The 67,281-nt window shown below is 40.4% G+C and overlaps 1 protein-coding gene across 4 annotated transcripts; it reads left to right on the top strand.

The window, feature by feature from the left end:
- Window positions 1-23,889: 23,889 nt before the first annotated feature.
- LOC133652708 (tetratricopeptide repeat protein 37-like) lies at window positions 23,890-66,138 on the top strand. 4 transcript variants are annotated; one of them, XM_062051737.1, is made up of 41 exons: window positions 23,890-23,937; window positions 24,473-24,569; window positions 26,875-27,018; window positions 30,857-30,948; window positions 31,023-31,098; window positions 31,169-31,315; window positions 31,475-31,573; window positions 33,878-33,986; window positions 34,074-34,214; window positions 35,489-35,587; window positions 35,659-35,783; window positions 35,897-35,983; window positions 46,196-46,299; window positions 46,362-46,488; window positions 46,558-46,737; window positions 47,232-47,356; window positions 47,642-47,892; window positions 47,983-48,085; window positions 49,699-49,881; window positions 49,955-50,093; window positions 50,165-50,243; window positions 50,478-50,539; window positions 50,620-50,676; window positions 50,778-50,846; window positions 53,500-53,574; window positions 53,690-53,831; window positions 53,914-54,007; window positions 56,654-56,731; window positions 56,804-56,928; window positions 57,012-57,135; window positions 57,327-57,551; window positions 57,653-57,725; window positions 59,311-59,364; window positions 59,591-59,702; window positions 59,881-60,009; window positions 60,917-61,038; window positions 61,155-61,319; window positions 63,697-63,849; window positions 63,966-64,099; window positions 65,719-65,848; window positions 65,943-66,138. In XM_062051737.1, the coding sequence occupies exons 2-41, from the start codon at window positions 24,480-24,482 to the stop codon at window positions 66,018-66,020; spliced, it is 4,701 nt and encodes a 1,566-aa protein (XP_061907721.1). In that variant the 5' UTR covers window positions 23,890-23,937; window positions 24,473-24,479; the 3' UTR covers window positions 66,021-66,138. The 4 variants fall into 4 exon arrangements, with proteins under 4 accessions (XP_061907721.1, XP_061907719.1, XP_061907722.1 ...); XM_062051735.1 differs by lacking the exon at window positions 23,890-23,937 and adding an exon at window positions 24,073-24,132; XM_062051738.1 differs by lacking the exon at window positions 23,890-23,937 and adding an exon at window positions 24,139-24,362.
- The last annotated feature ends 1,143 nt before the right edge of the window (window positions 66,139-67,281 follow it).

The raw sequence follows: 67,281 nt of genomic DNA, 5'->3' as shown, positions 1-67,281 counted from the left end.
TGCTAATGTGGTAAATGACTATTCTAGCTGCAAATGTCTGGTTTTTGGTGCAATATCTACATAGATGTATAGAGGCCCATTTCCAGCAACTATCACTCCAGTGTTCTAATGGTACAATGTGTTTGCTCATTGGCTCAGAAGGCTAATTGATGATTAGAAAACCCTTGTGCAATCATGTTCACACATCTGAAAACAGTTTAGCTCGTTACAGAAGCTACAAAACTGACCTTCCTTTGAGGAGATTGAGTTTCTGGAGCATCACATTTGTGGGGTCAATTAAACGCTCAAAATGGCCAGAAAAAGAGAACTTTCATCTGAAACTCGACAGTCTATTCTTGTTCTTAGAAATGAAGGCTATTCCACAAAATTGTTTGGGTGACCCCAAACTTTTGAACGGTAGTGTATATATAAGGGACAAGCGGTAGAAAATGGATGGATGGATATATATATATATATATATATATATATATATATATATATATATATATATATATATATATATATATAACAAATATATATATATATATAATATTTGTTACATTATTAGGAAACATGTTCATTATTACTACTTTCTAATCAAAATTCATCCAAATGTAACTAACATTATATCACTAACATGGACAACATTATCATTATATATTCATACATTATTTAAGAAAATATTTGAGTATTTTTTTATTTATTCTAAGAATTTTTTTTTAATGATAATATAATATTTGTTACAATATTAGATAATATTGAATACAAATATATGCAATTTCATGCAGTACATGTATTTTTCCTAACAAAACGGAAAGATCAAATACATGTAATAAGAAAAGATAAATTACTTCATTGGGGCATATTATTTCCAGGTCTTCGCGGGCAACATTAAGTTATGTTGGGCCACCGGGCCTTGAGTTTGACACCTGTGTGCTAGATATTATCCACACTGGTCACAAAGTGTGGAGATTTTTTAATGGGAAGAAATGCAAAGAAAGGAGCAAAAAGGCAAAAAGTAACTGAAATGCCTATACTAATAACTCATAATAACTAACTTTTTTTAAAAATGTATTTATTGCACGCATGTTCACTGCAATTTATGCAAATTAGACCAGAGGTTTTTAACCATTTTTTACTTTGGGGCCCAACTTTACCACTACAGAGAGACCAGGGGCCCACTCAAATATTAAAACTGAATTAGTAATATTACTTTTGATTTTACTTGTATTTAATAATTATATTTAACATACGTGTCAAAAGATATGAAAACATGTGTTCATCAAAAAGAATATTATCAAGGCTTAGGAGGTCAGACTGATTACAAAAGTAAATACTAATCAAATATACTGCAAACGAAGGGACTCACAAAAATAGTTGAAACATGTACATACAATTAAGCAGTGCTAAAATAAACAAACTCTAACTAAATTAATAAATATTATTATATGTTTCTTAAATAAACAAAACATTTTTTAATGCAGTTTCACCACTTTAGTCCTAATTTGTGCGCTTAAGAGACTTCTTCTGTTTGTTTGATATTGTCATTACTGCCACGAGTGTTGGAAAAGTGTATTACAACTGAGTACCGCCGCGGCCCATACGGACCACAGCTTTTTAGCGGCCTTCCAGGGGATGCTTGCGGCCCATTTATTGGTTAAGAAACACTGACCCCTAAAGGCCCTATGTTTACGATATATATCACTGTTATTTATTAAAGCACATCAACAAGAACTGTTTCCATTGTGTGACATTTCAGAACAGCTTTTCACCTGTGATGTGTCAGAATGAATTCTCACAATTCTTGTTCTATTGACATAAAAGTAGATCAACTAAATCAGGTTTTTGTGTCTCCTACAAAAAAGTCACTTGATGTCCTGCAGTACAGACAGATTTAGGAAGGAAAATGAAATCTGAATACAAGCCCTTCTCCTTTTCTGCAGGTATGAACAATAGCCATCATTCATTCTCTGGGCTCTGGTATTTTGGACCTGATCCAAGTGGGGGTTTTTTTCACTCTTTTCCTACTGATGATTTCCAAAAACTTACATTTATTCTCTCACCCAAACGTTTTTAACTCCATGGATTAGTCACATAACATCTTATTTATTGTTTTTTCTTGTATTTTCACTGCACCTAACAGAGTAGCCACCTGGAAATGTGTGATGCTCATGTTTGATGACAATAAAGGGTTCTTTACTAATCTTTCGGCAGCCCTTTAGTTTTTATATACTTTTGCTGAATATTGTGAAAAAATGACAATTAACCAAGTAGACGATAAAAAGCCGTGAAAAAAAGGAGAAAAGGAAAACAATTACATTTTTTTGTTAATACAGTAGGCCTTTTTCCACAAAAAGTTCAGTTCCATGAACTCAAAGTTACTGTGTGGTTTGTGTTTTCATCCCATTTCGCAGTTCAGGTAGGTTACACACATCAGGCGTAGTAAGAGTAGTACAGTATATTTGTCCTGTCCAGCCACTCAGACAAAACATATTGTTGATGTACAAACGTAGATGATCATATCTGCTGTATAGATTTTCTTTAGAAAATAGAAGTGTGGGATACTTCTCTTGTTGCCTTATTTATTTTTTGAATTACATTTATTTATTAAATGGATTTTTATTATTATTTGGCGGAGCCGGACCGGAGCAGGAGGGGATAGAAAGAGAGAAAAAGGAAGACAGAGGGGTAAATTGCGGGGACAAGAGAGGGATAAGACAGAGAGACAACAACAACAACAACAACAGAACAGCATCAGCAAATAAGATATGTACAAATATGATAGTAAAAGTGATATCAAAGAAGCAGTTAGTGAAGTAAATATTAATAACAGAAATGACAATGATCATTATTACACTACAAATGGAGTAATACAAATACCAATAGAAATAGTACTATTGATAATGAATAATAACAATAATTATTTCTATTATCAACAATACGATTGTTTCAAATGCAAAAATACATATATGTAATGACAACTTGAAATACAGAAGAAAGCAGATAAATGGAGGGGAAGGAAGAGAAGCGAACTGTATTAACCTTGTAGATTGTTATAGTAGCAATGTTCAGAGAAGGGAAGGAGGTGACAACCAGGGCAGAACTGCGGTTTACAAGGTTTGTTTTAAACCTTTGATGAATATGTGGCGTGTGTATGCTACTCACAGTGAGTGAGTGTTGACTATGTATAAAATTAATAATGTAAATGTTACCAAGGGTTGTTGTCTGTGAGTGTTGGTTGTATCTTTCGTCGAATTCCAAGGGGGCAAGGCGAAGAGGCAGTTCGTGGACAGGCAAGAGGTCGTGGGCAGGAGCAAGGCAGCGTGGTCTGGGTCCGAGCAGGGAGGTCGTGGATCGAGGAGGGCAGTCAGGAATCCGGATGGGTGTCGAGTAACAAGGCACGATCACGGAGGACAGGGGAGTCACTGTGAAAACACAAAAGGACATGAACCAGGGAGACACGGAGAGATAGAGCAAAGCAAAGGCGAGGAAATCACGGGGGAAGGGAATGCCAGACGTGATGCTTACGGGAAGGTTAGCGACGTTCTGGCAAAGGTTCCTCGGGTCCGCTGGTCTTTATGCCGCCCCCCTTCATCAAGTCCAGGTGTGTTGATTATTGAATGTCTGCAGGCTTGTTGCTGCGTGGGCGTGCTGCGCTCAGCACAAGCAGGGGCGTGTCTGAGCGCGCTGTCAGCAGAGGCGCCAACAGCTCCAGTTGCCGAGGAAACGCGGGTTCGACTCCGCGTCGTGACAGTACCCCCCCTCTCCCTTATGCGAGGCCCCCGACGAGCGCCAGGGAGCATCAGGATTGGCACGGTAGAAATCCTCTAGAAGTGAGGGATCGGCAAGGTAGGAGGCTGGCACCCAAGATCTGTCTTCAGGTCCATATCCCTCCCAGTCGACCAGATAAACGAATAAACGAGCCCCCTACCTTGTCGACGGACCCTGAGGATTTCCTTGACCCTCCAAACCTGATCTCCATTAGGCAAGAACCTAGAGCGTGGGGGGGCAGGGACAGGAGGGGACAGAGCGCTCTCCGCTACCGTTTTAATTTTGGGAAACATGGACAACTGGATGCCGCTTGACCGAGGGTGGGAGAGCCAATTTAACAGATACAGGGTTTATGATAGAAATCATGGAGAACGGACCAACATAACGTGGAGCCAATTTCCTTGATGGTACCTGGAGACTGAGGTCCTTAGTGAGAAGCATCACTTGTTGTCCTGGTTTATAGGACGGGGCTGGAATGCGATGACAGTTAGATTGCGACACATTTTCTCGGATGCTCTTTCCAAAGCTGCACGAGCGGCTCTCCACACCCTCTGACACGTCTAATATGAGCTCTAGTTGAGGGTACAGCGATCTCCAGTTCTTGTTGGGGAAACAAAGGGGGTTGATAACCCAAAGAGCACTCAAATGGAGCTCTTCAAGGAGTTATAGGAAAACTCCACCCATGGCAGAAACTTGCTCCAGGACGTGGGTTGGTGACTGGCGACACATCGGAGCATGGTCTCCAAGCTTTGATTCGCCCTCTCAGCCTGCCCGTTGCTCTGGGAATGGTATCCCGATGTGAGGCTGACCGAGGCTCCGATTCCCTTGTAGAAGGCTCTACATATTTGCGACATAAACTGAGGGCCTCGGTCAGAAACGATATTCACCGGAATACCATGTTGCTTGACAACGTGAAGTGAGAGGAGGTCAGAAGTCTCTGAGGCAGAAGGTAACTTTCGCAGCGGAATAAAATGGGCTGCCTTGGAGAAACGGTCAACAATTGGAAGGATAGTGGTGTTACCTTTGGAGGCTGGAAATCCCGTGACAAAATCCAGGGCGATGTGCGACCAAGGACGGGCAGGAATGGAGAGAGGGTGAAGAAGACCAGCAGGAGGCCTGTGTGACATCTTGCTACGGGTACAAGTTGAACAAGCAGCGATGAACTCACGAGTGTCCTTGGCCATGGATGGCCACCAAAAACGTCTTCGTAGCAGTGATAGTGATCGTTGAAAACCAGGATGGCATGAGAACAGTCTGGAGTGTCCCCAATCCAGGACCCTGGGTCGTAGCTCCCGATGGACGAACAGTTTGTTGGGAGGTCCACCTCCCGGTCCTGGATTGGAACGCAGTGCAGACTTAACCAAGTCCTCCACTTTCCAAGTTACCATCCCTACGATGCGAGTGGAAGGAAGGATGGGTTCCGCCACTGCCGGACCGGTGGGTTCTTTCAGGAATAACCGGGACAGTGCGTCAGCCTCAGTGTTCTTGGACCCTGGTCTGAAAGAGAGCACGTAATTAAAGCGAGAGAAAAACTGCTGCCACCTTGTCTGGCGGTTGTTGATTCTCTTGGCAGCTCGGATGTGCAGAAGGTTGCTGTGGTCCGTCAGAATCTGAAACTGGTGTCTAGCTCCTTCCAACCAGTGTCTCCATTCCCCCAGGGCCTCATGGACCGCCAATAATTCTCTGTTCCCAGCATCGTAGTTCTGTTCGACCGGGGTCAGGCGCCTGGAGAGGAAGGCAACAGGGTGAACCAAATTGTCATTCTTGGACCTTTGAGAGAGAATAGCCCCAATCCCTGAGTCTGAGGCGTCAACCTCCACCAAAAAAGCAGTGTCTAAGTCGGGATGGACTAGTATGGGTGCAGAAACAAAACGCTCCTTTAACTCCTCAAAGGCCTTCCTCGCCAAAAGAGTCCAGACAAAAGGTACGTTAGTTGATGTAAGCGAATGGAGTGGTGCTGCAACTCTACTGAAGTCTTGAATGAATCGACGGTAGAAGCCGGCGAAGCCGAGGAACCTCCGAAGTTACGTCCTAGTAGTAGGTTGCGGCCACTTTACCACGGCCTCCACCTTCTTCGTGTCTGGCCCTATGTGACCCCTTTCGACCACGAATCCCAGGAACTCCACCGAAGAAGAGTGGAAGCAGCACTTTTCTGCTTTCACAAATTGACAGTTTTCCAATAGACGTTGCAGGACAAGTCGGACATGTTTCTGGTGATCAGAGATGTTACGGGAGAAAATTAGAATATCATCCAGGTATACTACCACAAATTGATCCAGCATGTCCCGGAGGATGTCGTTGACAAGAGTTTGGAAAACAGCAGGTGCGTTGGTGAGTCCAAAAGGCATCACCCGGTACTCGTAATGCCCCATATGAGTGTTGAAGGCCGTCTTCCACTCGTCTCCCTCTCTGATCCGTACCAGGTGATAGGCGTTACAGAGATCCAGTTTGGTGAATATGGTTGCAGGTGCCAAAGGCTCAAAAGACGAGTTGAGTAGTGGAAGAGGGTACTTATTCTTAATGGTGATGTTGTTAAGGTGACGGTAGTCAATGCAGGGACGAAGGGATCCGTCCTTCTTGGCCACGAAAAAGAATCCCGCCGCCAGTGGAGACTTGGATGGTGTAATGATGTGATGTAGTTCCTCATAGCTTCTTTCTCTGGAAGAGACAAATTGTATAGGCGACAAGAAGGCAAAGTAGCGTTAGGGAGTAACTCAATGGCACAGTCATAGGGTCTATGAGGGGGTAGTCCCAGGGCACGTACTTTGCTGAAGACCTCGGCTAAGTCATGGTAGCAAGCTGGAACCAGGGATAGATCGGCCTGGGGAGTCGTGGTAGTGGAGTGGTGGACCGGAGGAGAGGCTGAACCAAGACAGTTGGCCATGCAGGGTGTGCTCCAAGCCAGAATTCTGCCGGAAGACCAAGAGATATGGGGGTTGTGGTGACGAAGCCAAGATCTTCCAAGTACAAGTGGGGCTACCGGAGCTTCCAGCACCCATAAACTAATGGTCTCTCTGTGATTACCAGAAATGGTCATGGAAAGGGGCTCCGTGCGGTACTTGATGGGGCCCAATGGTCGTCCATCTAGGGCCTGTGCAGGCAGTGTCTTGTCCAGGGATATCAGGGGAATGCCCATCTGCCGGGCGAACACGTAGTCCAACAGACTCTCGTCAGCTCCAGACTCCACAAATGCCTTCACTTGAATGCTCCTCTTGTCCCAGGCCAAAATAGCGGGTAGCAGTATGTCAGGGTTTTATTCTTTACGGGGAAATAAAGTATGGCTCACCAGGATCTCCTCTGCTGGTGAGCCTGATCTTTTGGTCTCGCCGGACAATTATATCGGACGTGTCCGGCAAGACCGCAGTAGAGGCAGAGGCGTTGCCTGTACCTCCTCTCCCTTTCCTCAATGGGCAACTGTGTCCTTCCCAACTGCATGGGCTCCGCGGTTGCCATTGTAGTAGTTGTGGAACGGCAGTCTGGTTCCTAGAGGCAACTCTCTGGCCTCGCTCTGCTGCTCGTTCACAAAGTCGTATGTCAAATTGGAGGGCCAGTTCGATGAGGTCTTTGCAGGAAGTGGGTCTGTCTCTCAGTAAACCGTCCTTAATTTCCTCAGAAAGGCCACGACAGAATGCGCTTTGGAGCGCCCGGTCATCCCAACCGCTGTCTGCCGGCAAGGTACGGAACTCTAGGGTTTAGGCTGCCACGGAGCGTGAACCCTGCGAGATGGAGTGCAGACGTCCGGCTGCGTTCCCCCCCATCCTTGGGCTGATCAAAAACAGCCCGAAATTCTGCACGGAACGCAGAATAGTCGGAGTTGAGCCCCATGGTCCTGTCGACTGCAACAGTAGCCCACTTGAGAGCCGGGCCGGAAAGCAAGGAAAAAATAAATGCAATCTTGGCGCCTTCGGAGGAATAGCGGGAGGGCTGGTGACGAAAAATGAGGTCACATTGTACCAAAAACCCTCTACATAGTTCAAAGTCCCCCTCAAAGGGTCTAGGGCTGGCAATCCTGGGCTCTCGTTCCAAAATGCTGTGTTTGGGTCCCCGGACTGGAGAAGCAAGCGGAGGTACCACAGGTCCTGAACTGGCCCCAGGGCACATGTTGTCCAGCCTGGAATATAGTCTGGTAAAGGCTCTCTCTAGATCGTCCTCAAGGGCAGTAAACCGAACCTGATGTTCGCTAACGACGGAGCTAAGGATAGCCAGGTCGGAAGATCTGGATGTCCGGGGCTGGAGCTTGCCGTTGTCTCCTGGTTCTGGCATGTTGTTGGCCAAAACGTACTGTTATGTTCAGAGAAGGGAAGGAGGCGACAACCAGGGCAGAACTGCGGTTTACAAGGTTTATTTTAAACCTTTGATGAATACGTGGCGTGTGTATGCTACTCAAAGTGAGTGAGTGTCGATTATGTGTAAAATTAATAATGTAAATGTTACCAAGGGCTGTTGTCTGTGAGTGTTGGTTGTATATTTCGTCGAATTCCAAGGGGGAAAGGCGAAGAGGCAGTTCGTGGACAGGCAAGAGGTCGTGGGCAGGAGCAAGGCAGCGAGGTCTGGGTCCGAGCAGGGAGGTCGTGGATCGAGGAGGGCAGTCAGGAATCCGGATGGGTGTCGAGTAACAAGGCACGATCACGGAGGACAGGGGAGTCACTGTGAAAACACAAAAGGACATGAACCAGGGAGACACGGAGATGGAGCAAAGCAAAGGCGAGGAAATCACGGGGGAAGGGAATGCCAGACGTGATGCTTACGGGAAGGTTAGCGACGTTCTGGCAAAGGTTCCTCGGGTCCGCTGGTCTTTATGCCGCCCCCCTTCATCAAGTCCAGGTGTGTTGATTATTGTTGCTGCGTGGGCGTGCTGCGCTCAGCACGAGCAGGGCCGTGTCTGAGCGCGCTGTCAGCGGAGGCGCCGGCAGCTCCAGTTGCCGAGGAAACGCGGGTTCGACTCTGCGTCGTGACAAACAATAGGTTAAGTTTTATGGGTGTGCCATGTGTTACCCAGTTTCCCATAGGGCAACAACGTTAATATATGTTTGATGAAACGTGATTATATGCATGAGTATATGTATGTATGTGTACAGTATGTGTATATGTATGTTTGTACAGTGAATGTATATTTACAGTATGTGTATAGGTATGTTTGTACAGTGAACGTGTGTGTGGATGTACAGTATGTGTATATGTATGTTTGTACATGGTGGATGTATGTACCGTGCGTGTGTATGTAGGTACTGTATTTGTGTATGTACGTATGTGGGAGCGTATGTACCTATGTATGTGGGTAAGTACCAATGTGTGCGTGTATGTATGTATGAATGAATGTACGTATGTATGTATATATGTATGAATAATTGTGTGTACGTGCGTATGTATGTGTGTTTGTATGTACAAAATATTTGTCTCCCAGTGTGTGCGGGAGCCAAAGTACGAGAGCCCAACCCAAAACAGCAGCTGTGGTGCCCAGGGAACAAGGGACCACCGGCCTAACACAGTCAGGCCAGCCAGCGACAGGACCCCCAGAACCTTGCCCACCGTGCCGGCCAGCAGGGCCAGCAGCAGGCCTTAGACAGACGTGGTCAGCAGAGGACAAGTCACGGAAGAAGCAGAGGACAGCCAGCCCCCAAGCCAGCGAGAGACCACGCCCCAAGCGGGCAGAAAGACGGGAGACCCGGAAAGGCCCGGAGACTTCCTGCAACCAGACGGAAGGACCCCCCGGCCCCACAAGCAACCGGGCCCCCATGAACCCAACCCCACCCTGAGGCACTACCCGCCTCATTGGCAGGGACCCTGCCCTGGCAGATCCCCAAACCTGAGAAAAACAAAAGGAGAAGAGATCACAGACACGCTGACACACAAGGTCATGGTACAGTATATTTCTACACAGATACCATGTAAATAAACAGATAATATTAGTTATTTTACTATAGTGTAAGGAAATGAAATACAAAGCAATAATATACAACACAATATGATTTAAATACAAAGTGTACCTCATTAAACATAAATCTTTAGGCTTTTGTCTAGCGTTTCCAACAGTTGGAAAGTCGTCCTCTCAGTAAATAAATGATAATTGGGTTATACTTGTATAGCGCTTTTCTACCTTCAAGGTACTCAAAGCGCTTTGACAGTATTTCCACATTCACCCATTCACACACACATTCACACACTCATGGCGGGAGCTGCCATGCAAGGCGCTAACCAGCAGCCATCAGGGGCAAGGGTGAAGTGTCTTGCCCAAGGACACAACGGACGTGACTAGAATGGTAGAAGGTGGGGATTGAACCCCAGTAACCAGCAACCCTCCGATTGCTGGCACGGCCACTCTATCAACTTCGCCACGCCGTCCATGATGAATTCACGAGGGTCAGGCGATTCCTTATGGTCCATTTAATCTGTAAATAACAATATATGAATCATAACTGTCCGTGTTTATCAGTAAATAACAATATATAAATCATAAATGTCAGTGATTATCTCACGCTGACAACATAAACGCATCAGATTCAGAGTTGCATTAGCATTAATAACTACACAAACGACATGTCACTGACTACTTTTACAGCATGTAACAAACTAAATAGTGAATATTTGATGTCATTTAATGTCTTTCCACCTAGAGATGGGTACCGTTTACATTTGAACCGATACGGTACTGATTCCCGGTTCCTGCAAATCATTACCGGTACTCAATGGTACTAATTTTCGGTACTTTTGTGTGTGGTAATTATATTAAATGTTTTTGATAATAAAATTTAAAAAAATAGTTGCAACATAAAAAAGTTAGCTGATTATCTTGTTTTATTATAACATTTCTGAGTCTCAATCAGAGGTGAGTAGAGAAACCAAAAATGTTACTTAAAGGGACGGCGTGGCGCAGTTGGGAGAGTGGCCGTGCTAGCAACCTGAGGGTTCCTGGTTTGATCCCCACCTTCTACGAACCTAGTCATGTCCGTTGTGTCCTTGAGCAACACACTTCACCCTTGCTCCTGATAGGTTGTGGTTAGGGCCTTGCATGGCAGCTCCCACCATCAGTGTGTGAATGTGTGTGTGTGAATGGGTGAATGTGGAAATAGTGTCAAAGCGCTTTGAGTACCTTGAAGGTAGAAAAGCGCTATACAAGTATAACCCATTTACCATTTACCATGAAGGTGCTGTTTGCAACTTCCTCACAGTTACATTTTTCAAAGCAAAAAATTTGAGATGTCCGATAATGGCTTTTTTACCGATATCCGATATTCCGATATTGTCCAACTCTTAATTACCAATACCGATATCAACCGATACCGATATATACAGTTGTGGAATGAACACATTATTAGGGCTGTGAATCTTTGGGTGTCCCACGATTCGATTCAAAATCGATTTTTGAGGTCACGATTCGATTCAAAATCGATTTTTTTTTTCAATTCAACACGATTCTCGATTCAAAAACAATTTTTTCCCGACTCAAAACTATTCTCTTTTCATTCAATACATAGGATTTCAGCCGGATCTACCCCAGTCTGCTGACATGCAAGCAGAGTAGTAGATTTTTGTAAAAAAAACTTTTATAATTGTAAAGGACAATGTTTTATCAACTGATTGCAATAATGTAAATTTGTTTTAACTATTAAATGAACCAAAAATATGACTTATTTTATCTTTGTGAAAATATTGGACACAGTGTTTTGTCAAGCTTATGAGATGCGATGCAAGTGTAAGCCACTGTGTCACTATTGTTCTTTTTTTTTTTTTTTTTTTAGAAATGTCTAAAGATAATGTCAATGAAGGATTTTTAATCACTGCTATGTTGAAATTATAACTAATATTGATACTGTTGTTGATAATATTCATTTTTGTTTCACTACTTTTGGTTTGTTCTGTGTTGTGTTTGTGTCTCCTCTCAATTGCTCTGTTTAATGCAGTTCTGAGTGTTGTTGGGTCGGGTTTGGTTTTGGAATTGGATTGCATTGTTATGGTATTGCTGTGTATTGTTTTGTTGGATTGATCAATTAAAAAAAAAAAAAATTATAATAAAAAAATAAAAAATACAAAAAATTGATTTTTTAAAAATGAGAATCGATTCTGAATCGCACACGTGAGAATCGCGATTCGAATTCGAATAGATTTTTTCCCACACCCCTACACGTTATTATGCCTAATTTTGTTGTGATGCCCCGCTGGATGCATTAAACAATGTAACAAGGTTTTCCAAAATAAATCAACTCAAGTTATGGAAAAAAATGCCAACATGGCACTGCCATATTTATTATTGAAGTCAAAAAGTGCATTATTTTTTTAACATGCCTCAAAACAATAACAGTACAATCATTTTTCATAACATGGTCACTACTTTCTAGTTTCTCTTGTTATATTCTTACTTTACTGTTATATTTTATTCTCATTGTTGCTTTTTATTTTTATTGTTATTGTAATATTTTTCTATTCTGTTTCCATTTATACCCCCATTATTTACTTTTTACTTTTTAAATTCGATCTCAATTCTTTACACTGCTGCTGGAATTGTAATTTTCCTGAGGGAACTCTCCTGAAGGAATCAATAAAGTACTATCTATCCATCTATCCAAACAGCAGCTTGGAATTTGGGACATGCTCTCCCTGAGAGAGACTATGAGGAGGTTGAGGTGGGCGGGGTTTATATTGTAGCGTCCCGGAAGAGTTAGTACTGCAGGGGATTCTGAGTATTTGTTCTGTTGTGTTACGGTGCGGATGTTCTCCCGGAATGTGTTTGTCATTCTTGTTTGGTGTGGGTTCACAGTGTGGCGCATATTTGTAACAGTGTTAAACTTGTTTATACGGCTACCCTCAGTGTGACCTGTATGGCTGTTGACCAAGTATTGTAGTAGAATTTCTGACCTTTGACCTATATTGCATGTCTAATAAGAATGTACGCTCATTTAATTTCTCTTCTATTCTGTGCCAGTGGGACAAAAGTGAATATTAAGTCGTGCCAACCTGTCTACAGAATGTGTTGACTGTCTAAAGGATTCGAGTTGTTATGGAACAGATAGGGATAACCAAAAGACATTGACGCATTAGATAACAAACAATGACGCACAAGAGACATATAAAAAATGGCAGAAGACCGGAACTCGACATTGATTTTGGCTTGTGTGTGTCTTGTTTGCTCCGGAGTAACATGTGGTCTGTCTGCACGGCCAACTTAATTCAACCTGCACTTCTGATAATGGGTAAATACATTTGTTGTACTAAACTACTTTTGTTGCCTGTTTAAGCTTCGGACAATCCACTACAGTATGCCTTGCATTAATTCGTGATGAGAACAGCCGGTAGATATTATCTGACTCAGACGGCACGCACGCAAAGGAAATGTCTTTAAGGTTTATTGGCACTCTGTACCTCTCCCTACGTACGTGTACACAGCGGCGTTATAAAACGTCATACATTTTACTTTTAGAAACCGATACCGATAATTTCCGATATTACATTTTAAAGCATTTATCGGCCGATAATATCGGCAGCCCGATATTATCGGACATTCCTACAAAAAATACAACAAGAATACCACCTGCTAGCTTATGTTACCATTAGTGGTTCAACAGAACACATTTGTTTGACGATTGTCTATATTTTTCACAATTACAAAGTGTGTGTATCAAAGATGTTTACTGGCCCAAATGATTGGTGTTTACGGCGGTACACGTACAAAAGCAGTCCAGTAGGTCTACTACACTACTGTATTTTAATGTTTTCATTATGGTGGGACTTAACTAATACTTAGAGGTCTACTACGCTACTGTATTTTAATGTTGTCATTATGGTGGGACTTAATGAATACTTAGGTCTACTACGCTACTGTATTTTAATGTTGTCATTATGGTGGTACTTAATGAATACTTAGGTCTACTACGCTACTGTATTTTAATGTTGTCATTAAGTATGCATTTATTTCCTGGTGTGCTGTACTGTAGTGTGCTATAATATTAAGTGTTTAAACGATTGACAAACAACTATTTGGTTTTGTTGTTGTTTTTTTATACTCCTAACTTCTACCATTTAGGAAAGAAAGCAATGCCAATAAGTACTAGAAATATGTCAGTAGTTCTATGTATTGTCATGAGTTCTTTACATAACAATAACTTTAATAAGGTCCATCATGATCACATACAAGTGTGAAGATTGTAAATGTAAGTCAAAGGAAACATTGAGGCCTCAGGAATATGAAGTGTTCACACACGCACACACACACACACACACACACACACACACACACACACACACACACACACACACACACACACACACACACACACACACACACACACACACACGCCTCTCACCTCAATGAAAATATCTGCTGGAGTACAAAAAGTGAGCAAATACTGTACGTAACTGTGACTTATCAGAAGCCAGGGTTACCATGCCGACAACCCATCTATGTGGCCCAAACCATTCTTCTTTCTAAAAAAGGGTTCACTGAAGGCAGTCCTTCTCAAATAGTGGGGCGGCTCTCCCTGGGGGCGGGCCACGTGTGCTCCTGAGGATCATGCTTTATCAGTATCATGCAGTATCACGCTTCAATGTGCTCATTGTAGCCTTTAATTGTGACTTCTTCATTTTGATTAAAAAAAAATCAGTACATATTGTTTTATTCATTTTTGTTTTGTGGGTTAAAGTGTTTTGTGTATTGTGTTCCTGAGAATGGTGTTAAAAAATGTAAAATGTATTATTATTTATTAGGCCCTATTGAAATTGCTTTGTCCATAATTATCCTATCACTTTAGGTCTTTAACATGCATGAAAGCTCAACAATTTTTGCAGGTGTAAAGCGCTTTGAGTCACTAAAGAAAAGCGCTATATAAATATGATTCACTTCACTTCAATTCCATCAGGTCCGGCGAAAAATTGTATGTATATATATATATATATATATATATATATGTATATATATATATATATATATATATATATATATATATATATATATATATATATATACACATACATATATATAGTCGAGGTTTCTGTGGTTTATCCGTTATACAGTGCTCAAAAGCGGGGTAGAGCGGAATATACGTTAGGTCAGGAAAAAACACAGAGGCTATTTCATCCCTACAAGCCTGTTTTGCAGGTTTCTCTGCTCTTCAGGGGATTTTAAAAACCCCTGAAGATCAGGTCTAGTATGAAACACCAGCTATAACGATACTACATATAATAAGCATTTACTGCACTGCCAAGCGTAGACCTGTCTAATATAAGTTACCACTTTATTTGATATACAATACCATACCACCAGTACATGTAACTTAGTACATTTACATGCTGCTGGTACATGAGTGTCTTACCATGAATGTGGCATCATCATACCATTAAACTAGTCAGCCTACCAAAATCAAAGGTTATCAATCAAAGTTTATCTATATAGCCCTTAAAAGGGAACTGCACTTTTTGGGGGGAATGTTGCCTATTGTTCACAATAATTATAAAAGACATGACAAAAGCATTCTAAATATTAAATTTGATCAAAAGTCTGCTTACAATGGAGCTTATGGGAGCTGTTCAATTCTGCCTATAGAGCCCCTAAAAAACGTCCAAACACCTCCATTAGGGTTTTATATACATGATGTAAGTAAGGCTGAAACGACGCGTCGACGTCATCGGTTACGTAAATACGTCGACGCCGTTTTTGTGCGTCGACGCGTCGCATATTTACGTCACACTACCGTCATGGCGAAGCGCAAAGCAGACGATCAAAGCAGACGATGCGAGCGGTGCGAGCGAGGGGGAAAAAATCACGCCAAAAGTCGTCAAAAGTGTGGGAGTATTTCGATAAACGGCCTAATAATGTTGTTGTATGCACACTGTGTCGAGCGGAAATGGCCTATCATAGCAGCACAACGGCTATGAACGAACATTTGAAAAGAAAACCATCAACCATCAACTAGTCAATCGTGTCAAACCGCGTGAGCATACGTTGTCATCATTACACAAAAACATGAATGTGTCATTTGTATCTGCTAGGGGTGTAACGGTACGTGTTTTGTATTGAACCGTTTCGGTACGGGGCTTTCGGTTCGGTACGGGGGTGTACCGAACGAGTTTCTAAGCTAAAGCTAAAGTCTTAACAAGCTGCTTTGCTCCTTCTGCCTCTGTCTCAGCACGCAGCATTGTCCCACCCACACAACCATCTGATTGGTACACACAAAGCATTATCAGCCAATCAGCAGTGCGTATTCAGAGCGCATGTAATCAGCGCTTCAGCGTGGCGCAGATAGGTGTTTAGCAGGTGAGCAACAGGCAGCGGACTCTCCCCAAATGATAACAAACACCTCCCAGTCAACTACTAGTAACATCACTATGAGCCCGTTGACCTTCTAGGAATATAAACTGGAGCTCAGCTCACTCGCAGTCCTGGCTTGAGGTGAAGGCTAATTACCTTTTAGTTCCAGCCACATCGACCCCTTCTGTTTGCTATTTTCAGCTGCTGGGAATATTGTAAACATGAAAAGAACCAGAGCATGTAGACATGCTAACCTTTCTTCATTACGACTGTTAGTCACTCACTGGAATGAGTAGAATTGGTTATTGTGTACTGTGTTGGACTGGATGTTTATTTTGCACATTTTAAAAGCAATACTTAATGTTTACAGTGCTCCAGAATATTTAGATTGGCACGTTTTTGTATTGGATGTTTATCTTTATTTTTGCACATTTTATCAAATAAGCAATACTTTCACTTTTGTTGAAATGTTTACACTGTTGTTACAGAATATTTCGTTTTGCACTTTTTTGTATTGGATGTTTATCTTTATTTTTGCACATTTTAAAGCAAAATAAGCAATACTTTTACTTTTGAAATGCTTATACTATTGCAGAATATTAAGATTTGCACTGGATGTTGACTTTTATATTTGCACATTAAAAAGCAAATAAGCTACTTTTAATTTTGTTAAATGTTAAAAATTTTAAATGTTTACATTGTTACAGAATATTTAGTCATGTTGTTGTCAATGTTGACTGAGTGGCCATACTTCTTTTTTTTTGTAAATAAAAACCATGCCTTTTGAAAAAACTGGCCTACATTTATTTTTTCATCTTCATTTTGAATTAAAAAAAAATCGGTAAAAGGAAAAATAATCTATAGATTAATCGAAAAAAAAAATCTATAGATTAACCGATTAATCGAAAAAATAATCTATAGATTAATCGATAGAAAAAGAATCGTTAGCTGCAGCCTTAGATGTAAGTATATACAGTCGTGGTCAAAAGTTTACATACACTTGTAAAGAACATAATGTCATGGCTGTCTTGAGTTTCCAATAATTTCTACAACTCTTATTTTTTTGTGATAGAGTGATTGGAGCACATACTTGTTGGTAACAAAAAACATTCATGAAGTTTGGTTCTTTTATGAATTTATTATGGGTCTACTGAAAATGTGACCAAATCTGCTGGGTCAAAATTATACATACAGCAATGTTAATGTTTGTTTACATGTCCCTTGGCAAGTTTCACTGCAATAAGGTGCTTTTGGTAGCCATCCACAAGCTTCTGGCAAGCTTCTAGTTGAATTTTTGACCACTCCTCTTGACCAAATTGGTGCAGTTCAGCTAAATGTGTTGGTTTTCTGACATGGACTTGTTTCTTCAGCATTGTCCACACGTGGCCAAACAGCTCAATTTTTGTTTCATCTTACCACAGAACTTTCCTCCAGAAGGTCTTATCTTTGTCCATGTGATGTCAGATGAAACAAAAATGTTGCTGTTTGGCCACAATACCCAGCAATATGTTTTAAAGAGAAAAGGTGAGGCCTTTAATCCCAAGAACACCATTCCTACTGTCAAGCGTGGAGGTGGTAGTATTATGCTCTGGGCCTGTTTTGCTGCCAATGAAACTAGTGCTTTACAGAGAGTAGATGGGACAATGAAAAAGGAGGATTACCTCCAAATTCTTCAGGACAACCTCAAATCATCAGCCCAGAGGTTGGGTCTTGGACGCAGTTGGGTGATCCAACAGGGCAATGACCCCAAACACACGTCAAAAGTGGTAAAAGAATGGCTAATTCAGGCTAGAATTAAGGTTTTGGAATGGCCTTCCCAAAGTCCTGACTTAAACGTGTGGACAATGCTGAAGAAACAAGTCCATGTCAGAAAACCAACAAATTTAGCTGAATTGCCCCAATTTTGTCAAGAGGAGTGGTCAAAAATTCAAGCAGAAGCTTGCCAGAAGCTTGTGGATGGCTACCAAAAGCACCTTATTGCAGTGAAACTTGCCAAGGGACATGTAACCAAATATTAACATTGCTGTATGTGTCATGATCCGTGGTCCGGATCATGTTTTGTTGCCATGGTTACTTATTATTTTCACCTGCCTCTGATTGGTGTTCGGGATGCTCACCTGTTTCTCGAGCACTAATCAGAGGCATTAAGAGGCCTTTGCCAGTCAGTCGGCCTGGCTTCTTTGTTTGCTTCATGCGCCTGTTACGTGAGTATTACTTGTCTTCAGTCTATGCTAAGTGGTAGCCTTAGCTTCCAGTGCGATCGGCACATTTTTCCGTCGGCTTGTTTTCTGTTTTTTGTAACTCCTTGATTTCTCAAGAATAAATCATGCTCCTGCCTGCAAGTCCTGTCCGAAGTGGTCCGTTTGCATCCCGGGGGAACGAACCTCCCAGCAAGCTGCAACCCAACCGTAACAAAGAAGCCAGCATTCAGTTCCCTTGCAGCGGACGTCAGAAAGGATTCGGCTCGCCGCAGAGACGCGCCAATCAGCAATCTCCTCCTCCGGAATGCAGCACGCCACAACCTGCTTTGACTTTTCCTTTGTTTGGTAATCCAATTCATCACTTTGCCAAACATTTCACTGCATGGTCGGTCGAACGAATGCACTCATGCTCCGATGACATCACTCCGCCGGCGTCATCTAGGGAAGACAAGGACCAGGATTTTATTTTTCTGCCTTCTGTCTCCCTCTGTCAGCCGCCCCCTATAGACCTTGATTCCAGAATAAAATATTATCAGGACATTTTTATTTTTAATTTACGTCTAGTCAGTCCCAGTCACCTTCTAATTTTTAAGCTCCGCCCCCCAAGACTCAAGCCCGTCCACCACCACCAGTCCATCGGCATGCCAAGCCGCAACCCCCAGCTCGGCCACCTCCGCCAAGGTCAAGTCTAACCTCAGCCCAGGTGGTCCTGAAGACGCCATCCTCTCCGCCATCTGAACCTGCCGCTCCAAGGCTAGCATCTGAACCTGCTGTTCCAAGGCTAGCATCTGAACCTGCTGCTCCAAGGCTAGCATCTGAACCTGCTCCAAGGCTAGCACCTGAAACTGCTGCTCCAAGGCTAGCACCTGAAACTGCTGCTCCAAGGCTAGCACCTGAAACTGCTGCTCCTCGGCAAGCATCATTCGCTGCTCCTCGGCAAGCACCAGTGGCTGCTCCTCGGCGAGCACCAGTCGCTGCTCCTCGGCGAGCACCAGTCGCTGCTTGTCGGCGAGCTCTTGTTGCCGCCGCTCCAAGGCGAGCTCCTGTCACCGCAGCTCCAAGGCAAACTCGAGTTCCAGTTTCAGTTCCTGTACCTGCGCCGAGGCGAACTCGAGCTCCTGTTCCATTTCCTGTACCAGCGCCGATGCAAGCTCCAGTTCCGGTTCCTGCTCCACGGCTGCTCCTTCGCCGGCCGCTCAAGCTCCTGAGGTGCCACCCTCCTCGTCGCCAGCGTCATGGCTTCCGCGACCTCCGGCTGGCCGGCTGCGCAAGCAGCCATCAGACGCCTGCATGTGGCCCTCTGGAGGGCCAATTCATGGACGCCCACGGATTGGTCGCAAAACTCATAGGCTGCTGAGATTCTGGCGTCACTCACGCCCACCTCCTCGTCGGCCACTTTCGTGGCCTTTCCGTGGTCGCCCGCCTCGCCAAGTGCAGCGGCGTTCAACACGTCGCCGCCACCTGACTCTCCCTCGCTGGTTGCGGGGACACTTGGTCTGGCGACCCACCGCCAAGTCCTCCCTCTGCCCTCCCGTGACTCTTACCCTGCTTGTTTTTTTGGACATCTGGAATCTGTCCTAAAGGGGGAGGCCCTGTCATGATCCGTGGTCTGGATCATGTTTTGTTATTTTCTGTTAGTTTTGGACTCCCTCAGTTCCTGTTTTGTGTACCATTGCGTTTGTTTTGGTTGCCGTGGTTACTTATTATTTTCACCTGCCTCTGATTGGTGTTCGGGACGCTCACCTGTTTCTCGAGCACTAATCAGAGGCATTCTTTAAAGGCCTACTGAAACCCACTACTACCGACCACGCAGTCTGATAGTTTATATATCAATGATGAAATCTTAACATTGCAACACATGCCAACTTAACTTATAAAGTGCAATTTTAAATTTCCCGGGAAACTTCCGGCTGAAAACGTCTAGGTATGATGACGTTTGCGCGTGACGTCAATGGTTGAAGCGGAAATATAGGTACACCATTGTATCCCAATACAAACAGTTCTGTTTTCATCACAAAATTCCACAGTATTCTGGACATCTGTGCTGGTGAATCTTTTTCAATTTGTTTAATGAACAATGGAGACTGCAGAGAAGAAAGCTGTAGGTGGGATCTGTGTATTAGCGGCTGGCTGCAGCAACACAACCAGGAGGACTTTGACTTGGATAGCAGACGCGCTATCCGACGCTAGCCGCCGACCGCATTGATTATCGGGTGAAGTCCTTCGTCGCGCCGTCGATCGCTGGAACGCAGGTGAGCTTGGGTGTTGATGAGCAGATGAGGGCTGGCGTAGGTGGAGAGCTAATGTTTTTAGCATAGCTTTGTCGAGGTCCCGTAGCTAAGTTAGCTTCAATGGCGTCGTTAGCAACAGCATTGCTAGGCTTCGCCAGGCGGTACAGCATTAACCGTGTGGTTACAGGTCCAGAGTTTGGCAGTATTGTTGATCTTCTGTCTATCCTTTCAGTCAGGGGCTTATTTCTTTTGTTTCTATCTGCATTTAAGCACGATGCTATCACGTTAGCTCCAAAGCTAAAGTGCTTCGCCGATGTATTGTCGTGGAGATAAAAGTCACTGTGAATGTCCATTTCGCATTCTCGACTCTCATTTTCAAGAGGATATAGTATCCGAGGTGGTTTGAAATACAAATCCATGATCCACAATAGAAAAAGGAGAAAGTGTGGAATCCAATGAGCCCTTGTACCTAAGTTACGGTCAGAGCGAAAAAAGATATGTCCTGCACTGCACTCTAGTCCTTCACTCTCACGTTCCTCATCCACAAATCTTTCATCCTCGCTCAAATTAATGGGGTAATCGTCGCTTTCTCGGTCCGAATCGCTCTCACTGCTGGTGTAAACAATGGGGAAATGTGAGGAGCCCTTCAACCTACGACGTCACACTACTTCCGGTACAGGCAAGGCTTTTTTTATCAGCGACCAAAAGTTGCGAACTTTATCGTCAATGACAAAACCTTGGAAGGGGCCGCATATGTAGGCATGGATGCCGAGTTGATACGGTTCAGTTACGGCAATCATCTTTGTACTCCCACTGCCATCTGGGTATTTCAACGGTACCATGAGTCAAAGTAGCAAAGCTTTAAAAAGCCAAATGTTTTATTCTAACCTGTGTAACCATGGTAAATTTAACTTGAAGTGCAATAGAAATAATGTACTTTACGATATTTAAGATTAGAATTAGCTTTTAGGTTTTTCCTTCAATGTTAGCATTGTTTGGTTTGTCTTAGAAGATGTTTGGCCTCTCATCCAAATAGACTTCATCAGTTCATGCTCATAGACTTAGATTGGTCACATCTAGTCATAGACTTAGATTGGTCACATCTAGTCATAGACTTAGATTGGTCACATCTAGTCATAGACTTAGATTGGTCACGTCTAGTCTTAGACTTAGGTTGGTCACGTCTAGTCTTAGACTTAGATTGGTCACATCTAGTCATAGACTTAGATTGGTCACATATAGTCTTAGACTTACATTGGTCACATCTAGTCATAGACTTAGGTTGGTCACGTCTAGTCTTAGACTTAGATTGGTCACATCTAGTCTTAGACTTAGATTGGTCACGTCTAGTCTTAGATTTCGATTGGTCACATCTACTCTTAGACTTAGATTGGTCACGTCTAGTCTTAGACTTAGAATGGTCACATTTAGTATTAGACTTGCATTGGTCAGATCTAGTGTTAGACTTAGATTGGTTAGATCTAGTCTTAGATTGGTCACATTTAGTCTTAGACTTAGATTGGACAAATCCGGTCATAGATTTATAGTGGTCACATCTAGTCTTAGACTCAGATTGGTCACATCCAGTCTTAGACTTAAATTGGTCACATCCAGTCTTAGACTTAGATTGGTCACAGCTAGTCTTAGACTTAGATTGGTCACAGCTAGTCTTAGACTTAGATTGGTCACAGCTAGTCTTAGATTAGATATGGTCACATCTAATCTTAGACTTAGATTTGGTCACATCTAGTCTTAGACTTAGATTGGTCACATCTAGTCTTAGACTTAGATTGATCAGATCGAGACAGTCAGTTGCCTTTTTTGGACGGTAACTTCCACATTGGAGTAAACGGGCTGAAAACCCACACACACCGATCAATACCTACTTTTTGACTCACACCACCCACTTGAACACCAACTGGGCATTATCAGTTACATTCATTAATTATTAATTAGTAAAATGTGCAATATTGCTATAAAATGTATATTCTCCTAATTTAATTAAGACCAACTACTTAATTTATCAGAAATTAAAGTATTTTTAAAAAAGTTAAATTAATGTGACATCATCATAAAACTGTATTTCAGCCACAAAGCATGGTCCATAGTACAGTAAAAATTATCAAAGAAATCAACAAACAGCAGCATAAAAATAAAAATAAAATAAAAAAACACAAAAATCAAATAACAAACTAAAACCCATACGTTTTAGGCGATACAGTATGTTGCTTGACATATTGCGGAAAATATAAATACATTTGAATTAAATATGTTTTGAACGGTAATGTATTCTATTCTCTGCACATTTTCATTGGTATTTTACAATGTTTTAATTATTCATTAATTATTAAAATGTGCAATATTGCTATAAAATTTGCATTCCTTTATTAAATTACGCACAACTACTTAATGTATCAGTAATTAAAAAATGTTTAAAGAAATCCTATTAATGTGACATCATCAATAAACTTTATATAAGCCACAAAACAAAGACCTTTTTTACAGTAAAAATTATATTATAACTCAACAAATCGCACAATGAAAATAAAAAATAGATATGAAAAAATATACTAATTAAAATACAAGCAAGACACAGAAATGTGTGAGGGTACTTTCAATACCCGATCGGCACCAGAAGACTTGATCGGTTCACGCATGCGCGAAGCACTTAAATCTATTTATTTTACCGTAGTTATGATCGTGCCTGCCATCGCTGTTACCGTGGTTTTCTTTTTTCTAATCCTTATTTCCGTGTCAATGTCGTATTAAAGATTACACTCAAAACAAAACAAATGTTATATAATAATACAGTGTTTATTTAGAAAACTCGTCTCTGTGGGCTTTTATCACGCTTTGGCAGAACAAAATACAACCTTTGTTTTCCCTGTTTCCAGTTGTGGTTAGCACAACCAAAAACAACAGTTTTTCGGCATTTTGGAGGCAGAATGACGGGTTTAACCAGCGTAGGTCGACAGGTTAAAGAGTAATGGCAACGGTTTGTTTTCAACGCCAGTCTGGTTGCTATGGCTCGAAGAACCCGTATGTAGCTCAGTTGCCCGGATGTCGGCCCTCACCTAATGACCAGAAAGATGGCAAAGATATATATGTATATTTTTTTAAATTATTATTATGGACATCTAATACATAAATTCACAATACTGAAAATGTTCAATCTACTTTTGTTTGACTGCATATAAATTAAGCCTCGTTTAAAAAATGTTTACATTTAAGTGAGTGGCGCTCCCGTGCGTCTTTCATTGCAATGACAGAAGACTGAAAGTGGTTGAAATTGTGGCGATAATACTCACTGATTTTTTAAATATACCCCTTGTTCATTTTGATATTATTGTTCTCTTTTATTACTATGTAAGATATTAATTTTATACAAAACATTAATAAAACATAAAATATCACAGCACGTGACGTCGCAGAAGCTCCGTCGTAAAATATTGCAAGTCCAAGAGGAGATCGTATATTTCGCGCATGCGTAGACGGATCGCGTCGGTTTCACGCGAAGGTGAATTATTTACTATTTGTTTATGATTCTTATGTATTTATTGTAACAATGACTCTCTATATATCCAAAATCCTGAATGGACTGGTGAAGGCTGTACAATATGTCGCTAACTTTATTTTGAAACGGTTTCGACTGACAAGCCTTACACTTCCGGGTCAGGCAACATCGCAGCAGTGCAAGTTGTCGACGTAAACAGTGGGTGTTTAAACTTGTTATCTATACTTTGTGTCAGCTGCACAAGACATTATAATACACATTTAGATAACTTTATTAACTGACTCTTTTCTGTGTGTTTGACGCCATCTGTCAATTTTTAGCAGTGACACAAACGAGCTAATAGTTACTTCCGCTATACATTGTAGCTTCTTATCCCCGCGTCCCAAGCTGACTCTGTAGTATTGGATCAACCTTACAGTGAACTAAAGGTGTCAATAACGTTAGTACCCGTAGTAGGCGTAGTTACTCCAAATATACATATTTTACCTACTCACTGTTCTGATTATGAATTATTAAGTGTGCCCTACTGTTTTTCAAGTAACACGATGTCGAGTAAAGAAGTCAAAGCCGCCCTGAAAAGTGCCAGAGACGCCATCAAAAACAAAGAGTTCAAAGAGGCACTAAAACATTGCAAGGTGAGGAAAAGAAGTATAACTACAATTTGCAATTCCGGTCGAATTTTGAATTTCCCCCATTATCAATGGGGGAAATTCCAGGTAATCAGGGAATTTTTTTTCAGAACCGGGAAACATGCTGGCTTGAATGTCCAGGGCGAGTAGAGTGTGTGGATGTTGGAACGGTTCAAATCAGATGTAAAATGTGGGATATTCAGTCCATTGTATATTTTCCATTTATTGTCAAAATTACCGGAAAACCGTGAATTTGGGCAAAGGGAAATCATGTTTTCCCGCGATATATCAGAATAGTGTATGTGGATGTTTGAAAAATCGTAATCGGGAAAAAAAAAATGGTGCACAATTTTGAGAATTTTGGGCATTGTGGAACTATGAATATGTCGATTAATTTGAATGCGAATTTCCTGGAAATTTCGGGAAAACCGGGAATTTTTGGAAATACGTGATTTGAATGGATTGATGTTGGAATTTTTCGAAACGGTTTTGAAAATGTTGATGTAGTAACCGTTTGAATTTGAAATGGTATTTCAGAATTTCAGTAAAACCAGGAATTTGTACAACAAAAAAAGATAACTTTTATTGTCCCAACTAAGAGGAATATTTTGAAGGTGAATTGGTAAAAAAACGGTTGAAAAATGTGGACTGTGATAACTTTCTAGGATGAAAATTGTAGTTTGATTGTCCAAGGTGAGTGGAGTGTGTGGATGTTGGAACGGTTCGAATCGGTTAAGAAATGTGGGATATGGAGAGGTTTATATATTGCCCATTCATTATTAATGGGGGAAAATTCCTGGTAATTCCGGGTAATCAGGGACTTTTCAGAACAGGGAAACATGCTGGCTTGAAAGTCCAGGGTGAGTGGAGTGTGTGGAAGTTGGAACGGTGAAATGAGGGATACTCAGTCCATTGTATATTTCCCATTAATTGTCAAAATTACCGGAAAACCGTGAATTTTGGGAAAGGGAAATCATGTTTTCCCGCAACATAGCAGAAGAGTAGTGTTTGTGGATGTTTGAAAGGTCAGAATCGGGCACAAAAAAAAAGGCGCACAATTTTGAGAATTTTGGGCCATGTACAACTTGTATATATCGATTAATTTGGGAATTTCGGGAAAACCTGGAATTTTTGGAAATAGGTGATATGAATGGGTTGGTGTTGGAATTTTTGCCTCACAATACGAAGGTCCTGGGTTCGATCCTGGGCTCGGGATCTTTCTGTGTGGAGTTTGCATGTTCTGCCCGTGAATGCGTGGGTTCCCTCCGGGTACTCCGGCTTCCTCCCACCTCCAAAGACATGCACCTGGGGGTAGGTTGATTGGCAACACTGAAATTGGCCCTAGTGTGTGAATGTGAGTGTGAATGTTGTCTGTGTTGGCCCTGTAATCAGCTGGTGACTTGTCTAGGGTGTACCCCGCCTTCTGCCTGAATGTAGCTGAGATAGGCTCCAGCACCCCTCGTGACCCCGAACATGACAAGCGGTAGAAAATGGATGGATGGATGGATGGTTTAAAAATGTTGATGTAGTAACCGTTTGAATTTGAAATGGTATCTCAGAATTTCGGTACAACTGGGAATTTGTACGACAAAAAAAGATAACTTTTGTTGTCTCAACTAAGAGGAATGTTTTGAAGGTGGATTGGTCAAAAACGGTTGAAAAATGCAGACTGTGAAAACATTCTAGGAAGAGGTGAAAATAGGGCTTTGGAAAACCGAGAATTCTGGAAATTCCTGAGATTTTTTTTAACTTAGAAAATTGTAGTTTTATTGTCCAAGGTGAGTGGCTTGTGTGGATGGTGGTACGGTTCGAATCGGTTGAGAAATGTGAGCTATTGAGAGGTTTATACATTGCCCATTCATTATCAATAGGGGAACATCCCAGGTAATTCTGGGTAATCAGGGAATTTTCAGAACTGGGAAACATGCTGGCTTGAATGTCCGGGGTGAGTGGAGTGTGTGGATGGTGGAACGTTTCGGGAATTGTGCAAGTTTGAAAAATGGTCCATTAGTTTTCAAAGGGCAATATGACCCAGAAAACCGTGAATTTCTGGGTAATCTGGGATATTTTTTTTAATTTTTTGGGGGGAGCTGAAGATTCCCGGTCGAGCTGAACGTTTTGATACTGGAAAAGTTCCGATCGTATGAAAACTGGGCTATGGAGCGCGCCAAGGTTTTTAGGCGGAATAATAATAGATGCTTTTTTGGTGTAGAATACTATATATAGCTTTCACACAATAATGTTTTATGATGGTGATGAATTTCAATGCATGTTTGGGATGTTTGCATGTCTGCTTTTGCTGTGTTGGCAGGCTGTGTTGAAGCTGGAGAAGAGCAACTACAATGCTTGGGTGTTCATCGGTGTGGCTGCCGGCGAGCTGGAACAACCAGAACAGGCGCAGACAGCCTACAGAAAGGCTGTGGAACTAGAGCCTGAGCAGCTACTGGCATGGCAGGTAACATGTGAGGAATATTGTCCATCTACAAACTCTTGTTCTCTAGGAATGAGTTTGGGTAGGACTCATATACTGTATTGGAAACCGGACACATCTGTTAATAATTTGAGCAGAAACTTGTCATAAATTAACAACAGCACAACATGCTATGTCATATGAACACCTTTCTGACATGAAGAAACACAGGAGTACCTCAACTTACAAACTTTATTGGTTCTCCGATGGAGCTTTCAACTCAAATCAACGTCTCCCATTGAAATTAATTGAAATCAATCAAAAACAGCACAATTTTAACATGTAATATTTAAAAAAGAAAAACATACTTTTAGATAAGAACTTTCATATGAAAATAATACTAAAAACAACACTAGTTTATGAAGTAATTTATTAGTATTGTGCAACATTTAGTAGAACTGCACGATTAATCGACATCCATCCACCCATCCATCCGTCCATCCATCCATCCATCCATCCATCCATCTTATTCCGCTTATCCGAGGTCGGGTCGCGGGGGCAGCAGCCTAAGCAGGGAAGCCCAGACTTTCCTCTCCCCAGCCACTTCGTCCAGCTCCTCCCGGGGGATCCCGAGGCGTTCCCAGGCCAGCCGGGAGACATAGTCTTCCCAATGTGTCCTGGGTCTTCCCCGTGGCCTCCTACCGGTTGGACGTGCCCTAAACACCTCCCTAGGGAGGCGTTCGGGTGGCATCCTGACCAGATGCCCAAACCACCTCATATGGCTCCTCTCTATGTGGAGGAGCAGCGGCTTTACTTTGAGCTCCCCCCGGATGGCAGAGCTTCTCACCCTATCTCTAAGGGAGAGCCCCGCCACCCGGCGGAGGAAACTCCTTTCGGCCGCTTGTACCCGTGATCTTGTCCTTTCGGTCATAACCCAAAGCTCATGACCATAGGTGAGGATGGGAACGTAGATCGACCGGTAAATTGAGAGCTTTGCCTTCCGGCTCAGCTCCTTCTTCACCACAACGGATCGATACAGCGTCCGCATTACTGAAGACGCCGCACCGATCCGCCTGTCGATCTCACGATCCACTCTTCCCTCACTTGTGAACAAGACTCCTAGGTACTTGAACTCCTCCACTTGGGGCAGGGTCTCCTCCCCAACCCGGAGATGGCATTCCACCCTTTTCCGGGCGAGAACCATGGACTCGCACTTGGAGGTGCTGATTTTCATCCCAGTCGCTTCACACTCGGCTGCGAACCGATCCAGTGAGAGCTGAAGATCCTGGCCAGATGAAGCCATCAGGACCACATCATCTGCAAAAAGCAGAGATCTAATCCTGCAGCCACCAAACCGGATCCCCTCAACGCCTTGACTGCGCCTAGAAATTCTGTCCATAAAAGTTATAAACAGAATCGGTGACAAAGGGCAGCCTTAGCGGAGTCCAACCCTCACTGGAAACGTGTCCGACTTACTGCCGGCAATGCGGACCAAGCTCTGACACTGATCGTACAGGGAGCGGACCGCCACAACCAGACAGTTCGATACCCCATACTCTCTGAGCACTCTCCACAGGACTTCCCGAGGGACACGGTCGAATGCCTTTTCCAAGTCCACAGAGCATTAATCGACATTGAGGTTTTATTAGTGCGATAAATGACCGCAAGGTTTTTTTCTCCACCGTCACCGGCACTGAGTTTAAGGAAACCGCAAGTGTGTGTGCGCTGCAGTGGAGGCAGCCAGTACGCTAATAACACACATCACTTTTAATGGTGAGTAGGGCTGGGCGATATGGCCTTTTATTAATATCTCGATATTTTTGGGCCATGTCACGATACACAATATATATCGCAATATTTTGCCATAACCCTTGAATGAACACTTGATGCATATAATCACACCAGTATGATGATTCTATGTGTCTACATTAAAACATTCTTGTCGTATGTAAGAAGGTGCGCTTGTTTTTCATGTCTCTGTGAGAAAGAGAGAGCAGAAAGAGTGGGAAACGCATGCAGTGTAATGCCTGCAGCTAAAAGCAACTGTGTGAGAACGTATACCCGAATATCACGATATAGTCATTTTCTATATCGCACAGAGACAAACCCGCGATATATTGAGTATATCAATATATCGCCCAGCCCTAATGGTGAGTAGGTCTGGGCCGATAGTAAGTCAATTAACTGAACAATAAGTGAAAATTAAGTCTACATACTTTAGCAGGCATCGATACATTGGTGTGTCCGTTTGTTTTCTCATTCTTCCGCTTCAAACAGGTAGAAAGAAGTCTCACTCTCTGTCGCTTTCTGCACCTGAGTGCGTTTATGTACTGTAATAGTAGAATTAACTGAACACAGTGAGCCCTCTATTCAGTAATTCACAATCTTTGTCTCGGTGGATGGAGCGCAAGACCGCTGGCTTACACACACACACACACACACAGGAAGCACCGACAGAGAGCCTTGCTCCTCACGATCCGATATTGAGAAGTTCCGCATCCATCCATCCATCCATTTTCTCCTGATTGTCCCTTTCGGGGTCGCGGAAATATGAGCCCATCAACATGGATGAACAAGTGAGAATGCCGTGATAGCAACAAAAAAAAGTTCAAACCGACATAGTTTTTACAACTGGGATTAAAATGTACTTTAGGATGTTCAATATTTATTTAAGCTACATTTTTGCTTACAAAAATTAGAGTGTATTTCATTTTTTTGTTTATTTATTTACAATAACAGTTAATTGCCTTCTAAATACAAATACAATGGCAAACAATTCTCCAGTAACAAGAAATACAAGTTTACATATTCCTTTAAATGTTTTCTTGCATTATTATTATGTATTATGATTACATTACATTATAAACACTGTATTGTTTTTATCGGTTATTTCTTCAGTTTAAGAGCATAATGTAGACAAAAGGTCTTGAGTCTGTCTGCATAAAGCCCAATATTATTTAAAGTACATTTTTGCATATTGTTCTAAAGTGTGGCACCTTGAGACAAGAATATGTTGATTGACAGTCTAAACGTAACACGTCTTCCTTCACTTGCTATTTTCGCAGTTTTATGCATTTATATGTATAAAATAAATAAATCACAATCGCAATTTTAGAAAAAAAAACTAATTAGGTTGTCTCTCAAAATCGTGCAACCTAATTCTACAGTGTCTTCCTTCAACTGCTTTTCCGTCAAACACACCATCAGCTGCTTCTCCATATTTTTATGGATAAATGTCCACCATTCAGATATTGTTTCAACATTCTTGGCTGGTGTTATTAACACATTGCTCCACCCAAATTGCTTTGCCAAGCTTGTTTTTGATGATTCCATTCTTCAAGCCAAAGAATATTCTCTGTTTCTTCTTCCCAGCACTGTCCTTAACACTTACTTTTTTCCTTCCCTTTGTTGTAAAACAAAGTTATGTCCATCTTTAGGAATAAGCTAACGCTCGCCAGTAAGGCCAGATGTTTTGTGCGAATTTTATGAGGTTCACTGTGACATTTGTTATGCCATCTAATAGCGGGGATGCCTTTAACTCAAATTTTTACTAGAAAATTTTAAGCGTAACAATCAGATGGTAAACAGCTCTTGCTTCAAAACACTCTTTAAGTTGAGGTATCACTGTAATGCGGAAAAACAAAATGGTTTACTTTTTATTGTTAATTTAAAACAGAAAGCAGTATGGCCGGTGAAGATGAAGTCTAATAAACAAGCGTTGCCTTTCTCCAACAACACTGTGATTCAGTGCAACAGTGAATTGAGTTAAAGATTTCCAAATTAAATATTTTTCTCTTTGGCCATATAATGTTTGTGTGGGACAAATGGGTCTGTCTCCCTCGGTTCCTACGCCTATGCTGTCTTTAACACTTTTGTCTTGTAGGGCTTGGCAAATTTGTACGAAAAGACAGATCAGTGGGACTTCAAAATCGAGCTACCTAACGTCTATGAGAAGCTTGTTGAGCTCTATGCAAGGTAAACCGCACCACGTGGCCTCGCCATGTATTTGAACATAGCATCACTGTGTGTTGAAAATCCCCTGTTCCCAGCTCGGACAAAAACAAGTGCTATGAGATGATTGGAAAGTTGAAAGAAATACACCAGTCCGACAAAGAGTATTGCAAGGTATGCCCTCTTTTATTAACAGTACACATATTGTCGACAGGATTGATCGTGCTTGTTTTTATGTGGGTAGTTGGCAAACGTATGGCTGCGACTCATCCAACTCAAAGAGGAAGATGGCGCAGACGAGAAAGAGTTATTGCAGCTATGGCAACAGCTGACCTGCCTACTGTCAGACTGCCTGATTGACAACGAGCACGACACCGAAATTCAAAAGCATGTAAGACTTACAACAGTATTCAATTACCTCTGTGTACTCATCAAAGCATGTTTTCCTCGCATCAAATGCTTGAATTTCCAAGTATTCAATGCACTATAATGGGTTAGAAATGACATTGTCTTAATGTTTATTTATTTGGTTTGCGTTGTTGTGTACCAGTTAATCACAGCTTTTGAGAAGGCCATGCTCCTCGTCCATCCCAGACCGGGAGAAGAACACAGGAAACTCTCCTCCGACTATATCAAATGTCTGTCTAAGGTCAGTGCATTTGTCTCTTGTTATCAGTAGGGCTGCAGCTATCGATTCACTTGCTTAATTAATCGAACAAAACACACTTTTACAGCCTCAATGGGTCTTTTAGCGAAACTAGTTAAAATACACACAGATTTGTATTACTCTTTCTAATAGATTATAAATAAAGAACCAAACTAAAAAGTATTTCTGATAATGTTTGATAAATTGAGTGAAAATGCACAGGTGAAACTCAAAACATTTGAATATTGTGCAAAAGTTCATTCATTTCAGAAATTTAACTTCAAATGTGAAATTGATGCGTGATATTACACGCAGTTACATGCAAAGTGAAATATGTCAAGCCTTTGTTTGTTCAAATTTTTTAAAACCCCACATTTTCTGCGATTTTCAATTCGAGGTTGCTGTTTATATTAGTTTCACCATGTAAATCTATTTGCTGTGTGTTAAAATCTTGATCCGTCTGTTTGCCATACCTGCCAACAACTCCGGTTTTCCCGTAATGAGTACGTTTTTTGATAATCCAGTGGTAAAACTACGGTTTTCCATAGAAAATTATGAACTTAAAAATCAAAACTATGTAGCGAAGCATCTCTACGGGCAGGGTACAAACGATAGGGCAAACATCAATGATGATTGGTTGGTTTACGTATAAGAAAATTCATGATTGGTTGGTTTACTATGATGAGTCATGATTGGTTAAGATTAGGGAAAAACATTTCGGACAGGCCAATCGAACCAGGAAGGGAAATCACAACAGACATCTCAAATGACAATGAGAGAGTCTGAGAAGAGAAGAGGGAATATTCAAGCGGGAGATTTATAGATTAAAAAAAACTAGTGGAAGATGGCAGAGGGATTCTCTTCCTTTAGATTTTTCTTTTAGCGATGTAAACGACGTCCAGGAAACCCACAATGCGTCTACTTGGCCACATTTGGACAAATGTATGCGTCTGGATAAAACATAAATTTTATTTGTTTACCATGTAAGCCCAACTCAAAACTGCTCTGATGACATGGAAGACGTGAAATACACATTTAAGAACACACATGATTGTGGCAGACATGTAATGACTCTTGCTACAGTATAGCCTGTCTAAATGCTACATTTAATTTTTCATTGGTGTTTTACAACAAGACAGTAGCTGACATTTTGTTAATTATTTTTACTCTTTATATTTTGATATTGAATAGTTGAAACATTTTGAAACATAAACAACATATTTGTTACTTCATGCTATAAATCACAAATGGCTATTCAGATAAAGGAAGTTAGCTAATAGAATAAACATTGTTTGTACTCTTTATGATTTTTGCATTTGGAGCAGTTAGAAGTGGAGAGGGAGTCAAAGAGACAGAAATTGGCTATAAAATCCAAGGCAGAATCCACTAAAGCAGAAACAAAAAAGAAAATGCAAGGTGCTCAGAAATTTGCCAGGAAGGCCCATGTCAGAGCCATCGAAGCAAAAATGCCTAAGAAATTTGTAAATAATGTAAATAACTAGATGAACCATCTGTGGTTGTGAGGTGAACTCTAGTAAGGTTGTAAATACTGACTTGAGTAGGCTAACCCATGTGGTTACTGTGGATGTGAACACACGTTGTAAATACTGTAGTGACTAAATAACATAGTGACTGAAACAGACAAAGTAATGTGTAAATAATGTATATAATTAGATGACCCATCTGTGGCTGTGAGGTGAACACTAATAAGGTTGTACATACTGTGTAGAGTAGGCTAACCCATGTGGTTCCTGTGGATGTGAACACAAGTTGTAATTACTGTAGTGACTTAATGACGTAGTGACTGAAACAGACAGTGATTCATTTGGATGAATGGGCTATGTATTTATGTCAACTCTGTTGATCATTTTTCAATTCTTTAAACACTAAAACATCTTTAAATGGTGATGGTGGTGGGAGAGGGGTTTCCCCCCTTTCCCCCCCACCAGGGCACCGCCCTGGACCTGGCTAGGGGCCTGCGGCCCCCACACCCATGGCTTATTTTCAGTCTTTTTCATTAAGTTCAAATCACATGCCTGTCTTTTTCGCCCCCCTCTTTGAGCCATCTCTCTCGTCACTTTGCTGTTGCGTGACCTGCAACACCCACTATAAGGCGCACCATTTTTATGTGCACTATTAGTGCAGTCTTTGGGAAACAATGTCTGCATATTTTACTCTTTAAACAAATCAACAAAATACAAATTGAAGCTTTTTTGTAATCGATAAATTGCTGCAGCCCTAGTAATTAGACACCTTGTCAATGATGAATTTGAGATATTTAAACCACTTCGTGTGCTTTTGCTGCAGCTACCTGGAGAAGAAGAGAAACTGAAAGAGGCGTGCAAAGCCATGTTGCCGCTCTACCCTGCCCAAAGTTATCCTCTTGAAGTTCTTTGTTCCTACTACCTCAAACAAGGTCTCGAAGGCACCACCTCATTAACATATACTTTCAAATACAATTATATATTTATACCATGACTGACACAAATGTTCTGTTTTGCAGGTGTGCAGGATGAGGATGCTGCTAGCTGTTTTTCAAGGCTTTGTGATTTGGCCCCAGACAACGGTTTGTGTGACTTCGGATTTGGCACAAAAGCACTCCAGGAGGGCAGGTTTAAAGATGCCATTCGGGACCTTGCGCGAGGTTGGTATAAAAGTGAATACACACTCTCAGGCCACTATTTCATTAGGTGCACCTGCAGGATTGAAGGAGCCAATTTAAGCATGCTATCACTGAATGCGTGGTGTAAACTAGCAATGTTTCTGAACCATAGGTTCATTGTTGGGCCGCAAACAAATATCTGTTTCTCAGTTGTGATCCGTATGGGCCACAGCGGTACTAAGTTGTAATACACTTTTCCACCACTTATTGCATTAATGACAATTTTAAACAGAAGAAGTCTCGAGCTAAAGTCATTGTAGTATAATTTCTGACCTTTGACCTATATTGCATGTCTGTCAAGAATGTACGCTCATTTAATTTCTCTTCTATTCTGTGCCAGTGGGACAAAAGTGAATATTAAGTCGTGCCAACCTGTCTACAGAATGTGTTGACTGTCTAAAGGATTCGAGTTGTTATGGAACAGATAGGGAAAACAAATAGACATTGACGCACTAGATAAAAAACAATGACGCACAAGAGACATATAAAAAATGGCAGAAGACCGGAACTCGACAGTGATTTTGGCTTGTGTGTGTCTTGTTTACTCCGGAGTAACATGTGGTCTGTCTGCACGGCCAACTTAATTCAACCTGCTCTTCTGATAATGGGTAAATAAATTCGTTGTACTAAACTACTTTTGTTGCCTGTTTAAGCTTCGGACAATCCACTACATCATAGAGAAGTTTAAACGCAAAAAATAAGATTAAAGTGGGGAAGCTGTATTATCATTTGCACTTAATTTTATTGAGTTTATTTAAGAAATATATATATATATATATATATATATATATATATATATATATATATATATATATATATATATATATATATATATATATATATATATATATATAATTCAAATTTATTAATTTTAACGCTGTATAATTTTATGTACATGTTTAATGAGTCCTTTTTTTTTGCACTATATTTATTTAGTATTTGACCTAAGCTTTGATAAAAATGTTTGATTAACACATGCTTTCATATCATTTTACAACGTTTGTTCTGTTAAACTGCAAGTAAGTTAGATACAATTATTGAATATGATAAATTATTGAATAAAAAATGTAATGACAAATTTGTCAAGAAGGTCAAGAACCCTTAGTGCATAGCTCACAGTACACAGCTCTTGTATTGAATCATATTAGATTGTACAAGTGTACCTAATGAAGTGTCTAGTGAGTTTATGTCTGAGGTAGTGCATACTGGTTTAATTGTTGTTATATTGACTGGTGACTCCTTTTGTATTTTATTAGGATTGAAGAAAATGAACTTAAGTCCAGCTTGGTACAGTCTGGCAGAGGCTCAGCTTAAAGTGCACAAATACTCAGACTGCTCTAAATCGTGTGCTCAAGGTATTATACACAATATACAGATTTATTATGAAAATAAAGCAGTTTATATGTGTGGGCTTGTGGTACAACAGGTTTAACAGCGTGTGCGACCAGAGACAAGACACTAAGGATTAGGCTGCTGAAGCTGAGGCTAGAGGCTTTAGTCAGGTGTGGAGGGGAGAAGGCTGCAGACCAGGCTTTGGAGACATTTACCCTGGTAAAATATGCTGCAGGAAGTGAAGTGTTTACATGGATTGCAATACACTGAATGTTCCACTTACAGCATGCTAAATAGTTTCCTTGGTATGTTTGTATCTTCCTGTCTTTTAGATCCCTGATGCTGTCAAAGACCCGCTATTAGTAGCTCTTAAAGGCCGTGCATACCTGAACAAAGGACTCATAGATGAAGCATTAAAGGTCAGTTTATGTTTTAATGCCGCCCCTGAAATTATATTGCTAATAACTGTCGGAAGAATATTTTCAGAAAATAATGACTTAGAATTTGCCTTGGTTTGCTAGAAGAGATACGCACATGAGGAGCTCACCCTGTTTCGTTAACTATGCACTCTCACACACATATATTATTTTCTCCACTTTAATGGTGTCATGAAGTACCGGCCTGAGGACAAAGTAGAGGAGAATATGTTAGGTTAACTTTCTGTTTAGATACCCCTCAAGGCGGAGTAACCTAGGTGGACAAAAGCATGAGAGAGGGGCGACCATTTTAGAGATTTGACCTCTAGATAGCTCGGCACTTTTTTACAGCGCTGGTATTGCTATTGTTTGTACTTACTCTGTTAGTATACATTACTGTGATGGTAATCAGTATACAGATGAATGTATGCACTGGGGTTGTTCGGTATACCGCTACTAATAAACAGAGGTGTGGACTCGAGTCACATGACTTGGACTCGAGTCAGACTCGAGTCATGAATTTGATGACTTTAGACTCGACTTGACAAAATGTAAAGAGACTTGCAACTCGACTTGGACTTTAACATCAATAACTTGTGACTTCACTTGGACTTGAGCCTTTTGACTTGACATGACTTGCTACTTTCCCCAAAACCCAACGATTAAAAAGTTATTCGGGAGCGCTCCATATCTTCCAAAGTGTACGTGTGCGTGTCTGTCAGAGAGTGTGCGCTCTCTCAGCGTGTGTGTCTGTCAGTACGAAAGCCAATCAAATTAGATCCACATTGTTTTCATCCCACGGCATTCATCCAATCAAATTGCAGAACAACCAACGAAGAATAGCTCTCAAACGACGCGCCAGTGAGGAAAAAGGACGCCAAAGATAGTTTCGTTCGGGTATTAAAACTACGACATGGTCAACAAAAAACGAATTGCAAAAACTTCCAACTTCGTTCGACATTTGAAGTTGCACAAAGAACGGTAAGTTTTGAATGTAAGCTAACGTTTATTGGCTAAGTAACGTGACTTTTATTTGCTGTGTAGTTAAATCAGTGAGGCTGTAAACTCACTGCTAACGTTATAACCATAGACATCTTATAAGTAGACGCAGCATCGAGTGATAACTCAATTACGACAACCTTCTTCTTTTTATACGTATACTTTACTGAGGGAACACAATAACAAACCGGCCACTGCCGTTCACATAACAGACCAAAACACCGGAGCCCGCGCATAGAGCAATGCATGCTGGGAATTACCGTAAATACACTAAAAGAGTGTACCATAATAATGCACAATGCAAAAACAGAACATTTAAAATCTCCCACTTTTTCTTTTTAGTTTTTTTAACACAAAAAAATCAGAGTCTATTATTAATGTCTATAAGTATGAAAATGTAAGAACATGGTGATCAACAAAAAAAACGTATACAAAAAAAACTGTCCACAAAAGAATAGTCTCTATTCCAGTTTCGACTGTCCAACACTGAGTGCCTTTAGGAGCTGAAGTGCGGATGCACCTCGTTTTGTCAAACAGTCAGCTAGCTGCTCTCCATTAGGTGCCCAGAGAATCTGTTGAATTACTTTGATGCCACTTATTTCAAGACGGAGCCTTTTCTCTGTCACTGACTTAGTAGACTTGATGGCGTCTGCAAGGGAGTGGTTATCAGTGACACACACTATTGGTAAGACATGTTGTGATACATTCCCTGTGGTAAGTTCTGCATGAAGGTCAGATAAAGAAATGGCACTGTCAACAGCATCCGCAAGGGCAAGAGTTTCTCCAGCAAGAGTGCTCCGTACGACTCTTCTGATCTTTTTTGACTGCCAATACACAGGGGATAATCTTCCTTCCTCACCCATCAGCAGAATGAGATGTCCCCCTTGAGTGCCTCCATCTGTAAGGTTTCCCAGCGAGGCGTCGCAGAACACTACTAGCTTTAGAGAACTGTCTTTTCCCAGGTTCTGAAACTTCAGTGTCACATGTTCTGATTTCAATGTTCTCACCACCTTGTTTGTTTCATGTAAAGTCTGCACAGTAGCATGTTTTATGTTAGCTGCAAGGACACATGTATCAAACATAATATCCGGTCTACTTTGTCTGGCAACCCACAGAAGTTGACCTATTTTTGATCTCAGGTCATCAATTTCACTTTCAGTCAAAAGAGCATCCCGTCTCATGGCTCTGGAGATGTCTATGTGAATTGGCTGAAGATTCTGTATGTAATTGTCTTGATGCATACATGTTACTCCATTTGCAGTGACATACTCCATGCCTACATAGCGAAAGCTGTCATGTTCTTCTCTGCCCACTTGAAAGGCAGATTGCAGGTGAGGGATTACAGTTGTTGTGAAAATCTGTGAACCACCCCAGATGAATTCATCAACATGACAAGCAAGCACCCCAGACACATTACAATCTTTATCCAACCAATAAAATATAGCAGGGTCAATTTGTGACATATTTCCTCCAGTTTGCAACATTGTTTCTTTAACCCTATTGTACCAGTACAATGATGCATCATTTAGTCCATAAACACATTTGTTTAGCTTCCATAGAGTTCCCTCACTCTTGGCTTCAGGTGGTGAACGAACATAGATGTCTCGGGATAACTCATTTCCTTGAAGGAATGCTGACTTAATGTCCATAGAGTGGGGTGTCCATCGGTTTGACATATCACAGACATGAGTAGTCTAAGAGACTCTGAGGCACATGTTGGCGAGTCTTTTGGGAGATCTTTTGTGTTTAGCTCTTCAAATCCTCTCGCCACTAGCCTTGCTTTTGGAACTATGCCGTCTGGTGTGTCTTTGAGTGTACACACCCATCTTGTGGAAATGCATTTTTGTCCCATGTTTTTTACTTCATCAAACACACCGTGTTTCTCCCAGTTACTGATTTCAGTAAGTTTAGCTGATTCAAATGACACATCCTTTGTAACAAGTACATCCTCGTGATCAGATGGCTGTTCCACCCTGTCCAATGACTGAATCTGCAGTGTGTCAACCTGTGAAAGGTCAGCTGACCTTGTTGTGCCAGTGAGGTTAACTGGCTCAGTGTACTCCAGATTGTACCAGTTCTTGTGTTTTCCAGTTGCCTTTCCCGCTCGACCTAGCACTTTTGCTGTGTGTGAAATTCCAGTGTCTCTTTCCACATACTTAATGAATTGTCCTGCCTTTAGATTCATACTACGATCTATTCTTATGATAGAAGGTTGTCTGTCAGATGGATCATTATCGTGCTCATTGCTGTCTCTGTCATTATTAGAGCTCCCTGCCGCATTCTCTGTGTTAGGCACACTGTCTCCATCACTAGATACAGTATTGGGTAGATCTTCAACATGTTCAATGCCACATTCTGTTGCATTAAGTTCTGTCTGGCTTTCTTGGCTGTCACGAGACGTGTCAGTGTAGTGATCTGTGGCCTTGCGCAGTCTACAGCGATGCACCCGGACATAGGAGCCTCCATGTCTAACAAATATTACCACCCCGTCTCGTCCAATTACCACCCCAGGGCCTTTCCATTCATTGCAGTCCATTCTTTTGTAGTACACTTTATCTCCAGTTTCGTAGTATTCATCTGTGCTGCGAAGCTGTGTGCGCAGAGCTCTCCTGATTCTCTCAGAGCACTCTGCCTCAGTAAACGCTGTCCTTGCTTCATGTAATGCTGAAATGTGCTGTCCTACCCATTTACTCATGGTAGTGCCCTCCAGGGCAGGTGGTTTATCAACCAGCACAGAAGGTAGGTTCGGGTTTTGTCCAAACACCAGCTGGTATGGACTAAATCCATGCACATTGTGCATTGTATTCTTTGCCATCAAGGCCCAATCTAGGGCTGTTTTCCAGTCACAAACACTGCTTTTCTTCACTTTTAACAGGATCTCTGTAAGGGTCTGGTTATGTCTTTCCATTAATCCATTACTCCATGGACTGTAGGCAGCAGTGGTTTTCACTTCAATATTAAAGTTCTCAGCCATGTCCCTCATTTCCTCGTTATTGAATTCACCTCCATTGTCACAAAAAATCTTAGATGGGGCTCCATGAACACTCACCCAGGAATGAATAAACTGCCTCACAATTTCACTGGATTTTTTTGTTGTAACAATGCTACAAGCACTGAACCTGGTGAAGTGATCAATCATGTGGAGGTACCACACATTTGGTTCTAGCTCGTGTAGATCTAATGCCACAGTTTCATTGTATGTTGAAGCCATTGGTAGACCAACTGATGGCTTTGGTTTGGGCTTGTTGTACTTGAGACATGTTTCACAGCTACTTACGATGTCATTCAGAATAGTAACACTCTCATCATCATTACTTCCAGCACTAATTAGTAATTTTTTGAGTTTATCAACTGAGGCATGTCCAAACTGCTTGTGAAGTTTCACCAATACTTTGAGTTTTTCATTTTTACTCATGCCATCTCTTATGGCCAGAACTTCATCAGTTTGGGGTTCATTCTCACGGGTGGCTGTGCAATCTCTGTCCACTATGTTTACACAGTAGTGTCCTGAGGATGTAATCTCAAGAGGCACTGGTTTCTGAAACATTGTGGCTTTATCATTCTCAATGTCAAGCACTGCTTTTGCTCTCTTAAGTGACGTTTTACTTAGTAGTAAAGGAATGTTCACTGAGACCACCTCAGTCTCTATGTGGCACCTGGTTTGTCCTATTTTTGCTGGGACTTTTACTTTTTTTATGGAATGAACAACTTGTCCATCACCAAACTTAAAAGCTCTTCTACTCTGTGTATTTTCAATTTTTTTCTTGTCACTCTCCTTCAGTGTATGAATGTAATTCTCCAGCCATTTTTCACCACAGACTGTTCTGGTGCATGCAGTGTCAATTACAGCTGAACCTAAGGCTTCTACCATGAATATTTCAGCATCAGAAACTGACTCTTTAGAAAACAATGTAACATTTCACTCTTCAATTGTTTCTGTCTCTGCATTTTCCTCTGTCATTTTTACATGTTCAGCCTTATTTGGGCAGTCCTTAGCCCAGTGAAATGTACTCTGGCAAATAGCGCACTTAGATCTTCTGCCAAACCTATCCAGTGGGTTTGAGCCAGTCAATGGCGCCCTCTTTTGGTCGGGTTGGGAACAAAATTTCCTTCCGTCTCTTTTCCTTTGATCCACATAAAAAGCAACATCTTCGTGCATGTGAATTCCCCCGCTGCATGTGGGCGGCTGCACATTGTCTCCAAAAATCCTTTTTAAAGCTGACTTCATGCTTGCAAATGTAAGTGTTGAACAAGCTGTAAGCGCAAGCTGTTTATCTTTAACATCGAGACTGGCTGTATCCAACAACTTGAATGCCAAAACAGCGTCGGGAAGAACCATGTCAAATTTGCGCATTTTGTTGTATCTCTGCTCGAACTGAACGATGTAATCCACCATGGAAACTTCGTTTTCTCTCCGAATCTTGTCAAAGTCCGTGTATGCATCATAAGCTCTGTCCTTTTCTTCTTTTAAGAATACATTATCCAATGCCTTTACAAGGGTCTTCATCCCGTCATCTTTGTTCAAATCATCCGCAGGTATTTCCAAAGCTGTATCTCTAGCTCTCCCCCTCAGTGAGAGAGCAACAGCTAATGCTTGTTTCTCCTTATCCAGATCGGTAACACGTATCCACATTTCAACCTAATTTTTCCAGCTCTCATATGACTTATTTTCTTCAAACGCAGGAGGCACTCTGTAGTTAGCGTTGTTAGACATCCTCTGCTACCATTGATAACTCAATTACGACAACCTTCTTCTTTTTATACGTATACTTTACTGAGGGAACACAATAACAAACCGGCCACTGCCGTTCACATAACAGACCAAAACACCGGAGCCCGCGCATAGAGCAATGCATGCTGGGAATTACCGTAAATACACTAAAAGAGTGTACCATAATAATGCACATAGCAAAAACAGAACATTTACATCGAGCGCTACTGCCTACTGGCGCTGACGAGACGCGGGGCCGCCATCTTGGAGTGGTGATCCGCTCCACTCAGTGCAATTCATTTGGCAGGAGTAATGAACTGTCAGCGCATTTAATTCATTTTACCTCACTGAATACCACTGATTTCACACGCTTTTTTGTCATACGTGTAGTAGCTATGATAAAGGACACATGTTTTGGCGTGTTTTATTATTCATAGTTTGCTTAACAGTAATATAATATTCTTATATGCTATAAGTGACCAGACGTCCGAGATCAAAATTGGGAATATAATCCCAGAGAAGGGGGAAAAATGATCAGCTATTTTTAAGTTGAAGAAACAATATGATTAGGTTATATAAACATGCATATATTCTACATAAACAATGTATGAATACATTAGATATCTATATATCTTAGGGACCTCTAGACTGTATCTCTGTTGCTGCAGCAGCGGAGAGTTTATTCTGTCTTGACACTTTGTATTGATATTTTGTATTACATTCTTCCCTTAAATGATAATGTTTACAGTGATTGTTTTATGTGTATTTTCATGTATGTCGCTTTGGATAAAAGCGTCTGCCAAATACATTAACACAGTGGTCCCCAACCACCGGGCCGCGGTCCTTTACCGGTCCGTGGATCAAGAAATAAAAAAATACAAAAAATTATTATTATTTTTTTTTGTCCTGTCCAGCTTCTCAGGCAAATCATATAGTAGATGTAGATGCCCATATCGGCTGTTCAGATTTACTTTACAAAAGAGAAGTGTAGGATACTTCTCTTGTTGCCTTATTTGTATTTTACTTTATTAAATGTATTTATATTATCATTTGGTGCAGCCGGGCCTCAGGAGGAGGGGATAGAAAGAGAAAAAAAGGAAGACAGAGGGGGGAATTGTGGGGACAAGAGGGGGATCAGACAGAGAGACAAAAACAACAACAGCAAACACAACAACAACAACAACAACAGAGCAACATCAGCAAATACGACATGTACAAATATGATGGTAAAAGTAATAGCAAATAAGCAGTTAGCGAAAATAAAAAATAATACAGAAATGACAATGAGCATTATTACACTAAAAATGGAGCAATACGAATACCAATAGAAATAGCGCTATTGATAATGAACAATACCAATACTTTACCTTTATTATCAACAATACAGTTGTTCAAATGCAACAATACATATACGTAATGATAACTTGAGATACGAAAGAATGCAGAAAAATGGAGGGGAAGAAAGAGAAGCAACTTACATTAATCTTGTAGATTGTTATAGTAACAATAGGTTAAGCTTTGTCAGTGTGCCATGTGTAATACCTAGTTTACCCTAGGACAACAACATTAATATATGTTTGATGAAACCTGATTATGTGCATGAGTGTATGTATGCATATGTACTCGTATATGTACAGTATGTGTATATGTGTGTTTGTACAGTGAATGTATATGTACACTATGTGTATGTGTGTTTGTACAGTGAATGTATAAGTATAGTATGTGTATGTGTGTGTTTGTACAGTGAATGTATATGTACATTATTATTTAAAAAAAAAAATTTAATCAACATAAAAAACACAAGATACACTTACAATTAGTGCACCAACCCAAAAAACCTCCCTCCCCCATTTACACTCATTCACACTCATTTACACAAAAGGGTTGTTTCTTTCTGTTATTAATATTCTGGTTCCTACATTATATATCAATATAGATCAATACAGTCTGCAGGGATACAGTCCCTGCAATTTTAAATGCACTTGTTTTAATAAATAAATACAGTGTTTTAAAAACATACACAATCTGTGTAAATATATTAGTCTGTGGTTAAAAGGACTCGAAACTCAAAATGCAGGACTTGGGACTTGACTTGAGACTTTCCAGTCTTGACTTTGGACTTGACTTGGGACTTGCCTGTCTTGACTTGGGACTTGACTCGAGACTTGAGGGCAAAGACTTGAGACTTACTTGTGACTTGCAAAACAATGACTTGGTCCCACCTCTGCTAATAAAGTAGCGCACTACCAATTGATTGAAATCGGTACTATACTGCCTTTGAAAAGTACCAGTACTGTTCTTTAATCTGAAATAGCCGAGGTGCATGATGTTGAGTGTGTCAAAACGCACACACAAAGTGCATACAAGCAATAACATCTTGTGAAGTGAATTATATTTATATAGCGCTTTTTCTCTAGTGACTCAAAGCGCTTTACATAGTGAAACCCAATATCTAAGTTACATTTAAACCAGTGTGGGTGGCACTGGGAGCAAGGTGGGTAAAGTGTCTTGCCCAAGGACACAACAGCAGTGACTAGGATGGCGGAAGCGGGGATCGAACCTGGAACCCTCAAGTTGCTGGCACGGCCACTCTACCAACCGAGCTATACTGCCCCACAATTCTACTGGTTAATAAAGAGTGTGCGTGAAGTACAGTATGGAGGTATTTGGACTTCAAAACCAACGATAAAGGTGACGCTTTAAACAATGAAGCAAAGCGCTTCAAGTGTTGCTTTAAAACACGCCTCGCCAAATGTAGCGATTAGTATTACCACCTTTGCTTCAAACTTAGGCAAACATTTAAATAATGAACATTCAGATTTGCACAAGGAGTTTAAATAGTGACAGGTAATAATGTAGTTGTTACACCTGTCCTGCTGTTCTGCTCTGGTGCAGACCATAGTCGAGGAGCACAGGGCAAAAGTTCCCTTCAGAGTCTATGTTTTCGGCGGGTTAACACCCTTCACTTTACCCGGCAGTGGGTCTGCTAAGCTCCACTTTCAGGTCAGAATGACGAGGCCAATTTGTGACAATCTTGTTGCTTTATTGTTAGTTTTGCAGGACACACCAGACCTGTTCATCCTTCTACTGTGCAGTGCAGCGCTACTGCTCTCTCTCTTTGCTCGCCCACTCATGCACTGACGTCACTCAGACAACACGTTGACATTCTCACAAACACACATACACTACTCTCTTGAGTTAATCAGCTCCTCTGTTGTGCACATGTAGATACATAACATGTAGATACGTAACATGTACATACGTAACATGTACATATGCAACATGTATCTACTGTACATAACATGTAAATATGTAATATGTAGCTACATACAGTACCATGTAGATTTGTAACATGTAGTTATATAACATGTAGATACATAAATACATAGGGGGAGTCACCCACATCTGCGGTCCTCTCCAAGGTTTCTCATAGTCATTCACATCGACGACACCCTGGGTTGTGAGATTTTCCTTGCCCTTATGTGGGCTCTGAACCGAGGATGTCGTTGTGGCTTGTGCAGCCCTTTGAGACACTTGTGATTTAGGGCTGATTGATTGATTGATAGTTACATAACATGTAGATACATAACATGTAGCTACATAACATGTAGCTACATAATATGGAGCTACATATCATGTAGATACATAACATTTAGAAACATAACGTGTAGCTACATAACATGTAGGTACGTAACAGGTAGCTACATAACATGTAAATACGTAACATGTAGCTACATAACATGTAGCTACATAACATGTAGCTACATAACGTGTAGCTACATAACGTGTAGCTACATAACGTGTAGATACATTACGTGTAGCTACATAACGTGTAGATACATAACATTTAGATACATAAAATGTAGATACATAACATTTAGATTCGTAGATGCGCACACAGCTGCTTGGATTGATGCCAAATATTAGTGGAGTTAATACCCATCTAATGAATTTGGTAACAAATTGCTACAATTTGTGTTTTATCTTTAACAAATGTGTGTTTTTAATTTTAATTTTAATTTTCCTGAGGGAACTCTCCTGAAGGAATCAATAAAGTACTATCTATCTATCTTTACCTGCTACATGGCTTATCTGTGTACCTTTATCCATGGTTTTGTTTTTAGTACTTACTAATAATTGTATTTTTCTTAAAGCACAGACCAGGAGTGGCAACCATAAATCGTTAAGCATTTAATATAATGTCAATAAAGCTTTTTATTTTATTCTAACCTAACCCTTGATTATGACAGACCAGCCCATCCATCTTCTACCGCTTGTCCCGTTCGGGGTTGCAGGGTGTGCTGGAGCCTATATCAGCTGCATTCGGGCGGTAGGCGGGGTACACCCTGGACAAGTCAGACTATATGTAATATGGAACATTTTAAATTGTTCTTTGAGTGCAACAAGAAAAACACAACGGTACCAAATTATTGGTATTGGGACAACCATAGTATGCACTATTTATAAAAACATGAAATAATCTATCTTCTGTAAATCTTCTGGAGGTGTCGTCACATCTGGTGGCCTCTAACCCAAACCTGGCCCAGGCGTTGGTGCTGAAGGGACTGGCCCACTTAGCTGATGACAAGCAGCAGCAAGCAGAGCAGAGGTAAAAACCAGCCCTGTGGTTGTTCTGTACCTTTGACAACGTTGATTTTTCTTGTCGTCCAGTTTCCTCAAGGCAGCAGAACTAAGCCCCAACTGTGGTGAGTGCTTTTTTTTGCTGGGAAGACTTTACTGGACCATGGGAGAGGAGACCCGGAAAGACAAAAGCAAAGCGCATTCGCATTTACTCAAGGTAAATAAAATAAAAATATATTTTATTTAAAAAGCCTATTTGTTCCTAAGCCTCATTTGTATGTGTCAGGCTGCAAAGTTGGACCCGCACCTTAGTTTTGTGTTCCGCTATCTTGGAAATTATTATCGGGAGGTGGCGAATGACTCAGGCCGGGCACGTGGCTGTTTTAAGAAGGCCTTTGACTTGGACAATGACGACGCTGAGTCTGGAGCGGCCGCAGTCGATCTCAGCATGGCACATGAAGATATGGTAAATAGTAATACAGTGGAACCTCGATTTATTTATGTATACTTAATTAGTTCTTGAACATGGTTCATAAATCAAAACATTTGTAGAGTTCCCCATAATAAACAAGGTAAACATGAATGTTTGGATACCAGCCTCGACAAAAGTCACCAATTTAGTCAAAGATTGCACACTTTGAAGACAATATAACGCATATCAAACAGACATAACAAGGCGGTAATGGATTAACAATGTCCTTATTATCAAAACAACACAACAACAAGGCAACGCACACACGCACAGACACACAAGTCCCTTTGGTACTCTCAAAAACGTTAACAACCATGTTTGCACACAGAGGCACAGATAGCGCAAAGTAAAGGGTCGTAAACAGAAAAGTTCCCAAATAGAGGGGTTCGTAAAACGAGGTTCCACTGTAATAATTTAATGCTGCTCCTACTTTTCTTTTTTTAAACTTTTTGTTATGTAAATTATCCACATTGTCTTTGTGGTTACAGATCACTGCCTTGGCGATACTCCAGTCAGTGACGGAGAAGGCCACTCCAGGTTCTGCTAAATGGGCGTGGATGAGACAAGGGCTTTACTACCTAAAGATTGGACAACATCAACAGGCTATTGCAGAGTAAGAAGGCTACACTAAAGGGGGGTGATTTAGATTTTGTATGAGTACTAATAATAATAATAATGATGAATTACATTTGTAATGCACTTTACATTTGTTAAACTCTCAAAGTGCTACAAAGTATAATAAAAAATTAAAAAAAGGTAAAAAATAAAATTAGAAAGTTAGAATATATAATAGAAAATTAAAATGAAAATAAAAACATGAAGAACACTGGATAAACATTAGATAAAACAGAAACATAGATAAAATAGAAATTAAGTAAGTATGTGATCGTGTTTGTAGTCTGCAGGCAGCTTTGAGAGCCGATCCAGAGGACTGGGTGTGTTGGGAGTGTTTAGGAGAGGCATACCTCAACCGCCAGAGTTTCACGGCAGCTCTAAAAGCCTTTGGGAAGGCCCACAGTCTCCAGCCATCCTCCATCTACAGCGTCTACCAGGCAGCTGCGATCAAGCAGACCCTGGGCAAGTTCAAAGAGGCCGTAGCGGAGTATTTGCAGATCACAGCACAGCACAACTACGTTCCCGCTCTTAAAGGTATGTGTGTGTTTGACGGAGCTCTGCACAAGTGCCTTTTGTCGCTGCCTGAGGGAAGGTTAATAGGAATTGAAATAATGTGTTGTTGAGGTCTTGGAGAGTGTCAGCTCTCCCTGGCAAGAAGTTTAATGGAGGACTGCAGAGACGGCGGAGCCATTGTCCTGATTGAGCAAGCTATACAGAATCTCTTCAAGTAAGTCATAATCACAACTGGGATGATTTTAACTGCCATGTGTTAGTCTCCCATTTCAAGTGATAGAAAAACAATCCATGTACGATTTGGAACACTATTGCGTTCTTTTTCTTCACATTATTATTCCTAGTAGTCAATGAATTGCAGTGTGGGTTGTAGTTCCACCATTTCGGGACCATGCATTGTGCCTGTTAACCTTAATAGAAAGGTACCAAACTGTACTATACTGAAAGGTACCAAACTGTACTATACTGATCAGTTCATTTAGTACACTTCACATCGCTTCACAACCCCCTCAAAAATATGTGCACTGTATTAATATCCTTGCTTCACACTTCTCATCAGTTTGGCATGGGCATTTTTGTCTGTTTCTGTTGTCCGAATATATTGTCCTACTTTGCAAGTACACTTCGCTGTGTGTACAAATCACAATATTATATTACAGTTCACCTGTGTAAGGTGACGCTAAACTTGGGCTGGGCGATATGGCTGAAAACTATATCATGATATAAGTGTTTTTTACCGATCGATATCGATAATTATTGATATTTTTAATGACCTGTCCAAAATAAAGGCCAAGGAATAAATACATTACATGTAAGCATTTTAAATGTAACCTTTCACTGATTATAATCCCCTCAGCTGTCAAGGCAGAAAGGAGAGGAAATGTCAACACCACCATGGAAAACACTCAATGTAAACTAAATTCTAAAATCCCTTTAAACACTTAATAACTTCATAAAATTTAAAGAATATGTAAAACAAATGCGGGGGTATGGTATTTTTTAATTTTTTTAAATGTTTTTTTTTTGTCATAAAGAAATACAATCATGTGTGCTTACGGACTGTATCCCTGCAGACTGTATTGATCTATATTGATATATAATGTATATATTGTGTTTTTTATGTTGATTTGATTTTTAAAAAAAAATATATATTTTTTTAATTTCTTGTGCGGCCCGGTACCAATCGGTCCACGGACCGGTGGTTGGGGACCACTGCTCTAAAGGGTGAGCGCTGCAAAGGTGGTGTGTTATTACCAGTTTTGTTGGGAACGAGCGCCTTGCATCATTCATAGACCACATTGGTCTGACTACGGTCCGTTTGAAAAAACATCCCCAAAATCTGCCATACTGTCGAGGTGATTTTTCCTGTTTTATCCACTATTTCTCAGCTTTCTGCAGAGCTCATTTTTACTTTCTCTTTTCACTCCATGCAAAGAATCAACTGCGAGACAACAAGAAGCAACCAAACTTGATAGTTGATACTGTTACTTGATTGGCTTTTAGCGTGTCACTCCCATTGATCAGTGATTGCTTTGCGTGGTTGCCAGAGAGCGAGTGCCTTTGTTCATGCAACCAACCTTGCCTCGCAACGTCCGCTTTCTTAAACAAGAAAGTAAAAAAATGATCAAACACATTTTTTATTGATATCGATTACGCGTGTATCGTGATATGTATTGATATCGTTTAATCTTCCAGCCCTAACACACTGGCGGGGATTGATCGACGTAGAAAGAAAAACACAAACAAATCAAACCGCACCGTTGTGGACAGGACTAAACTAGCCTTTGGTGTCAAAGGTTTTTATTGTACTATGTTGTGCTTTTGCAGGGCGGTGGTGTTGCGTTCTGACCTCTCCTGCTTGTGGAAACTGCTGGGAGACGCCTGCTCCGCTGTCAGCGCAGTGTCTCCAAACAGGGCTAAAGTTCAGGTGCCTGCAACCCTGGCTGGTCTGGACCCACATGCTCAGGTTCACGTGCTAAACCAGGCTCAGACGCTCCGAGTCGCTGAGAGGTATGACTCACCGTTAAATCTGCCATCTTAAATACATAACCTACACGTGCACTATGCATGTTGTTGTCCGCAGGTGTTACACTCGTGCTTTGAAGCTAAAGCCAGAAGTCACCAGTCTCTGGTCTGACCTCGGACTCAACTTCTATCATCAGTCTCGCCTGGCCTGTGATGCAGAGGAGGACAGATCATTACTTTTCCAGAAAGCACAACAAGTACTGTTTGCACTCTGTGTTTGTTCGTTCATACCACAGGTATTCTTTACAGTGACTTTCTGTATTCTCAGTGTTTAAAGAAGGCCATCATGATGGACAGTGGCAACCACAGCTATTGGAATGCTCTGGGAGTGATCAACACAAGCAAAGGTATTGTTTATCTATCGATCAAAATGATACATTTTTAAATGCCCCCAAAATGTACTTCGATATGCTGTTCTTTCTTACGGGTCATCTGCAACTGTGTATTTACCATTTTTCTTAACATGTTTTTGCATCCATTTTGGCTTTGCATAATTGAAATAAACTAATATATGTGTCGGGAACACAATACAGGAAAAATTTTAGCTTCCCCCACCCCCTTATTTTTCCCTATAACATCAGGTTTGCAGAACTTGGCTCTTGCTCAGCACTGCTTTATCAAGTCCATTCAAGTTGAACCAAATGTATGTATTATGGATATGGTGGTAAGTATTAGATATTAGGTATTAAAATGTTTTTCTAAGGGTGTTTTACTCCTTTATAGAATGTTGTTGCCTGGACCAACCTTGGTACATTGTATATGAAGAAGGACAATATAGAGGTGTGTGTTTCATGATGCATCGAAATGTTATTATTATTGTTGTTTTTTTATCATTGCCGACTGATAGATGTGTTAATTTTGTGTTTTTTTCCCCTTGTTAGCTTGCACATGAGGCTTTTAAGGTTGCACAGTCGTTGGAGCCGCTCTATGTCAACTGCTGGATCGGGCAGGTAATCCGTTTTTTAAATAATCAGCAAATCCTGACGATTGTGTACGAGTACTGAGACACTTATCATACCATTCAATGTAACACTATTGTGCCGGTCAGCCATCTCCACTTGACTGAATTTCTGCAACAAAAAAGCTTATTTGAACAAACTCAATTAAAAAACAAAATAGGTGGTTCATTTGGAATGGATCACCTCTTGTTTTCCGTATTCCAAAATCCTAATGCTGGCAAAAAGTACTTTTTCTGCAGGAACTTTAAAAGCAGCATCATGCATAAAAGCAGTGATGCTGATAATTTATTTTTCTAGGTTTATAGTTATGACAGTTTAATATTGCCCGATTTACTTTTGTTGCTGTATGTAAAAATGCCGCCCCTGAAGCTGGTTGCATCAGCTCTGTACGCCATTATTTATTTATTGGTGTTATCTAATGTTTCCCTCTCGTTTTTATGTGTTTTTAGCTTTTGATTTAATCCCACTCGGAACTGCACAAAAAGGGGTGTCACTTTTGTGACTTTTGCGCTACATTTAAAACTTTTTTGTGGATATTTTGAATCTGCAACCACATGCTGTTATTTCTCCATTGTGGGATAAGTAAAACTATGTCTTATCATATTAGCATGGTATTAGTGGACTTCTATGGAGAGCTCATCATTTCTAAGAGTCTTGCAATTTATAGACCTGTATGAAATCGGCCCCCCTTTTAAATACCATATTTTCCGCTCTATAAGGCGCACGGGATTATAAGGCGCACCTTCAATGAATGGCATATTTAAAACTGTGTTCATATATAAGGCGCACCGCATTATAAGGCGCATAGAATAGACGCTACAGTAGAGGCTGGGGTTACGTTATGCATCCATTAGATGGAGCTGCGCTAAAGGGAATGTCAACAAAACAGTCAGATAGGTCAGTCAAACTTTATTAACAGATTACAAACCAGCGTTCTGACAACTCTGTTCACTCCCAAAATGAATAAACAGCTGTTTTATTATTTTCCCAGAGGTAAAGTCAGTGACGTGGTGTTTTGTTTATCTTTTAACAACAGCAAGGTATAACATGTAGTGCAACATTTATATCACATAGTGGAGAGGAACTTTTCCCTGATTCAATAAACACGTAAAAAACAGTGATACTGTTACGGTAAATCAAACGTCAGTGCAATCACAATATAGTAACACTCGAAATAGTGCAGAGCAATAACTATATATGAATAACTCAACGTTGCTCAAACGTTAATGTCACACAACACAACACACAAAATAAACATGTAAAGCTCACTTTATGAAGTTATTCATCATCCACGAATCCCTCGAATTGTTCTTCTTCAGTGTCCGAATTTAACAGTTGGGCGAATACGGCATCCAACATGCCTGGCTCTGTCTCGTCGAAGTCGTCATTAATCGAGTCAGTGTCGCTGCTGCTCTATTCCCGTGTTCTACTGCGTGACTGATCGTCTTAAGTTTAAACTCTGCGTCGTAAGCGTGTCTCTTAATAGGAGCCATTTTGGGGTCTTTACATAAACAAACATGAAACGGCACGCCATAGCATGCACCGCGCGCTTCTTCTTCTACGGGGGAAAATGAAGACGGGGGAAATGGAACGGCACGCCTCGCGCAGTCATATATCCCAGCATGCACCGCGCGCTTCTTCTTCTACGTGGGAAAATTAAGTTGGCGGCTGCTTACCGTAGTTGCGATTGATTGATTGATTGATTGAAACTTTTACCTGTTGGAGGCTCAAGATTGGTCCTATATAAGGCACACCGGATTAAAAGGCGCATTGTCAGTTTTAGACAAAATTGGAGGTTTTTAGGTGCGCCTAATAGTGCGAAAAATACGGTTACACTGCCATTCGTTTGTGTCGTAAAAGAATAGTTTGTGCCACTACAGTTTTTAAGTTATTCTAAAATAATTTTCTGATTAGTGATGTCATCCAACCCCGCCCACCTTGTCAAAACTTCCCCAAACGTGTCCCATTTGTTTTTGCAACATTATTGCTGCTAACATTTTTCGTCTTGAGTGTTATAGTTTTTATGTAATTAACAAGTTTTTATTCATAACCAGCCCCCCATCACCTTGTCAAAATCTCCACAAACTTGTCCCATAATGTTTGTGTTGGTTTGTACTGCAACAAGCTTTTGTTTAAATATTTAACTTTTTATTGTTTACATTCATAGTGATGTGCGGATGGATATTGACGTTATCAATACCTCCGATACCAGATATACCTTTATGCTGAGATGTAGACGAGTGGGGGTGAGTATGAATATTAACACGTTAATAACATAAAAACTATAATAGACCAAAATAATTGCAACACAAATGTTTGCGACAAGTTTGGGGAGGGTTTGACAAGGTGGTGGAGCTGGATAACGTCCCTAGTCAGTAACTGAATTTCAGAATAACTTAAAAACCGCAACGGCACAAACGAATAACTTTGCAACACAAACAAATCACAAGCCAATGGTATTTTATTGTTTGCTATCATAATGAGGGGTAACTCCACACAGGTAATTTATCGGAAATATTTACATGTTTGCTTGGCTTTGTATGCAGTTGAGTGTAAAGTGTGTGCGTGATGCGAAGGTTACTGCTCTTTTGAATCATGTCAGGTGTAAATGATGAAAAATGTCGGTCTCTTCTCACCTTGCCAGGCCCTGATAGCAGAGAATGTGGGAAGCTTTGAGGCCATGGATCTTTTTAGACACACCACTGAACTCCGCACACATGTACGTGACCACCACATTTGTTTCTGTTTAATTCATAGCCTTTTGCAACACCACCTGAGGTAAAAAAAGAGTAAAATGTCTCCCTACTTTATTTCTAACTCATCACTCTCTGCAGACGGAGGGAGTGAAAGGTTATGCCTACTGTGTGTGTTCCACCTTGCTGGACAAGAGCAATAGAGACTCTGAACTGTACCGCTACAACATTGTCCAGATGAATGCCATCTCTGCGGCCCAGGTGGCACTCAGCAAATACACAGGTGCGCCGTCAAAGTCTGCTCAACACATATGTGGGTCAAGTGGGAGAGAAGGTCTTGTGTGAACCTGAAGTTTCCCTTCCAGAAAGGTTCCAGTCTGATGCTCATGCCTTCATCATGCTGGGCTTCATGACAGAACATTTACAACTAAAGAGGCAGGCTGTACAAGCTTACCAAAGGTATGTCCAAATCAAAATTTTTACTGAAAATAGGTAAGTGTTTTAAATACAACTGTGACATCCACTAAAGCCAAGCAAGCCTTAACAGTTTGTTAGAAACAAAAAATAATGCTCAGACAAGGCTCCACTCCGGTCTAATGATTATGATTAGTCGTCCCTCACCACATCACGCCTCAAATATTGCGGACACACCACATCGCAGATTAGGGTGTAATGGTTTTGTAGATACTGCGGCATTTCGGTTTCAAAGTCTTCACAATAATGCAGTGACGCGTGACGGTATCAAACAAAAACTTGACTGGGTCTAAAAATAAACTACATCTCCCCGAATCCAACGCCGTAAGCAGGAAGTGAAGTGTGTTCGTAGTAGTTTAGAAGAATTGTTGTTTTCAGACAATTCATCAAAATCTGTCTGGAACTGTTTGAGTTATGTTGATAACAAATGGATAAAGAAACCCTGGTGAAAACATAACCTCTTTGGCGGAGGTAAGAAAGTCTGCGTTCTGCAATGTAAAGCAGGGCATTTTCGTCTCGAGCACTTCATAGGCAGCGCAGGGACGGAAGTCACCCAAAAAAACTGATGACTCCTCAATCTATGTCTCCATTTTCCATCGCTTGTTTCTCTCGATGTCGCGGTGGGGCTGGAGTCTACCAAGCGGCACTCGGGCATAAGGCAGCGTACTCCCTGGACAAGTCACCATCTCATAAACTGTCACTCAGAAATGATATTTGAAGCCAAACATCAGTTTGTGAGGTATTTACAATATTAAAAGTTAAATTGTTGAACTTTTCTTAGAAACAGGATATTCCAGAATTATATAAACATGTCCACTGTGGAGGACACTGCTTGTCCGAAAGTAAAAGTTGAAGGACACTAAAGTGGACATTATTGTTCAACACTGGATATTTACATTGTCACTCAACTGTAAGGTTTTTTTTATATATATATTTGCTTATAACTGTGGATGTTCCTGCACAATTCTTTGCATTTAAAAATACACATTTGTTGTAATAAATATGATTAGAACATTTTAGCATTATGTTTGTCTTCAATTACAGTAAGTGTGTCTATCCTAAACATTCCTGCCACTTCATTTTGAACACTATGGCATTTTTAAGTTCAGGTTTTTTTTTTGACAAATACCACAATAATATCGTACTATGGCCTTTATACCGTGATAATATCGATCCGTGAGATTTTGATACCGTTAAATCCCTATATATATATATATATATATATATATATATATATATATATATATATATATATATATATATATATATATATATATATATATATATATATATATACACATATATAATATATATTATTGCCATATTTATATAACGTTTGTTCCTATCGTAGACACTGATTGGCTCAGCCTTAGCTGCATTACAATATTGGATTAAAATAGTGTAAAGGTGACTAAAGGGTGTTATGTTATGTCTAGAGGGCTCTCATAATGTTGAAAAATGTATTTAGAAGGTTGTAAACAGCTTTTTTATGCTCTAGCTATGAAAGTATAATTAATGATTACTACTTTGCGGAAATTTGTTTATTACGGTCGTGTCTGGCACCAATTAACAGCGATAAACAAGGGATTACTGTATCGTTATTTCTTACATATGACAATTCACATTAATGTACATACAAATGAATGTAAATGTGCTACATTGTAGCCAGAGGCTAATTTCCATCTGCAGTCCCTCGTAGGTCGATGGTACATAGAACAAGTCAATTTAAAAAAAAAAACATGCATAAAAGTTTTGACAACATCAGTCATCATAAACAGTACAATACAATACAATACAGATATACTAATAAAATGGGCACCCATATATAACAGTAGGTTGCTGCATGACCTCAGCTGAATACTGCACTACATGCTTCCATCTGTTGAAAAGCTCTATGGAGATGATAATTTAATTTTCCAGCATGATCTGGCACCTGCCCACAGTGCCAAAACCACCAGTAACTGGTGTACTGACCATGGCATTACTGTCCTCGATTGGCCTGCCAACTCCCCTGACCTGAACCCCATAGAGAATTTGTGGGGTATTGTGAAGAAGAAACTGAAAGACACTAGACCCAATAATGCAAATGAGCTAAAGGCCGCTATTGAAGCATCCTGGGCATCCATGACACCTCAGCAATGCCACAGGCTGATTGCCTCCATGCCACGCCGCATTGATGCAGTAATCCGTGCAAAAGGATTCCCAACCAAGTACTGAGTGCATTAATTGACATTTTCAAATGTTTGATTTGGTTTTGCTGTTATAAATCTTTTTTTTTTACTTGGTCTGAGGAAATATTCAATTTTTTTGAGATTGGATTTTTTAGTTTTCTTAAGCTTTATGCCATAATCAGCAATATTAAAATAATAAAAGTCTTGCACTATTTCAGTTGATGTGTAATGAATCCAGAATGTATGACATTTTTGTTTTTTTAATTGCATTACAGAAAATAAATAACTTTATCACAATATTCTAATTTTCTGAGACAGTCCTGTATAGTTATGGTGTAATAACCCTTAATATAAAACCTAACTATGCAACCAACAATCAAAACATAACATTTCCTTTGAGCTAATAGCTCATTTATTTGTCTCTGTTTTTGTGTGTTTGATTGATATTGTCTCTACTCAGAGCTGTTGAGTTGCTTCGGTCCACATCCCTCACAGAGCAGCTATTTTTTGCTCTAAGCAACTACGCACGTGCTTTATGGTGAGTAAAGAGTATTTACAGATATTTCCCACTGTCGTAAGATGACTGACAACCTTATATTGGTCCTTCCAGCGCTTGTGGCCGGTGTGAGGAAGCCGTCCATGTCTATAACTCCACCCCACTGGAGGAGCTCAGTGATCTGGCAGGGTTGGCTTTGGCATACTGCAAGGCTGGACACATCCCAGAGAGCAGTAGCGGTGAGTAACAGCTCTGAAGCCCTGTGAGAACGTATGTGACATGCCAGAGTGACTGCAAAGGGTTCAATACTTGTGCTCTGTAGCCTACGAGCGGGCCCTGGCGATGGCTTCCAGTGAAAAGGAAACAGCATACATCTTGACAGCTCTATCACTGCTGCAGCACCAGCAGGGTAATCTGGACTCTGCCAAGACCCTGCTATTCAAATGGTGGGTCCAATCAGCTTGCTGTGCGGTTTTGCATTTCCCAAGTCGAAAGCTAGTAAAGGCACCAATATAAATGTTTAAAGCATGTAGAGAATATACAGTTGTCTCCTACTCCAGTTCTACATAATGATAATATATCGCCTGTATTTTGCTCATCTACATGCTGATTGACCATCTAACCTCTGTCTTCGCAGCTCCATGTTGAAGGAACCAGTTCCAGAGTCCCTGCTGTGTTTATGTGCCCTTGGATTGGCCCACAATGATGTCACGCTAGCCGCGGCTGCACGCACAGAGCTGCTCAAACAAGGTTCTTCCTGTGCAACTGTTGTAGAGCAGAGATGTCTTCTCACCTGTACCTTACTGGCCCTGCAGGGCAACTACAGTGCTGTGCAAAGAGAGGCCTCCAGAGCTGTACACAGGTGGGGAAACAAGTATCATATCTACAGATAGCTGAACAAGGGACATGCATTATGTCGGAATACACATAAATAACTGCCCTTTTTCTATTTGCTGTTTTTAGCTATCCTGGTAACCCATCTCTGTGGTCATTGCTGTCCAGATTGGTACCACAATACTACCCCAGGAAAGCTAATGTAAGCTTCTTGCAAACACAACACACTCCTATGAACATAGATTACTAATACTGTACTAGAGATCCACCAAACTGTTTTTTCAGGGCCGATACCGATTATTAGTCGTTAAGGGGGCCGATAATCGGTATTTGGAGCCAATATTTATTTGCAGTAAAAGGTTATTTAAATATGAATTGTATACGTCAGCTGCACAACGCTTTAAAATTATTATTTTTTTCGATAAAATGTTTAATTTAGCACCAAAAAACGTTAGGATGTTTCACAAACACCTTCATTACGTGTGTCTAAGAGGAGCATAAACCTTTAAATTTCTAAACATGTGAAATCTCCTGGGAACATTTGTAAAAATATGGGAATTCTCTATACCACACTAACTCAACATTTATAAATTTTTATACAATTTTATAATAGTTAATGGATTTTAAATCATTGTAATGTTTAAAGATAAAAACATAATTCTGAGCTCCTTCACATAGCTTATACTTGAGACATTTTTCCCGCAGGCCGACATAATTTCTTCCTGAATGTTACAGAAAGTATGAGAATGTGTGAGCTGCTGTCTCTTCTCTACTTACCGTATTTTCCGGACTATAGAGCGCACCAGGATATTAGCCGCACCCACTAAATTTTAGAAGGAAAAAAATGTATGTTTTCATATATTAGCCACACACATAAGCCATAGTTATATACCATGTGAAATGAGTTATTGACACAGAAATATTTTGTAAATGTTTATTGACATACTTTAATTGTTTCGGTGCCTGTAAGTAACACGGCAGTAAAATGGACCCGCTAGCCGCGGAAGCTAGCTCTTCAAACAGCTAAACAGACTCAATAACTCCACGGTGGCGTTTTAATGAATTTACTGAGGAATTTGTGACACTGAAACAATACAAAAAAGAATGCCATTACAAGTTAATAACATTAACACAGACACTCATAGACGTGTTAGCATACTAGCTAACGCTAACAACTCTAGCGTCATTACATTACGATAGCACGTACAAATGCATGAAAACACTCCTACAGACATCACACATGGGACGGTTTAGTACGTATAACCAGTTTTAGTTACACTGTCAAACTTACAAATGTTCCTTGGAGTGATGAATGAAGAATCCATAAGAGTAAAACGCAATGGACGGCTAGAAGACTTAACGGCACTCTGGTTGAAAAAAAAAACCACTTCTTTAAATGGAAGGACACTGCAGCACCTGCTGTAAGCAAACTCATCCAAAAGATGGCGCCATAGCACAAACAATAAAACACCCTCTCAGTGTTTTTGCTTGTTTTTTTTTAAATATTTTTTTTATTATGGCCGCCAGCGAAGAAAAATGTATAAATTAGCCACTCAGTCTTATAAGCCGCAAGGTTCAAAGTGTAGGAAAAATATAGCTGCTTATAGTCTGGAATCTCCGTTATTTTATAAATCTCATATTTGTCAAGATATTTACACAAAGTTTGAAATTCTTGGCAGAGAAATCTTTTATGTTGCCCTGTCAATAATTGGTTGATCTCTATACTGTAAATACATTGTCCAACTTTGCTGAAATGTAATGTCATGCTTTTGCACGCTGTCTTCCAGGGAGGAGCAATGGCCGGACATGTTGCCTGTCTCTCCAGTATGACCCAGGGAAAGGTAAAAAAAAAAATGAAAACATAAAAATGCCTAAATAATTATAGTAGGCAGCTTTCGTTTTTGTAGTGGTTTATCACATTGCATATATTATGTGGCAAAGCTATACTATGAGGGGATTAGTTCCCACGATACAAGAATTAAAAAAAAATTCAGAGCAGTGTACAGTAGTTTTCAATGTGTTCGCAATGAAACATGTTTTTTTTTTTTTAAATCTATTTGCTGACAGAGGGCGCTGCTGTACAGTGGAGTGAACCAGCTGGCCAATGGGAGACACTCTGGAGAGGATGCTCAGAGGAATGCCCTGAAGACCATGCAGCGAGCTGTGCTGCTCTGTCCTGGTACATTTACTAACACATTGCAACTTGCATAGATACACACAACAGTCTTAGCGGAGCCAATATGTTGCATAGTGCCATGCTGTTTATGGGACTTTTCAGAAGCATTCTTTCTTTTAATGGAGGCCTTTACATTACATTTAATGATTTTGTTCAACTCTTAAAATTCCTCTGCTTACAGATGATCCATCTGCATGGGCAGGATTAATGGCTGCCTGTCACACAGAAAACACTTCCTCTTATCTCTGTGGCTCAGCTGCTTGTAGGCAGGGTCTAGAGCAAACCCTAATGTCAGTGGTTTCTGAGAAAGGTATGCATGTTTATTTTTAGCCATATTGTATATGCATTTGCTAGTTAACTTTAACTTTTTAACTTTTTTTAACTTTAACTTTAACTTAGTTAATGATAGTACTGCAGCTGTACTCAATGTTGTGTCCCATATTGGTCACATTTGAACTGTTTCTTGGTACCTGGAAATTTATACTGGTACTCAATGGTACCAATTTCGGTATTTTTGTGTGTTAATACATGTTAATTGCTTTATAATAACATTTTATTTTATAATGAACATTTTACAGTGATCTGATTAGGGTAACTGTGCTGTCCAGTTGTTATATCTTGTTTTCTGATTACATTTGAGTCTTATTTACAATGCAGTTGCCAAGATATTAGATGGCAGTACTGTATAGGCTATTTATGGTATGCCTAAATAGGAAGTAGCTTTTTCCAGAAAGATTAACGTGTTATGTTGTGCCCTACAAATTGTTTATACTGTTCGTATTGTGCTTTTAACATTTATCTTAGTTGTAGTTTTTATTACCAAATTTGAAGGTGTTGAAATCGTCATGTAAAATCGCTAATGCTAATTGTAGCCTGTCTGCGGTGAAGCTCGCACATTTTGGAATATTGGAGCCTTACTTTTTGTTTGAGCGTTTTCTTCCAAGTATACTTCCTTTGTTGGTGTTAAAAATGGCAACATTATTTAGAGGGAGCTTGGCTGAGTGCTGCCAAAATTATTGTTTCCTTGAGCCAATGTTTAGTCTGCACCTGGATGTGACGTCACATGCAACAAAAGTATCAAAATATGGCACCATTTGATATTACGTGAATCGAGACCCGGTAGTACCGAGAGAGATCGGGCGGTGCTTATAAAAGTACTGAATTCAGTACCGATCCCTAATTTCAGTTTACACTCCTAACACTTTTCTGTATTTCAGTGCGTAGCGTTGAGACAGAGCGGCCCTTAGCCCAGAGTCTAGAAGAATGGGTACTCCAACAGGCAGTGAGTGGCCTCTTGCTAAGCAGACAGCTAGATCAGGCAGAAGCACTCTGCTCACAGGTAATATTTGTTTCAGTTTAAAACAGGGTTCATTCCAATCTATGCAATGTAAACAGGGATTATGCATTAGTGTTTGTTCTGTCCGTCATTATCGATTGTCCTTTGCTCGATTCCAGGTGCTGAACGTGTCCCCAGAGCGTACCGCAATCATGTTGTCACTCAGACAAGTGCAGTGTCAGCGTCTCCTTGAGACTCGCGGCGGTACTCTCCTCTCAGAGTCCATGCTGGAGCAGCTCAGCAATGCTGTGATGCTAAACCCCTCCAATATTGGGGCGCTGCACGTAAGATGATCTCTCACTGTCATCATTAGGCAGTTTTGAATCACGTCTTTGTTCGCACACTTAATTTTTGCTCTACATGTATTGTGTTTTCTGGTGGTATGTTGGGGTATTATGACTGTAGACTTAACTGATACTTACTAAATGTAAAATTGACTATATTAAGGACTACAGTGACAATATCAAAATATCATTGCTGCTTATTTCTCTTTAATGATAAAAAGATACTACAGTTTAAAGGTACTGCAAGAAATACATCTTGTAAATATGCAATGGTGTACTTTTCAGTTGTTAGAACCAAACGTATTACTGTTATAAACTAGGGGTGTCCCGATACAATTTAAACACTTCTGATATGATACCGACATTAGAGCCTTGAGTATTGGCCAGTACGATATCAGCACCATTCATAGTACAGTGGAACGTTGATTTGCCAACTTACTATAATTGTTTTTTAAACAGGGTTTGTAAATCCAAAAGTTTGTATAGCGAAGCAAATTTTTTAATTAGAAACAATGTAAATATGAATAATGGGTTTCAGCCTTGACAAAAGTCCATATTTTAATCAAGGTTTTTATACTTTGAACACACTATTAAGTGCTATACAGTACTGTATATCCAATAAACATAACAAGGAGGTGATGAATCAACCATCCATCCATGCATTTTCTACCGCTTGTCCCTTTCGGGGTCGCAGGGGGTGCTGGAGCCTATCTCAGCTGCATTCGGGTAGACTGTCCCCTAATTATAAGCCAAAACAACTATGACAAGCTAAACTGTGTACGCGCTGCTCTGCCAACACACACGCACGCACACACAGAAATCCCTTTGGTGCCCTCACAACTTTAACAACCGTATTGCTACAATAATAAACATTTTGACAAGTAGAATCCACTTTTAGTACATTAACATTGGCAAAGGGGACGCTCACACAAGGAGAGAAAAGAGCGGGAGGGTGGTTTGCACAAAGAGGCATATTTGGCACAATCTAAAAGTTTGTAAACAGAAAAGTTTGCAAATAAAGGGGTTTATAAGTCAAGGTTCCACTGTACATACTCTCACCATTTTGTAGTGTAAAATGTTAGAAAAAGCTTGATAAAGTTAAATAAATTACTCAGAGAACGGATTAACCAAAGAAATCAAACAAAGCACCAATAAGATTCAGTTGAAGAGACTGTTCAAACTACAAGTGTTCACACAGTACACAAAACAACAATTATGATGAACATCTTGAACCCTTTATTTTTCTTTTGAGATAAAGATTATTTATGTATTTGATATTTGTTTACTTACTATGGTAACCTTACTCTCGCCAGACCCTTGTAGTTCGTTGAGCTCCACACAAGGATCTGGGCTCGAGGTCATTGTAAACCCCTTCCAGATAGCAAAAAATAATGAACCAATAAGAATCGCCGTAGAGGATTTCATAGATGTGACGTAGCCCCGAAGGGACTGTTTGATTCAAACAACATTGAGGAGTCGTGTGCTGACATTGATTCTGCTAAAGCAAATGTTTTGCGACATTGATCGAATATTAATTATTTAAAAGATGAAGAGAGAACGGTTTTGAAGGCATTTATTGGTGGCAACGATGTTTTGGCTCTTCTTCTGACCGGGTTTGGATTTCCCAGTTTCCCTCTCATCAGCATCACGGGTTGATTTCCATGTGAGTGGTTGAAATAGCACGTCATTCAAGATAACGGACAAGTGGTTTATCCAATCACATTCAATGATTTTTTTTACAAGGCCCCGCCTTCTGAAATACATCTCCTATTGAGAACTCCCAGATCAATGTGTGGAGCTCAGCGAACGACAAGGATCTGGCGAGAATCAGGTTATTACTATTGTATATTATTTATTTACTGTTCTTTTACAGAGAACAAGGAAATGGGATAAAATTGCTATGGAATGAAAAGGGGTAGGATTAAATAAGCTCAGCTTCTTCCTCCTCTTTTTCGGACGTGCTGTAATGAAAAAACTGGAAATGAGTGATGCATTACATTGTATATCGTATGCATGTTCCAAATAAACTGAAACTGAACGGAACTGAACAATAGCAGATATGAAAAACACTTCACCTTATGACTTTTGTTTTCTTTATATTTGAAGGGGTGTAGTAATTCGTTTTTTGGCGACTCCTACAATAATTCACGACATGTTTTTGCACACTAACTAATACGCTTCTATCTCGGAGATTTTGTGTCTGTAAATATTATGCAACTATTACTTTTTTATACTGACAACTGTTGTTCTAAAACTGCAACATCGTTTTTTTGTTGTTGTTGATGGCATCAGACTGATGCCCGTTATCAATATCGTATCGGGACACCCCTAATATAAACTCCTGTGTCCTCATCATCATTTCTTTACAATCTCCCAGTGGTTGGCTGCCGTGTACTGCAGCCAGGGTCTGCTGGTCCAGGCAGTCATGGCGCTCAAACGCAGCTTGCAGCTTGCCTCGCAGCTCGGCCTGCACAGCAGCCAAGTAGCCAGTCTGCTGCGACTCGCCCTGGTGGCCCTGCGGCCCTGCATGGTGAGTCTGGTCATGAGCTCTTTCTAAAACCATCTACAGCCAATCGGCCATCACCGCCGTGACTCGCCCTCGTTCGTCCTAGCCTCTGTGGTTTTGTTGTTTTCTAAACTTCACAGGCAGGAGTCCCAGGAAATGACCAGATAGATCTCGTCAGACAAGCCACTACAGAGGCCCTGAAGCTGGGCTCGTCTCTCCCTGTGGCTGTGCTCTTTCAGGCCCTGCTCCAGTACATTACCCAAAAAAATAAAAGGTAGGGGATTAGCATTATTCTATCATGGATATTTAATCAATGTTCCAGTGAAATATGAAGGATCTATTTCAGGTTCAAACTATTTCCTCCATAAAACCTTTACATTTACTCTCTCTGTGTTCTAAATAGAAAAAAATCTGCTAGAATGAGGCGGCTAATAATACAGGTAATGGTAATTAATCTATTACACCTTTAAAGCCCTTTAAAAAAACGGCAACAACGTTTTGTTACATGCCTTGACCTGCTAATTATCCAAACTATAGCGATATTGTTATTGTAAGAGCTAATGCAGAGGAACTACTTTTCTGGCATCACCTTGCTCACACCGACCACAAGCGAGTAGCCAGCTACTAGCTACTTTGAGCTGCTAATAACGTTGGTTGCAACCCACCATGAAATAAAGACAAAAAAAATTGATTTAGCTGCTTCTGCTGCTGCTGTATTGCCTTTCAGTTAATGCTAGGTTATAAACCATGTATCATATGTATCGTAGAAGGTTGTGGCACCAAGCCAGGACGTTGGTCATCTTCTGAAAATCCACACGCTACCAACTTGATACTATATGGCTCTCAACAAATGGAACGCAGCTTAAGGTCCAACAACGTCGCTCAAAAGTATTTCTTATGAGAAGTGAATTTAGTAGCTCAAGGAGAGCACAAGTGCTGAAAGATACAAGCATCCCAGTTGGAGCTGACATTGTAAGTCAATGTTTTATATTTTTATTTGAACCATTTAGCAATAGTGCCACACGATAACGCTTTATGGCTCTGATGAATTCCGCCATTAGTGACAGCAAACTCCGACAGTGCTCTCTTTGTTGTTGTTGACAGAAGTAGTGATCGTTGCGTTCTGTAAAGTCAATGTGCCCAGGAAAGATGTTACGCTAATGATTTAAATGACCAAAATATTGTAATTACTACATGTTGTGATGCATATGCCTGTTACTGCATTGCACACATACCTACAGCATGTACACAAAAATTTATTTTAAAAGGCTTTATGCTCGTAATAGATCGTATCCTCATTACCTCGCACAGTTTTTCACCATTTAGAACGCAGAGAAAAGGGAATGACGTGTTCTTGTCTCACATTTGAAGATGACGGGCAACATTTTTTTTTTAAAGTGCAGTTTTTCTTTAATAGATTATTATTTTTCCAACTTTTTGGGGGCTTACATCATCCTTTGATGCCTCTTTCAAATGATCCGCAGGACTTGAGCCTGAACATTGAGCGTCAGTGCCAAATCCTGTCACTTTCAACAATAGTTTCCTCTACAACATGCATTGTCATCTTGCTCTTTATAAGATCCCAAGATCAAAAAGTAGGTTTTCCCTCACGGCTGAATAAGCCCTCTTTGGTGAGACCGTGTAGAGATCCAGAGGCTAATAGGATGTACACGTCTTTCTTGACCACAACTGAACTCACACGGCCAACCATCAAACGCCATCCTAAGAGGAAACAATTGACTCCCACAATTCCCATCGGTCCCTTTTCTTATTCTCTCTTTCTACTCTGGGCTGCCCTTCATTGGATAATAGACACAAATGCTACATGCTACCATTGCTGTGCTGCCAATTATACTGTGTGTGGGGTTTTCTTCTTCCGTCTGTCCTTTACAGAGAAAAAAGGCGACTATTAGAGAAGCTGGTTTATGGCCCCTGTCAAGAAGTCTCAGTGACTGTGGTGCAGGTGGCCAGCTGGTACCTGCTCAGACACCTGCATTGCAAAAACGACCAGGAATTAATTCATGTAAAGCACAATGCTAAGTTTTATCTTCACTCTGCACATTCAAACATGCAAACACTTTCCACCTAATGTGCCAAAAAAAAAAAAATTTCTGCAGGTTCTTTTGGAGCACGCCAAAAAGAACGGGGACCAAAGACTGCTGGACTTGCATTCGCAGCTTGTTTCTTCATCCTGAATGTTGCCACAGTGAAAATGTTTTTTTATATCCGCTAACGCTTCATTTGGCATGGCATGACAGTCTTAAATCTATCAATTCAATATTCAATGGAGTTTTTATTAAAGAAATATACTCTATACATTGCTATTGTGGTAAATGACTATTCTAGCTGCAAATGTCTGGTTTTTGGTGCAATATTTACATAGGTGTATAGAGGCCCATTTCCAGCAACTATCACTCCAGTGTTCTAATGGTACAATGTGTTTGCTCATTGGCTCAGAAGGCTAATTGATGATTAGAAAACCCTTGTGCAATCATGTTCACACATCTGAAAACAGTTTAGATCGTTACAGAAGCTACAAAACTGACCTTCCTTTGAGCAGATTGAGTTTCTGGAGCATCACATTTGTGGGGTCAATTAAACGCTCAAAATGGCCAGAAAAAGAGAACTTTCATCTGAAACTCGACAGTCTATTCTTGTTCTTAGAAATGAAAGCTATTCCACAAAATTGTTTGGGTGACTCCAAACTTTTGAACGGTAGTGTATATATATATATATATATATATATATATATATATATATATATATATATATATATATATATATGTATGTATGTATGTATGTATGTATGTATGTATGTATGTATGTATGTATGTATGTATGTATGTGTGGGGAAAAAAAAAATCACAAGACTATTTCATCTCTACAGGCCTGTTTCATGAGGGGTTTCCTCAATCATCAGGAGATTTTTTTTCTTCCCACACATACATATTACACTCTACCACGGTATCGAGCACTATTTTTATATATGTATATATATATATATTTATATATATATATATATATATATATATATATATATATATATATATATATATATATATATATATATATATATATATATATATATATATATATATATATATATATATATATATGTCCTTACATAATATCACCAGAATGATTGACAATTAGGAGGACCAATACCCAACATGATCCACAACATCCTCTAGTATACCTTTAAGTCTTTCATATATATACGTATATATACAAACCCCGTTTCCATATGAGTTGGGAAATTGTGTTAGATGTAAATATAAACAGAATACAATGATTTGCAAATCCTTTTCAACCCATATTCAATTGAATGCACTACAAAGACAAGATATTTGATGTTCAAACTCATAAACTTTATTTTTTTTTTGCAAATAATAATTAACTTAGAATTTCATGGCTGCAACACGTGCCAAAGTAGTTGGGAAAGGGCATGTTCACCAA

This window comes from Entelurus aequoreus, linkage group LG06 (genome assembly GCF_033978785.1).
Source record: "Entelurus aequoreus isolate RoL-2023_Sb linkage group LG06, RoL_Eaeq_v1.1, whole genome shotgun sequence".
NCBI lineage: Eukaryota > Metazoa > Chordata > Actinopteri > Syngnathiformes > Syngnathidae > Entelurus > Entelurus aequoreus.
This window is presented reverse-complemented; position numbering and strand designations above follow the sequence as displayed.

Coding starts and splice junctions, on each gene's coding strand:
- LOC133652708 (XM_062051737.1), top strand. CDS start 24,480: ATGTCGAGTAAAGAAGTCAAAGCCGCCCTGAAAAGTGCCAGAGACGCC. Junction 31,316..31,474: donor ACACCGAAATTCAAAAGCAT/GTAAGACTTACA, acceptor GTTGTGTACCAG/TTAATCACAGCTTTTGAGAA. Junction 50,847..53,499: donor TCAACTGCTGGATCGGGCAG/GTAATCCGTTTT, acceptor TCACCTTGCCAG/GCCCTGATAGCAGAGAATGT.